The sequence below is a fragment of the Rosa rugosa genome, chromosome 4, assembly GCF_958449725.1.
Source record: "Rosa rugosa chromosome 4, drRosRugo1.1, whole genome shotgun sequence".
NCBI classification, from domain to species: Eukaryota; Viridiplantae; Streptophyta; class Magnoliopsida; order Rosales; family Rosaceae; genus Rosa; species Rosa rugosa.
In genome coordinates, this window is record NC_084823.1 from 31,270,227 (window position 1) to 31,341,939 (window position 71,713).

A 71,713-nucleotide genomic window follows, 5' to 3' on the forward strand; every position below is an offset into this window, starting at 1 on the left:
CAATAATAATTTTATTAATATTATAAAATGTGGGTTGCAATCCTTGTAAATAAATCCTCTTATTCTAACCTCTTACCTTGTGCTTGATTCAAGGGTGTTGATCACTTGATCTTGATTCGGTGTTCACGATGCTTGCCACGTGGAGTGTTGTTCCTTAGCTTTTGGTGGTGAATGAATTGGCTCTTCATGTAGCTTGATGATTCTTCACGGATATTAGTGACTTCTGAGTTTTTCTTTGTAATTTCTCTGATACGTAAAAAGTCCTTTTTTCTAACTTGAACCAGAGTATTTATAAGGTCGATGCACATATCCTCTTTTATAATTTCATATTTCTTAAGCCTTGATTCAGGCCTTAATTCAGCTTGATTTGATTTAGTTGGATTAATGGACGGTCTATGTAAATCAATCTTATTGATTATCAAATATAGCCAATTAATTTGATATTATTGGCTTGATCACAATTTAACTTAAATTGCTCTATAACAGTGTCTAAGTGACTCGTTTAATTGGTCTACTTTAATGTTTAATTTAAATTAGAACTAACTACCGATGATAATTCATGTTTCCCTTATTAGGTTAAAGTCAAGGCTTTACATTTTTTCGACATGTGTTACTTTCTTGGATCATTGTAGTTCGACAACGTAGATTCCACGTGTAGTTCTTTCACTTCTTTGCAAGACTTGGGACCCGCCAATTAATCTTCGGCTAGTCAAATTTTGAGGCCCGACCAACTTAGTGATTTACTATTTTCACTAATTTTCTTGTGTCTACAAATCCCTCCACTTCGAGACATGCTGCAGGTATTGGCTTATCAATTGTCAGAAGTGTGACTTGAACACAATTTCGCTAAACGTAAGCGCACGTGTTGAAGCCAAGTAAGAGAATGTCATAATTGAGAGTAACGCAAAGACGCGGGGCTCCGGCATGGCCCAAATAAAAATGGTGGCTAACATCAGCCCACTCGCCTAAAAATTGGGACGTGATGGAGCTAGCGCGTAAGGGGACTTCTCTTGTTGTCTAGCATAGAGTGCAATAGGGCTGGGCTCGGGTCGGGCCGGGCCTGAAAATTGGTGAGACCGAGACCGAACCCGAAACTGTCGGTTCGGGCTTTTTGTAAACTGAAAACCGACCGAAACCGAACCCATTCGGGCTGGTTCGGTTTTCGGGCTTTTTCGGGCCCAAAATGACAGTTTGGCCTGTTTTGCCAGTTTTGGTACCTAGAATGCATATCAAATTATATAATGCTGTGAAATAAACTCATTAACATAACTATAATCAATTTGCAATAATCAAGTTTAGCCAGAGTTTACACTTTACAACACAAACTCAAGAGTCCAGAATAGTGGAATACATTGTCCAACAGAAATTAAACAATCCAAATGCATAAACACAATTTGCAGTTTTGCACAAAGTCAAACTGTCCACAAGTGCACAAATGCCTTGTTGCTGCCTTGCTCCACAAGTCCAAACCTCCATGACAACTCGACAAGTGCACAAATCTGCAAGATACCAAATCACAAAGATACCAACACAGCAACACAACATTAAAGCAGTAACCAATAATCCAATATCTTGAAAGCAACAAGTCAATAACCAGAATGAAAATGAACCAAAATGAAAAGGGATGTATATACTGGGGAAGTAATAAGTATAACATGAATGGGCAAAATCCCACAATAAGCAACTAAGGAACTTCACCAAAGCAAATACAATGCAACTTCGAACACCCAACTCATTTGAACAACTTAGGTGGTAAATACAAAACCCAACAATCCCTTCAACCATGAGACATTAAACTACAATAAGCTCAAGCAACAAGTAATGGGAAAACTTAATCAAAACGAGATTCAAGGAAAGCAGTATTACCCCAGTCGTCCATATTGAAATTGTCTTCTGTTTTCTCAAATTAACGAACAAACAGCTATCTTCATATCAACACATCCATCATCAGAAATCGGAAAACCCACAATTTCAATAATTAATCATTATCACTAGTCTTCTTTAAGACTCAAAAAAGCAACCAGGTTGTATTCGAAACTCGAAAGAAAAGCAACAGAATGAGTATTACAGTTGAATGTGATATGCAGTTAAAATTAAGTATTACAGAAATTAATGAACCCAGAAAGATCACCAAAAAACGTAAAAAACCCAGAAAGATCATAACTTTATAAGAAAAAAAGAAAAAAAAACCCAAGAGGATTACTCACCGAAATTAATCCCAGCTAAGATTTGTCCCACCGGTATTCCTTTTAACCGATATTGATGCCGCAGAGTGCAGACCATCAAGGCTCAGGGAGAATCGACGGCGACGACGAATTTCTAAAGCTTCATTGGAGGAGGAGTTCGATTTTCGAGACTGGAGATCGAGACTGGAGAGAGAGGTTGAGACTGGAGATCGAGATCGAGACTGGAGAGAGAGGTTGAGACTGGAGATCGAGACTGGAGAGAGAGGTTGAGACTGAGATTTGGGGCTGAGACTGAGTCACTGAGATTTGGGGCTGAGACTGAGTCACTGAGATTTGGGGTTGAGAATCTGAGATTGAGATGGTATCGACGGTATCGACGGCAAAGAGAGGGAGGCTGAGGTCGAGTACTCGAGACCTCGAGTTAGTCGACTGGAGAGTGGAGAGTACTAGGGCTGGACTAAAGGCCTCGGTCCTTTAGGGTTGTTTATTTTTATTTTTTAATATTTAACTTATTATTATAACACCCAATCATGGACTGACATGTGGCAACTGCTACAGTGTTCGGTTCGGTTCGGGCTTTCAGGCCCTGAAAATATGGAACCCGAGACCGAACCGATTACATGAATTCGGGTCGGGCTTTAGACCGAACCGAAATTTTCTATTCTAAAACCGAACCGATAATGGCTTTTTTCCTCGGTTCGGGTCGGGTCCTCGATCTTTCGGGTCCGGACGCCCAGCCCTAGAGTGCAATGTCCAGACGCCCGTACATGCATTGTTTCTTGTCGCGACGTCTCTTTGTACATCCTAGTTAATTGCATGTGATGACAAAGCTTTCTCACACTTAATTGTCTCCATTGATTGTGGTAACAATTAAAACAAGGGCTCTTGACCAAGATCCAGGTCATGGGTTCGAGTTACCATGGGAGTAGGAGTGAAATCCTTTGATCCTCTTTAAATTACGAAAAAAATAATAAAATAAAATAAAATAAATTAAAACATGGGCTCTTGACCAAATGCCCAAATTCGGTCTAACAAGAGCCCACTTATTCCCTTCAAAAATTACGACGTGCCACTCACTCTATCTCCCTTACCTTATTCTCAGATTTCTTTCATCTCTCTCACAGCAACCAGCGCGACTCTCTCTCAAAGCAACTGCAACGACTGCAACGCCGGAAGTGGAGAGAACAAGGCCCAAATCCTAACGTTTACGACCTTCGGGTGACAAAAACATCATCCATCACCAAAGCCTCCTCCCTAGACACCACTTTCACCGGCATCCTGTAAACCGTCGAATGCCATGAGACCTCGCCGCCGCCATCAGATTCTCTACCGGCGAGAGCAACGCCGACGAGGCTCGAACGTCTGTCCAACCCGCTTTGTTTACATATCTTAAGGAAGTAGATGTATTCCTCGATCGTATTCATATGCATATTTAGGTTTCAATTCATGAATCATTTTCTACTTGGCTTCTTGTGTTTCTATTTTGGCTCAAACCCTGCAGCAGAAAACTGGAAAGGAAAAATTAGAGTTTCCCGTGAATTTTACCTGAATCGAGTATTGCAGGTCTGGGTTTTCCACTTTTCATTCTCTTTTGCTCTTAATCGATGATCATCTGCTCAAACTCCAACAGATTCTCTATAATTATCCCTAAAATAGAGATACTGATGAGAGAGAAAACAAAATTCCCTATATTTACAGCAATCTGTAAAATTTTAGGGAAGGATTGAGAGAAGAATTATGGAATCTGTAAAATAGAGAATCTGTTGGAGTTTGAGCATTGTTTTTTTTGGAGATTTTAATTTTTGCTTCCCTATAATAGAGAAATTATAGGGAAGTTGTTGGAGATGCTCTAATCGTTTAATTGTTTGTTTTGCTCAATTGTGTTCAAAAGGGTGATTGGGTACTGGGTTATGTTTACTTTTCTTATCTGATTTTTGTTGGAATCTTAATTTCAAGTCGGTCTTGTATATTGGTTTGAGGAACGTGATCAATTTGTGGGTTTTGTGGTGTGAAATAAGGATCTTGGAGGCTCTAGCATGTTTCACTGTGAGGTTGTTGCAGAAGTTTTTTTTTTTTTTGGGTTGTCAATAGGTACAAATATTTCACTTCTTCATCATGTGTATAGTTCCTATAATCTAGCTAGCTATGTGTAAAGCTTTCAATAAGCCACTCCATTGAAACTACTATTATATAGAAATTGATTAGTTTTTCTATTATACGGTATTGTTCTCTATTCATGCTGATATGCCAACAGGGCTTGCGAGTACTTTTCGAAGTCCGCGAGGATTGAGGAAGGAATAAACCTTTATACCAAAATGATGGCTGTGGTTTCTGCCCTCAATAAGTTTTAATTGTCCCCAATAAAATCTTTATTGCCCCCAAATAAAATCTTTATTGACGGCCAATAAAGTCTGGCGACCGATGACCGGAGTCCGGCGACATGTGGTTGGTGGCCGGATTCATGCAGCCGGTGACAAGAGTCTCGCGATCGGTGACTCGATCTCGGAAAAGTCTCTGATGACTTTTCTCTCTTCCACTCTCTCTCTCTAAGGGAGAGAGGGCAAAATTGTCCCAAACATAAACAAAAAACAATAAACAAAACTTAATTGGGTATTAGGGGAAAAAATATTTAATTTGTTGGGTAAGTTGCCAATCTTATAAGATGTTAGAGTAAATGGGATTAAAGTAACTCAAATTTGAGTAAATGAACATTTTCCCTCAAAATGACGTTTTATTTAGGCCGTTAATTAGTTAAACATAAGGACTAAATTCAGTTTTCCCCCTCCAACTTTGGGGCAAACATCAGTTTGGTCCCTGATTTTTTTTTTTTAATCATGATGGTCCTTGCACTTTCATTTTCCATCACGCGATTCCAAAATTCAAATTTGGCTCGAAAAGTGACGTCAGGTGCTGATTTGGCACCGACATTAGGGCCCATTTTTCAGACTTTGACCCTCAATTTGAACGAAATGTCCAAACTGCCCCTTGAATATTCTTCTTCTTCTTCCTCTGCACAATTCTTCATCTTCTTCCTCTTGTTCATCCTTCCAGTAAAAAAATTCATCTTCTTCCTCATCGTTTTCTGTTTTGACCCATTCATCTCCATCTTCTCTCTTACCCCGGATCGCCTCTCACAGTAGCTTCTCCTCATCCTCCGCCACCGACTCAGCGTTAGACGACTGAGCAAATTTCTCGTTCGTCCCCATGATTCCCAATTCGTAGTACCTGCTGCCATTGATATAGAGCTAAAATGCATCGCCTGGAGGAAATGGATATTTTCTAACCCAGTTTTCTCTGAGTAGAGCCTCATCGCCGCCTTCTGGATCCTTGGCCAACCACCATCACTCTCAACCTTCTATCGTTGATCCTCTTCTGCGCAAGCTCGAGGACGCCATCCACTGAATCCCCACCGCACTCAATTGGCTCCCCTTCATCTCCGGCTCATCGTACTGAGTCCCACCGTCTCTCTCTCTACCCTCCTCTCCTACACCCACATCTTCACCTCCTTCAAAATCCCACACAACCCCAACTCCCTTCAAGTCTCCCTAAATAATCGAACCCATTTTGTTATTTCTCCCCCAAATTACAAACTCCGAAAACGCCCAGCTCCTCGATTATGCAAACACGGCTCTAGTAAGTAGAAGTACAAAGATTAGAATTGAAGAAAGGACGACATATGTGTTGCGGTGGCTTACAATCAGAGCATGGGACTGAAGAAAGACTAAAACATATTCGAGGTCAAGGGACCACCGGATGACACAAGACGCTTGCTGTGGTATCGATTTGCTTCAGTTCTTTCTCCGTTTTCGCCTTGGTTGGATGGGCATGAGAGGGGTATGGAGATCAGGATCAGATCGATCTTTAGTTTTCTAAAGTGTGGGATCCAATCAACAGTTTCTATGTGTTAACAGGAATTCAAAGGGTGAAAAGAGAAAGAATGATAGAACCACACCTGATGATGTTGGTCGGAGTAAGGTGGAGGCACACTGTTTATTCAGTGGTTGCTGCTTTGTTGCTGGGTAATAGAGTAAAGAAGAGAAGATGAAGAAGAAAAGACGAGAATGATGAAGAAGGAAAGACGAAAAGATGAAATTGCCCTTCTTAGGTGGTCAAAGTCTGAAAAGTTGGCCCTAATGTCGGTGCCAAGTCAGCACCTGACGTCACTTTTCGAGCCAAATTTGAATTTTGGACTCGCGTGATGGAAAATGAATGTGTAAGGACCATCATGATTAAAAAAAAAAGATCAGGGACCAAACTGATGTTTGCTCCAAAGTTGGAGGGGGCAAACTGAATTTAGTCCTAAACATAATGTATAGTATGAGGACTAGTATAATGGCCACATTTATAATTCCTTATGCATGCATGAGTCATTACACGTTGTAGTACAAATATATGACTTTGTATTATGTCTTAAATTATTTCTGATTGAAAATATTTTTGGTTAATTATTCTTGATTGAGAAGATTTCAAGTTAATTATCTAAATAAATTGTCAGTAGTTGTGTGAACAATAAAAGTGTCGGTGACTCATAATTAAAAAAAAAAAAATCGGTGCATTTTTTTCCTTCACCTAAAATATTTAATTATTTTATTAGTAGGTTTTGTAAGATGTTCATTATTATTATTTGTTAGCATCATATATTTCTCATTTACAATAAGCAAAATAATAGAATATTAAATATAAAATAATAAATATACAATATTTTTGAGAGAGCGGCGGCGACTGCCCTATCCTTTCCGTCGGCTCTAGCAGAGGAGGCATCTCATCGTTGGAAGCAAATCAAGGCAGTGTTCTTTGGACTTGCAGCGGATGTGGTCTTTGTGTGAAACAGGGGTGCGAACTGGTTCGGGCTCATCATTTGGGTTGAAGTGGAGACTTCAGGGACGGTGCGTCTCTGGGTGTCTTCCTGGTTCATATAGAGAGACTGAGGTAGGTCGAGCTCTGATTTCATGTCGACAACGGTGGTTTGATCAGAGTTTATCAGTGGTGGGTTCGGATTTCTGGTTCTCGGCTGCAAGAGTTTTACCACTAGGTGCTTGTATTGGCGGGTCGGGCTGGTCTCGGGCTGCAGCGTTGATGATAGAAAGGTTAATGTTTGTTCGGAGGGGTCGGCCGCTGGAGACGATGACAACGGTGGTTGCAGGTTGGCAGAAGGGACGAGCAAGTGCACCTGCCAGCCATTTTGCCTGGGTTTGGGCCTAGGGCTTATGGGTTCAATCTTCTATAGGTCCATTTGAGAAGGTCTAATTCCTTTCTAAATTGGGCTAGGGTGGAGGGTGCATTGACGCCTTCATCTATTACTTAGTGCTTGACGCTAGCCTGGTCCGAGGTTTTGATCTCCTTGGGGCGATGTTGGGCCTTATGGTCTTTAAAGTGCCAGTCGTAATTCAGATGATGGTTCTATGAAATTGGTAATTATTTCGAGTTGGACTGGAGAAAGCGGCTTATAGATGAGGAATTGACTCCTATTTGTTTACTGGGAAGTAGCTTTCTTTTCGTACCACAATTGTCTGTTTGGATAGAAGAATTTTTCCTCAGAAGACACGGAGATGTTCTTTGTTTATGTGTTCACTTTAAAAGCGAATTCAAATTGACTTGTAATGAGTTTGCAGTTCTTAGGTAGGAGCTTGGTTGTTACCTCGCAATTTTTTTTTCTGTCTTTAAGTGTATGTAGAATCTGATTTTTTGACTGGTTATCTAATGCAATGAACCTTTATTTCAAAAAAATATATAATAATAGAATATTGAATAAACATTTCAAACAGGTGACAACAAACATCAAAAAGCAATGAACAATGTTCTAACCTAGTGATACTGACTCAGTGACCCAACGAGTTAACTTACTTTTAGATGCGTCAAGCTCCCTATTCCATCTCTCCTGCTAGGGTCGAGGTGTTTCCAGTGGCGGAGCCAATGAAGGACGAGTGGGGGCCACTGCTGTAAGACCCCGGAAATTCGTTATTAATTTCTAATAGTTTCCGGGAATTAATAAAGTGTTTGTTTGTACGAGTTCGTGGTTCAAGGATGGAGCGGAAGTGTTTCGGATGAATATTTATTCGAAGAATATGGTTTTAGGGGGCGTGGCAAGGGTTGACTTTTATACGTTGGGTTTCTCCCAAAACTCTCTTCACGAAAGTTGTAGAGTGCGTCGATACAAGTTCGTGGACATGTGGAACGTGGAAATCAGAGTTCGTATGAGAAAGTTATGAGCGATTGAAATTTGGGGAAATTTCTATAAATATAAGAAAATTCCGGATTTTTTCATAAATCCCAAAAGCTCCGAAAATCCCATTTTCCTCCCCAAATTCACTCTGTTCTCTCTCCTCCCTACCCGCGCGACCCGACCCGAACCCGGTGTACCGACCCGGTTCGATCTCTTCCGTCCAACGTCCGCCGACGACAAGACCACTGCAGACGGCTTCGCCTCCTCCTCCTCCTCGTCCCCTTGGTGCTCGATCACGGCAGCAGCCACAGACCCTAAAATGGATCCGGCCGGATTTCACCGATTCTGGTATCCCTTTGGCCGATCCATTCCATTTTTTGGATCGTCTCTTCCTCCTGATCATCCCCATATAAGCCTTGCATCACGATTTTGAGTGTAGTGTGGTAGATCAAGGTTTGAAGATTTTGACGGCTCTGGTTGAATCTGGAAACGTGATCGGACGACCGAGATTGATCCAACTTCCAGGCTTGATCTAGGACTATCTAGATCGAATCTCACTTAGCTCCAGGTATGAAGGTGGCTCATCTCTTCATTTTGAACATGTTTGTAGTTGACGACTTTTGCATCGGAGGTGGTTGACTCGGCGTTGACCACTGCCGTTGACCACCTGCTGACCCGTCGCTTGTGGCGGCACGTGGCAGCGCGTCAGACCATATTTTTGTGTTCTGTTTTCAGTTTATGCATCTACGTATCGATACGGTCGTTTTGATATATTATAAGGTTATTTTGGAGAAAGTTGATGCATGTTAGGGTTTTAGGGTTTTCAATTAGTTTCGGTTTTCGATCCATGAGGATTTGGCCATCCGATCGACTTGTAGTTTTGATTTGTTGATCGTAGAATTGTTCCGAAGACGTTGGATTGTCTCGGATGTGGATCCGACTGTTGGATCGTCGTATAATTGTGTTTTGTGAATTGTGCGCTAAGTTAATTATCGTATTTGGTTAGGTGATTGATGGTTTGAGTTGGCGGACGATTGTGAATCGTATCTTGGCTGTTAGAGAAGACGCAGCAGGATTTGGAGGTGAGTAAATCTCACGGTGTTTCGGTTGATAAATTAGTTATGTTTTATTTTAGTATATTTTATTGTTAGCATGCAAAATCATTTATCAAAATAAATTATTTGTTTTAAAATATATGAACTTGATCGACAACGGTTCATGGGTAAGTTAAAACAATGTTTTGATATAAAATGATTTTCGAGTAGTTAATTTATAAAACTATAGTTGGTATTAGTGGTCATTCCTACGTGAATGACTACGTATATATATTTTTACGTGGAATATATATATGGATGGAGTGGCGTTGTGATATGTATATGTTTGATGGTTATATTGTTGAAAGAGTGAATTGAAAATGTGATGTGACATTGTGAGTCGTGTGGGATTTCCTTAAAAAGGTTTTATTCTGAGGACCGAAAGGTCTGAAGTTTGAAGGTTACAGTGGTAACCTGGATTTCTATTCTGAGGACCGAAGGGTCTGAAATTTGGTCGTAAGGTTGAACCTCAGCAGAGGTGACAGGTTACGATTCAGTTGAGCTCGAGTCTGTCGTAGTTCAAAGAAGGTTTTTTGGGTTTTTCGTTTGTGTTTACGTGAGATTGGGATTTCTATGAATTCTATTGTTTTCTTTAAATGTAATCTCCAGAACTAAGTTATATGCTGGGATTACTACCTTTTGAATTGTTTGTTTTTATGTAATCTCCTGAACTAAGTTATATGCAGGGATTACTGTCTTTTGAATTGTTTGTTTTAATGTAATCTCTTGAACTAAGTTATATGCAGGGATTACCACTTTTTGTATTGTTTGTTTTAATGTAAATTCCTGAACTAAACTCTATGCAGGGATTTATATGATTTCTTTTGTTTGTTTTAATGTGATCTCCTGAACTAAATTTCTATGCAGGGATTACTGATTTTGCTTAATTCTTATTGTGGGTACAGTTGTGGGTTGTGATATGTAGTGATTGGGAAATGAGTTGTGAGGTCATCATTTTAACAAATGCTTTATGTTGAAGGGAAGTGAGTGTGATTTGTCGTTGTGATGATATGATATAATATGAACTTGATGTTTGGTTGTGTTTTGTGGAATTAAATATTGTTGTTTTAATTATCTCACGAGCTGAGAAATTATAAGCATGAGTGACGTGAGTCACTTTAATTGAGTTTACTCATACAGGCTGAAAAGCTTACCGAGTTTGTTTTGTTCATTCCCGGTGCACTATTCTATGGTGTAGGGGTTTTTGTGCAGGTTTGATTATCGAGTGATCATTATCAAAGCTGAGGTGTACGTTCGATGGTGTGGACGTGGAAGGGTGCTCTTAGTTTTAAGTCTTCCGCTGGGTAGTGAGTTGTGGTGGGTGTGTTTACTTATTGAATTGTCATTCAGTTTGATTTGTAAACTATCTGTAATGTAATATGTGACTCTAAATAACGAGTCGGTATTGACATTGTGAGTTCAGTTTGTTTGTTGCTTAGTTTAAATGAAAAATTTTCTATATGTGTTTTCTTGTATTTGTTCTCGCGTTTCGGATTTGAATTTTCTTTATTCAAAATTCGGGGTGTGACAACTGTCCCTAGTAAAATCATGAATTTTGTTAACTGAACTTCTTTTTGCCCCTATAGCAGTAGATTAACTTAGCTTCTTTTGGCCCCCATGGCTATAGATTAGGCATATATTAATAGTATGGGCATGCTAGACTTGCTCTGTGTGAGTCAAACTCCTCCAACTGGGCCTCTTTTCCTAACATTAAATTAAATAAGACTAAATGTACTGTTTTCAATACATTTTCTTTCTATTTTTGCCTCGTATGATCATTTCAGTTCCATAACTTTTCCATACTTCGTCAGAGGTTGTTTTCTCATAATCTTTTTTCCTTCTCATCTAGAGTATACTCTTAATTTTGCATTCTTTTCTAAAGAAAATTTATAGGAAGAGAAACAGAGTGCAGAGGATGGACGGAGACCCCGTTGTTGATATCGGCTGTGAGAGGTGATGTTGTCCGATCTGCTCATTTTTAATGAGATCAAGATATTGTCGGCTGGATGTGAATAAGGACCAAAATTTTGAGATTTAATTTATGAAATTGGTTTTGGAGTGGTGTAATGGAGATTCTGATGATAACACACTTTTTTTTTTTCTGAGATTTTATTCTTGTTAAGATTAAGTTTACAAATTGAAGATATAGATGGATTTTATCCAAATCAAAGCTCGAAGAGACTAAGAATTAGATGTTTGGGAAAGAAAGATTGATGTGGATTCTAAATTGAAGAAGAATGGATAGAACGGAATAAAGACCATGAGAGAGAGATCTCTCTGAGTTCATGGGTAGAGGAGAGGCAAAAAAGGAAAGATAATTTTTTGCCCCCTAATATATATATTCCTGCCTCCGCCACTGGTGTTTCATCTTCCTCTAGTGGTGGTCATGGAGAAGCCCCCTGATGGTGGGGTCAACGATTGGTGCAGTTATTCAACTGGATAAGGCCAGCATTTGGTGGGGTGCGCAGGTGAGGGTTCGCTTGAGTCATAAAATCACAATGCTTTGAATTTGAGTTCTCGCTGTGTGTTTCCACCCTTCTCTGCTTGTAAGTATGGGAAGTTTCGAAGGTTTTTGTACAGTGTGTGGTCTCCTTGAGCATCCAAAATTGGGTTGTTTGAGTCCTCCATGCCCGAAGGAGACTGATGGCACCACTACTGAAGCACCAATCTCAGTTACAAACCCTAACCCTAATACTAGAGTTTCAAGTTCAAATCTGCAAGTGTCGAGTGCATCGGTTGGAGGTTCCAACTTTAGTGACATCAAAGCGAAAGTCGTCCAGCTCTAATCATTGAAGCAAAACTCGCAATTTTCTCATTACGGTTACTTTATAAATAACCTGGCAATCAAAACTTGCAGTGCATCAATCTTCAACCAGTTACCCTCCCAAAATCTCACATTCTCCCAAATGCCCACCACGACCTTGATGCAAAAAGGAAGAAAAACCTTGAGAAACATCTTTACGATATGATTCCCTATAACAAATCTTCACGATGACCCCTTAACAAATCTTCACTTCAATACTTACATATGCCCCAAAGAATGCTCTTCCAAGAGATATCTCCACAATCACTTCCCAAGCAAAGACACTAGACCATCACATCCCAACTAATCAAGTGATCTTTCTTCCCATCCTCTCTTCCTTCCCATAGAAAACTTCTCTTCATACTTTCTAGTCTCTATATCGAAAGACTGGTTCATCAATCAGTGGAAACCTTTTACCCAACATGAAAGTAGTTGTTCAACAATTATAACATAAGAACAATAAGACATACTTAGCAACACATCTTGCACAAAGAATACAAAAACCTTACAGATGTTAACCAAAATCAAAAAAGAAACAAAAACCTTAAAGATAAGATCCTAGATCTGCATTTAGACCTATATTACAACCCTATATTACAATTAGAACTTGAGCATTCTGATTATATGGAAGTACATGCCAAACAAAGATCTAATGTTTGAAATCAAAAGCACATAGGCTTATCCACAAGACCAGTTTCCTCAATATGCTGACTGCAGTCATGAATCATGGACCCCATTGCTGTTATACATTCCATAACTTGAAATCCCACTTTTCAACTGCAAAATATTTTCATAGTTGAAACAGCTCTAAGATGTTGCCAAAATATCTTCCAAGAATGTTATCGGGAGAATGAGAATTCACAATGACAAAAAAAAAAAAAAAAAAAAAAAGACAAGATAGAGAAACAAAAGGTGCACCTTCTCAACAGCATTTGCCATGTCCGACATATCTGGTCTTCCTTTCTTTAACAGTTCAATACGATCCCGCTTAAGGTGATTCTGTGCCTCCGCCTGAATAAAAAAAATAAAAAATAAAGGAAGAAAAGTAGTTCCTGAAAACTTTGATACTATGTAGTCATTCCTTCGTATAAATTGAAAGAAGAAACTTTTTAAGATGACTGACATCAACACAGAAATTGTGCAAGAGAGAGTTTTGACATGTAGAGTTCCCACTTTACCCTGGTGACAGCTACTATGTTTTACAGATGTTACAAGCCATTGATCATACAATAAGTGTCACACCTAACTATAACAATAGAGAGAAGTCAAGAGGATATATAATCACAAGTCTCAACATGGTCTCAACATGACAGTGTCTTTAATCTAATTGGCCAATAGAAAAAATTATCTGATCATATGTATGGCCTCACGCAAACAATCTAGCCTCTACACTAAAAACACATAACTATTGAAACCTCAAGAACAGATGCAACATGTGCAAACCAATACAACAAACCAAGACCTTATAACTTATTGTCCCTTACAAATAAATGACAATAAGTCAATAACCATCACCTGACAGCAGTCTTCCAATCTAAAATAGTAGAACTAACGAAAGATCCTTTAAATCCCCAGCAAGGAATTAATCTAACAAAAATTCTTCCAATCTCAAGAAGTTGTACATTCACTTTCTTTTGATTTCAGAAACCCCCCCCCCTCACTTTTCCATGGTGCACACAAATACTGCCCAGCATTAATTATTTTCAATATCCTCACATCCTATTGCATATAGTTTCATCGACTAGTGAAGGGGTGAAAGCCCTGAAGGAGTCGTATACGTTTACCAGCTAGCTTGGTAAAGTTCGTGTTCTCATCCCAAGAAATAAGATTTAATCCCCAATATTGAACAATGGGGGAGAGCTCCTTTCCTGTGCAACAATGGACCTCCATTTGACCACAAGAAAGAGTTAGAACCTAGGAAGCTTGAATACTATATCACAATTTTAAACATCGACAAACACATCCTGATATGAAGAAATTGATGATGAAATGCTAAAAGCCACGGTCGACGAAGTGCCTCTTTTTTGTAATCAAAGAAGTGCTTGAAATACATATACTACCACAAAATGACCACAAGAAGCCCAATGGGTCTCAATAGACCAAAGAAAAAAAAAACTTAGACCCTAGGATCCATGAACCTTCAACACGATAACACAATTACAAACATCTACATAACCTTGTAGGGAGAAATTGATGATGAATTGCTTAAACATGGTTGAAGATATGTCTCCTTTTAGCAATCAAAGAATAAATACATATATCACCTCCAACCAAAAACTGACCCATTCAATGGACAAAAAAGATAAGAACTTAGTACCTAGGAACCTTGAATACTTAAAAATGTGTTCAATTTCTACCTAACCATCCTGTAAGGAGAAATTGATGATGAAATGCTTAAAACATGGTCGACCAAGTGCATCTTTTTAATAATCAAATATTAAATACACATACTATATCATGTCAGTAAATGTTGGAAAATACCCGGAGAAGTAGACAATGCTGTCTCTGCTATCTCTTAAGAAGTTTAAAATGAAGTTTAATTTTGTATATGTGTAGTTGTGTACCTTTTCAAGCATCTCTGTCAAGTACTGGATCTCCTTCTTTGTTGTTCTTGACAGATCGTGAGCAACATCCATTACATTAGTCCTGCATATGAGTCGCTACATGTTTAAACTATGAAGTATAGGATACTAGGCACAGGAGAAATTGGGGGGGGGGGGGGGGGGGGGGGGGGGGGAGAGAGAGAGAGAGAGAGATGTAAAGAACCTATATGGCTTCAAACATGAAAGAGTAAACACAGAGGGCTTAATCATAAAACTTCAGCAACTACCAAACAAAATGTCCACTAGGCGTTGAAACCAAACATTTAAAAAAATTTAATAACCAATTTGTTGAGTAGATTGGTCTCTTCCCTTCTTGTTCATCTGTTTGCATCAGCTTGTGTATTTTTTACTAAGATCCCTTCTATTGAACATGATGTCATACATTATATACAGGACTTATCAATAGAAAGAAAATGAATGTAAACACTGGGCATACACAACTTTTGGAAATTTTGTCCGGCAACCCACACTTATTTACTTTCCTTCTATATTTTTTTTTATTCTTCATGGGAAAGAAGATATTCGGTAAGCATCGGGGTATGTATAGTTCAAGATATAAGAGATACCTACTTATTTGAAAACAAAGGATCCAGACTTTGTTCTTCCACCAGTTGCTCTACAGTATCCATTGCAGTTCCAACCTGCAAGCAGAAAGAGGCTTGATATCACAGGATGCAAATATAACTTTTAGAACTCTGTTATGTATATTGCTAAATTAGAACCAAGATGAACTTAACTAATAGTTAAGTTAAAAAGAAAGATCACTGCATCAGTAATTTTTGTAGTAGTTCAATTGGTACCATATACAAATCATCCTCTAGATCTTATTTCAACTAGAATACAAACATTTTGAAACTATTATTTTTCAGATGTTCCAAAAAACACAGGAAAACCTACATAAGTTAGTTTTTATTTATTTATTTATTTTATTCAAACATAAGTAGTGCAATGATATAAATTAGCATTATTATCACCAAGGAATAATTAGGTGCATACCTGTGTTTCGAGACATATATGCTGAAACTCGTCCTGTAAAATTACAAAGACAAATTGTTCAGAAATTCAGGTTACAGTGTTATAGAAAGTGCATCATAGTGAAAAAGTTACATTGGAAAGTATCATCTGTCAATCTGTCATTAACAGTGTGATTGAGATTGCAACCCACGAAAGAATCAAATCTCCAGACAGTAAGATCCATGAAGTAGAATGATGGTACAATAAAACCGAGAATAAAAGGTGTGTTTCAGAAAGGTCAATGGTCTCAAATTTTCCATTCTGTTAACAGTTGTCAACAAAGTAAAACAATTTGCTAGAAATGTAACAATTAGTAAGGAAATCATCAAACTATGCTATCTAACAAATAAAATTGGTCTTGATAAAAACCCCCCAAATGCATTTCGCTGCTACCACATCATTAGTTGTTCTAAGAAAACATTCTTAAGAAATCAAAAGAAAAACGGTAATTGGATCGAAAAGTAGTACCTCTACATTCCCATGCAAAGAACTCATGACCTGAAAATAAGCATACCACACAATCCACTTGCAGCATTAGTTCAAGTTTCCCTTGTTAAAAAAAAAAAGAGAAATAAACGAAATGCCTAGGTTGGTAGTTGAACAACATCATATATATATATATAATATAATATATCAAGTGTACCTGAGTAAAGAGCCTGTGAAGACGTTCATGCTCAGCAGCTGTGAAACTCGGCAGCGCTTCACAGAATTCCTTTCGTTTTCAAAAAAAAAAAAAAATTTCAAAGTCAGTTCATGGAATCTATAGGAAATTAGCGAATAAAACTGAAAAAATCTAGAAAAGAATGAAATGGGTATTTCAGAAGGGGACCTGAAAAGAGCAGGGAGCGAGCAGAGAACGTATGGCGAGGTTGAAGGACTTGTTCAAGTCCCTTTGCCTCGTCCCCATCGCGCCGATTCTTCTGATTTTTGAATCACAATAACAGAGAATAAGGCACACACTTAGCGGTCGGGTTTAAAATGTTCAGTCAAGTTTTCGATATGCCCAAAGTACCCTTATTCAGAGTTTCAATTTACATCATGTCATGGCCCCCCTCCCCACTTTTTTTTTTTTTTTTTTTTTTTTTTTTTAAAGAATACCCCACTATATAGGTTAGAACACTATCTGGCTTTCAAGAGTGTCTTATTCTATGGTCTTGTTTGCTCTGATCATTCATGAATTTTATGCCTCTTTACTTTTGTGTATTTGAACTGTGTACTCTCTTCTAAGTTGTGCCGTGCCTAGTGTATATGAGATGGAAAGAGACGACCGTTAGTTGTAAAAGTATAGTCCAACTACATTTCCAAGAACCCTGGGGTTGGCCAAGTCTTTGCTTTCATTAGGCTTAGTGATGGAGTTAGCCATGTTCTATATATGGGTCTCAATTTAAATCAAGAAAAGTGGGGGACTTCATTCCTTGATTGTTGAAGTGATTTTAAGTTTTGTGTTTCTTTTAAGTTTCATGAAATTTTACTTATCAGATGAACTTAACCCCCATTGTTGTTGTAGTTTTCTGTTTTGAATTCTGTAGCTCTAAAGGAAGTGTTTACTAATGGGAAGATAGGAATCTATATAACAAGCTAGCACTTCATTTGGTAGAATGAATTCAGATATTGCAGTTAGATGGGACCGATTACACACATTTAACGGATTCTAACTAGCACAAACCCTAAATCTCATGTCAAATTTAAGGCAGTCCAGCTTTGCTTTTTGCTTTTTCTCAAATCCAATGGCCTTTGGATTTGTCTGTCAAGTTTGAGCTCCATAGAAGCTCCTAATTATGATCATCCGAAGTTCAGAACCAAGGCTTTGCTTGTGAGCTCTGCCTTTGACTAGTCAGGTTGAATTTTCGTTTCTTCTTTTGAGTAACTGACATCAAACATTTTTACTTAGAGTGACTTTTTATATTGGTGTGTAAAATTCGCTTCCTATTTATACACTATAAATTGGAACTTTAGCTTTGATTCTAAACTGCTGTATATGCACTTTGTGAGGGGTTCTTTGTTGGTTAAAAAAATCTGTCTTTTTGTATTGTGAAACAACTGGTTAAAATGGGAACTTATCCTTCTTCCAAAGCTAGTTATTAATGTTGTATCTATGGTTTGGACTATATGTCTTGCTACCCAAACTTCGGTACCTTAAATCTTATGTATGGTGGTTGAACTCTGACTGGTATAGTTTATTGGCTGAAGAGAATTTTTGCAGGTGATTGTTATTCATTATAGTGGCATTAATCATGTTTCTGGAGATATCATGTACTTTCTTTGTTTTTTGTTTGTTTTTTTTTTTTTGTTCTGGCTTTGATTTTGTGGTGGTTGTGCTAGTGTGGTCTATTGTGTGATGTGGCTTTTCTGTTTTGATCTGATATATTATGTTCTTACAGTTAGGAACTGTTAATTCAGGTTTGTTACAAAAAGTCAATGACTTTCTACTTGTGAACCAGTTGATTATGAGGATTTGAGAATTGCTATTGGAATGGAACTGCTGCTGGGAGAAACAAAATTAGATTTGGTGACAATACTGATGCCACAATATATGGTGTTGAAGAAAGTAGACATACTGGATTGAGGACTTTGTATGTGTTGAGGCCAATGGGCTATGAGTCACAGCCTCTATAACTCTGAGAATCCAGTAAAAGAAACGATGTAGAAAAAGGCTTTCTCCTGGGTTTAATTCTATTCCCACTGACTTTGGGGAATTTATACCCTAATTGAGAAAGGAGATGGAGATAAAAGAATTTTTTGAGCTTTTGTTTGGTATGCTGGAATACTATTGATTGAGCATATATACAATTCATTATTTCTTTTGTTTTACTAATTGGTATTGTTTATATTATTTCCTTTTACAGCCCTTAAGATCCAGGTAAGAGAAGAGTTCCAAACCTTTATGCCTGTGTACAAGTGCTGCGTACACGTTCTGGCGGAAAGCATGCGCAGTACATCAACAAATACCTACTTGCATATATGTGTTGCAAAGCTTAATATCAGTAGTGCAAAGTGAGGATATCCTTGCATGTAATGATTGTTTTGTGTTTTTAGTACAATTTCTGATTTTGAAACTACAGTGATCTGACTTTGGATGTATGTTTTAGGTTTCAGTTATTATCTGCAGCTTATTCATGTCTACTTAACAAATTCCAGGAATTAGCATATTAGTGCAACTTAAAGGCTCACCGACTCCAGATCAGCTGAAGATGCGGGTATCACCTTCTACTTTAACAGCCATTAGTCTATTATTTTACAACAACAACAACAAAAAAAAGGAAATGTATACGAGAAGAGTAGTCTTAAGATCATACGACAAGCCTCAATAATTATTATCATAATGTACAATGAAATAAGTTTGACAACAATATAAGGAATTGTAGCTTTTGCTTGTCTTCACTGTCACCTGTCACCTCTACCTTGCTGAACTTGCATGCTTCTCTGCTGCTTTGCTATCTTTCTGTATTCTATGAACATATATAGGCAGACGAATGGTCATATATATCTCATTTAGCAAGACGTCCTCTGTGATATTGTCCTTTATGCTTTGCATTATCTTGTCGTGGGTATTGATGTCATTTGGAGCCGATTTATCAGTCCTAGTCCGCATATAGACCCATTCTTTTGTCTCAGAATCCCAAGAACACTCTATTATTTTTCCGGAATAAAAAGATTCCACACTATCCCTAAACGTAATCCTATATCCTTCCATTAGTTTCTTCTTTCCTTGTTCATACAGAAAAATAAGCTGTTGCCGGCCATCACCACTTACCTCAAATAGAAAATCAATAGAGTTCATAGCAGGATATTTCCACTTTAGAAGGCCTTCATCTGCTCCCTGAACGTATGGATCATCCCAACCCTGAAAGATCACACCATCTGCATCATGTGAAAGCTTTGGAATGAAGTCCTTCAGAAGCTTTTCAACCGTAGAGAGCAACCAAAAGCCCTTCCTCCTCACCGTGAATGGTTCCAAGTCATATCTGTAGTTGGGATTATTCCTACTTTGGTAAACTCGACGCTGCTCATTCCGAGGCTGAATTACTTCTTCCTCAATCATCTTCCACCGCTCATGAAAAGGCAATTTTACCACAGGACGGTTGTTGATTGCCATCATGTCATAAATTAGGTATCTTCTCTTCTTCTTCTGTGAACCTGGCTCAGTATCAATCACCATCTCCCCGTCTAGTAACGTATAGTGGTGAGTACTAGTACCATTCTCAGCTAAACCATTTGTGTGTTTGCAAGGAAACCTCATTTGAACTCTCCTAAAATTGAATTTTCTATCAATCAAGTAACACCCGTCCTTAGTAATTAACATCATGTATCGTGTTCCATCAGCTTTCCATGTAGCATAATAATACCTCTGCTTCAACAGCTGTAGCTTTTCTCTGCTAAGAGAAACTGGGTGTGACCCTGGGAATGCCGAGCTTATATTCTTACAACGCGTATTAAGACTTTGGCAGCAGAACAGCCGCATCTCCTCTTGCTGCTCAGGAGGTATCTCATCACCCAAGATATCATCATTTGTCATTATATCTGTATCCATATCCTCATGCAAAGGACCTGCTAAACCTTGATGATCATCGTCGTCGTCTGGAACAAATCCTGAAGACCTCTTCCAATCTGGAGTAGGCGGCCAAACAATTTCTGCAGGCTTCCTTTCATGGTAGAATGAGTATAGAGCATCAATGTAGTCGGGTTTATATATTCCCGGAGGGCGCGCTTTAGCAAATGTTTGTATTGCTTCAGTGACTGTATGCATCGGTAGCATGCGCATTAAGTAATGTATGATCATATACCCTGTTCGATTGTGTCCATGTGTACAATGCACAAGGATATACTTCTTAGGGTACATCTGTTTGAATCGTATGACCTCGTATACAAACCTATTCACGGAAAGGTTGTCGGGTACAGAATCTCGCCCCTTGCATGGAATTTTGACATGCCTAATACCCTCTTTCTCCAAATCCGAGGTTGGATAGTAACGAGATTTGAATGTGTTGGTCAAATCGATCACCAAACCGAGTTTTCTTTTCAGGTGTCTCTGTTTCTGAATGACTTGCTTGAGTGAGTATCTTTTACCAGGAGGAACATAATGATTGTAGGACTCACCTAGTGGCACTTTAGAAGGTATCATGCAATATATCTCTTGACCAAACGATGGGCAATCCAACCACCCAGAGGGGAGTTTAGATGTGTCATAAGACCTGACAAAATGTTTTGGTTGAACTCGAGACGAATCATATGAAGGAGGCGGTTGAGATGTCGATGTTTGCATCTGCATTAGTACTGATCTGTGATCATCTGAGCATTGTTCTAGTCTCATTCGCTTATGTCTCTCTTGGTTCTCGCTGTGTGCTATATCTACACCGAATAGCATTTGTTCAAGGTTTGGTGCCGCCGTGGAATATTGTTCTGCAGGACCTTGCAAAGTCTTCTTATCTTCTTCTTCAGGTAATGGTAACAAATTCAAGTCGAAGTCCATAGCAACCATCATCTTGCAATACTAGACAATTGATGTGAATGGATCTATATATCTGTTGTCTGGAATGGATTTGCAAGAATGCGGCATCTCTATTTATAGTCATACAATTGCGTACAACAAACAAAGTCATTAAACAATTAGGACAAACGTTTACTAATCTTATTTGGCCGGCGTTGACAAACTCAATTCCTCTTTCTCCTAGGATTCACTTTTTCAACTAATGGGGTTGTATTCGATTAGGAGACTATAAAGATTGTTTATATATTCAAAGTCTATGGGTAATCAACTACGATTTTTAAGACTCTTTTAAAAATCTTGTTGCATTATGACTTGAAAATACAATACATAATCAAAGGTCGATGTACTCCCATCTTCAATAATATGGTTGGCGGCCAATGCCGGTTTGGGGTTGTACATCAACAACAAACCCAACAATACCACAGCAGCCATTGCCGATTTCTTCAAATTTTCACACAGTCTCTCGATATAGTTAGGGTTTGCTAGCTGCTGATACCGACCATTTATCTTTGCTAAGTAGTGGCACTGTTAGAGTAATTATTGGTTGATTCTCAATTAATCATAATTGATAATCAATTCCTTAATTACCTCTCTGGTTTATTGTCATATGAAACTCCCAGACTTGTAATTCCCATGATTGTACTTAACTCCCATAACTCCCATGATTGTACTTAACTCCCAGATTTTTAACTCCCATGATTGTACTTAGACATAGATTAGTCTAGGTTCACCTTTATTATCATAATCAACCCTATAAAGAGGGCCATGATTTTGTACATGAGACGAGTTGAATAGAAATCTCATTACCATTTCAACAGGTTCTGGTTCTGGTTCTGGTTCTTGGACAAGAAGCAATGGAGTTTACCGTCCTTGAATTTAGGAGCGAGGATCAGCACAAAGCGTACTTGCGCTGCTGAATGTAATCAGTTTGGCGGGAAGAGGTGGATGCAAGTAATTTCCCCATACTCGGCTTAAGAGATAGATGGCAGAACTGCAGCACTGCATCCATGTTCAGCAAAAGTTTTTATTGCTCGAATGACTGTAGGCATTGGTAATGTGTGCATCAAGTAATGTATCTTGTGATTGTGTCAAGAGTACAATGGACAAGGATTGAATTGTTCGACCTTTTATACAAACCGATTCATGCAAGGGTTGTCGGATAGAGAACACCGCCCCTTGCACGGATTCTTAATATGCAACCTTCTTCTCCAAATCAGATGTTAGATAGTAATAGATGAGATGTGTTCGATGTTTTTTTCCGGAGTCCCTAAGTTTTCTTCCCAAGAGTCTAAGGTGAGAAAATTTAGACCAGGATCCAAGGTGAAAACAGTCTGGTCGAAACATAACGAAAAGTATAAGAGTTCCAATACATGAAATTGTGAGTCTCAAGTACTGTTGACCAGATCACCAAAGCTCATTATTATTGTCACATCAATGATTGGCTAAACATACATATATGGAATATGTATTAACATCCAAAAGATAAAAAATAAAAAATAAAAAAATAAAAATGAGCTACACAGTCGAAATGACAACTACAAAACTTACGGTGTGAATAGAGGAACCAAAAAGTAATAAGAAAGAGGCACAAGTCTCCTAAAGAAATGGAAATCTTTTAGTACGGCATTTTTATAACAAGACAACACAGTGCATAGTAGTGTAAATGGAGTCCAGTATGACCCATCTTTTTAGAGTGCTCCAAAACCTCCGTATCGCCGCAAAGAAAAAGCTCTGGATTCACTTATAACCCTCGCCGCAAACAAAAAGCTCTGGATTTCACTTATAACCCAAAACAACTTCCAAATGCATCACCAACTTGCAACATATTCCAATAAAAGCCATATGGTTCAACAAATACAAGCCTGTACTGATTTTTACCACCACTGAGGGAGTTCAATCACTCCATATGGGTGTCTCTACAACTGCGTGTGGCTCTGAAACTCATGAAAATGAGTTACTTTTCATATCATATAACCAGCCACTCCGAAAGACCATGCATGACAAACTGAATAATCTCGAACATTTTGATTTTATATCTGCCAAACAAACAGTTCTAGCCAAGCAAATCTCTAAACAAGTTGGGGTTCTGACTTGTGGGGGTAACGCCCATCTGCCTTACAAGTGCATCCTTTTCCAATGAATCTTTAGGGTTAGGACCCTTATTCGATTGTGATACCCCAACTTGAGAAGTCCTTGTAGCATTTGATAACTCAGATGCAAGATTAAAGTCATCCCTATTGGTCAACACAGGGTCCCCAACACTGCTAGTGAGCCCACTGACAGGAGTATCAGCATATAATCCCATAATTTCAGGTGTTTTTGAAGCACCTGCTGGACCATTATTCACAGTTGATGTAGCTTCGGTTTGATCAAGAAGCCCTTCCAACTGCTGGAAAGGATCTATAGACGGAGCAGTACTAGTAACAGTTGAATCACTGAAGTCAAGCAAGTCTGGAGTAGGTTCATGATTTGTTTTCTCCACTGCAGCGTCAGTGTGTGCACCTGCTGCCTTCGATACCTGCAACTTCTCGGCGGCCTTGGACACTTTATGGTTGCCCGAAGATGGCCTCTTCCCGGTTCTTGATGAACCGCCAAAAAGTGAACTGGCCAACTTCTGCTTTTCTGGAGAAATTTCAACTGATGGCTTCCTCAAGTCATAAGTATCACGTGCTTTTGAATTTGAAGTACTCACACCATCTACCTGCGTGATCCCGTTTGTCGTTTTGTGGGGAGAAGTTGAGGTCGAAGATGCAGAAGATGAGTATGTAGGCCTACCCCATTTCTTTTGAACACCGTCAAGTCGTAATTTAAGTTCTAACGATCCTGCATCTGACACAGATGGCAATGATGCAGACTGGTGTGTCTCCCTAGCATAAGATGGTTCAGGCACTGGAACAAGTTCAGTTGAGGATGCAACTGCAGCTGGAGGAACTCTTGATGGCACCAGTGGCTTTGGAAGCTCATAGGCCTCGAACCGAAGACTGTGACTTAAAGCTTCATGCTGATCTTGGCTTCTGAAATTGTTAATACTTGACATTCCAGAGCGCTCATTCTCAGAAATATATGGCTGAGCACCTTTTTCTATTGCCTGTTGGACATAACCATTGAGGAATGAAAGGTTTTTATCGATCTGCAAAAGAAAAAAGAATTAGCTGATCTGAAGGATGTGAAAAATAGAATCGCATATGTTTTTTTTTTTTTTTTTTCTTATGAGAAGCAAACTCGCTTGTAAAAATCAGGGCAGGCAATCAGTCCCCAAGTCAGAATTTGAAAAACAAATGACAAGGGATCACCTGGACTACTAAAGAAACTGATCTACAACTAAGGCAATAACAATCAACAGTAAAACAGATAAACCAAAAACTAAGTCGCAGGTTCCTTGTCATAAAGAATGTTGAAATGAGCAAACTCTAAACTCTGAAGAAATTGACGCCAAAGAGATGCCCAAAATTGAACCCTATTCCTGGAAGACACTTCCTGACAAGTCACACCTAGCTTCCTCAAATATCCTTTTATTCCATTCCACCCACACCACCCACAAACTGCTAATATAGCACATTTCCCTAAGATCATGCTCCTCTTCGTCAATTCAATTTTATTTTTTTCTATCCGTCACACGATAGGGCATTACATGAACCCGAAACTCGGGTCAAATTTGTCTCTCTAAACAATTTATGCCACAAGAACAAAGCAAAGGGACCTGAAGCAGCACAGGACTCAAAATTTTAGCTGTTAACAAATCACACACCAGTGTGGACCATATCCTCTGAACCATGTCACTGTTAGGCTAATAGCCTTCTGAATTGCAAAATGACCAGGACCAGAAATAGAAGAATCAATCCAGTTACAGCTTTGAATAGGTTTTACAGGAAAAAAGAACCCCGGGGTCCATACCCTCTATCCAGCCTTTATTGAACCAGCCTAAAGCTTTTTAAAATGCCGATAAGTCAGTCCCCAACACTTCATGGTCATTTAAAGTTCTCCGAAAACCAAAATCCCAAGACAAAGGATAAGAAGGATTATTAAGATGCATATGGTCATGCTGACAAAGGATAAGAAGGGTTATAAAGATGCATATGGGCAATACAAAAAGCGGTTTTCTCTAGCCAACACTTTTCCGATGACTTATAAGCACTTCAAATATTGAAAATAATGTCAGTATTCATCTTTGCTAATCTGCAGTGAACCTGTACCATGAGATTTACTAACAAGTAGATGAATAATAGACCTCAGCAATATTCGCTCCTGTAGAATATAATGATTAATTAAGCTACTAAAACGGAGACCAGTGAATTGTAATCTTCATAGCCGGCTATGTCCTAAGTTCCTAACCCAAGTTGAAAACAGGATCTCTTTTGTTCTTCCTTTTTCTTTTCTCAATGAGCTGTTCACAAGGGACCATATATCTAACCCTTTTTACAACTTGCTTTAGATCGAATACTGCATATTTATCTTCCCTTGGTGGATTAGCTTCAACAGCACATACATCGTGTCAGGCAAAGCGTGAAAAGAGACCTTTTATAAAGATATATAGGCTCAAACTTGACAGTAGAGAAATGTAAAATACTATATTAAAACAATGGTAAAATACGGGTAAGCAATCATTTACTGATTCTGTAAAAACTTGTATATCTCCATAGTATGCATCCATAATTTTTCACCCTACTACTATTTTTAAGAAATGGTCAGTTTCTCTCCAGCAAAGTAGTTTTTTGTTTTGATGCATTGGAGGGGATCAAAAACCCTGACATATCCTAACACTAACCCATATCCCAACCTTCCTACACCATTTGGGATGACCCCATGATATTCACAAAAAAGCAGTTGCAGAATATTTTCAACATAAAAACTTCTAAAACTAAAATATCATGAAAGCTCAATGATGTGATTAACCAAACAATACATGATTGCTAAGCCTAAAGTCTCTGTCAAGCCTTTTTCGAGTCAAAACTACAAGCATTTCCCTTTCGGATTGCATTGGTCATATAATGATTTGCCTAGCTATTATTATAGTCATGCTGAAAGGATTGCTAGATAATAGTATGGCTAATGACCCTTGTGCCCTTGTAATTGTCGAAGTATTAATTTATTCTAATAACTACATTTATCAAACTTTAAAATACAATGACTTTATTGTACGTCTCTTATTAATAGTTTGTATTAAAAAAAAATTATTATTGACGACGTCAAATGAGGTCGGTGAATATAAAATCATATGACAAAATAAAATTATGTCTCTTGAAGCGGAACACAATTGATTATGTTGTTGTGATAATGTCTCTGTTTTATTAATATGTGAAATAATGAGTAATGCTGCATTCAACATATCGGATCTATGAGACACATGCATGTCATGATGGCATCAGAAAGAAATAAAAGAATAGTACAAGTAGATTGTGTAATATTACCTCAATGTCTTCACAACTTGCATCTGATGGCATAATACTCTCAATGGCATGAGCATCTATGCCAATGACAGCTTGCAATTCATATGCACGCTGCTGGAGATCTGTTGAGTGAGAAGCTGATAATTCCTCCACCAAAGATTGACACTATAAAGAAACAAGGGTCTAGTTAATCACATATTTCTATGAGTCAAAACAAAATAAGAACAAAATTCTAGTTAAAATACATGTGCGATCATTTTATAACATATGAATATGATCCCATGCAGGAAAAAAAAAAACCTTTTAGAGAGTAAGAGAATGACAAAAAGTCAACACCAGATTATATAAATGTTGTAAACGGATTACTGAAAACAAACCATTCAAAATTGCAAAAAAAAAAAAAATTATATATATATATATATATATATATATATATATATATGAGTTAGATAACTAAATGAAGGTAGCCCTCACACCTTAGGAGATCTTAATAAAACGTCAAAATGTCAAGGGTATAATCATCCGCTCATGTATGTATATGAGTTAGTACGAATCGTACATCTAGTTTCTAGAGCGGAAGCACTTATCCTTTCCCTTAATTCTGTTAAATATTAAAATGGTCCTATGTATGCCACACCAATTGTCAAGGGTATAATCATCCTTTCAATAATCTTAAAACAATAAAAGGAATTGACAATGAAAATTAGAATGAAAAAGAATAAAATAAAAGGTTTACCCACTTCACCCCCCTTCCTTGCACCTTCTCTCTCCTCTTACACACTTACCTCATCAAGACCCCATGGCAGATCTACCCTCACCCACTTCCATGGTGGTTAATCACAATAACTACCAACATATTAGTAAGGAATCTAAAGTCAAAATTATCGTTCTTTACATATACTCGGAGAGGGTATGTACTGGAGTTAAAACAATATTAATCTAAAAGTGAACTTATGCGAATGTTTATAAAATTCACCTCAGGTAGCATATCCACTTTTCTTCCAGCTGATATTTCAAATGCATATATTTTCATGATTGCTGTAACAGCATAAGCCTGTAAAACAAACACTCGTAGGAATTAGGGTTAAGTATAAATATATATATATAGACAAAAATACAGAAGGTATCTTTTTTACTAGATAATCAGATATTAATACACATAAAATTTGAATAATGTTCAGACACTTATTTTGAGAAAAAGAATGCAAAGGTACTCGCAATTCAATTCTATCGACTCAGAGACTACATACAGCAGTGCCCCTATCTAGTAAAAATCTCAAATAACACCGTTGTAGGCTCTAGCTAGGACAAACATGACCAATAAACTCCTCCTTAGCAACATACTTAGCCCAATTGTTCAAAGTGAAAAGAACAAAATGAAAAAAAAAAATGAAAAAAAAAAAGAGCCCCTTAAATAGCCTAAACCCAAAATGAGTTGGACCATAGCCTCCAAAGAAGTCTCAGCTCACCAGTCAAAAGGGTGAATGTGATACTAGGACAATGATGTGCAAGGATCCTAACAAGCATGCAGCTTATAGAACAAGCAGCTCCACCCGTCAACGAGAGGAAGCACCAGGATCGTGCCCAAGTTGCAAGACATGGGTAAATAGAAAGCAGCACCAGCAATATTGGAGCTCCCTTATCAAATACCACCCTGAACCCAAATCCAGACCCAAGAAATGGTCTCATTCAATACAGAAACTAGATAAAATTCTTTTAGTTGTTTTTTATTGTACTTTTTTAGTTATCATTTATTAATCCAATGGAAAATAAGATTTAGAATGCCCGAAAAATTCTAAAATCACAGGAGACCCTGCTTAGTCCTATCAAAGAAGACAGATTTTCAAAAGTTACCTTTTTAACCCAGTTATTTAAAAAGAGATTCCCTTTTTATACAACTTATACTCCTGAGCTTTTTTACATTACAAATTTAAGAAAAACGGCACAAAGACCCACATGAATATGAAGTCTATGAGGAAAGTCCAAAGGTATTAAAGGGGGCAACTTCTGAGTGGGTTTTGAGGTGGCATTTAGTGCATCCATATCCAAATGCTTGTCAGATGCAACTGACACTCCACTTGGGAGTTGTCTGTGCATCATGGAGATGCATTGTAATTGCTCAAATGTCAAGAATGGTGCCCTCTTTGTCAGAAAACTACTGTCATTAACAACAAGGAGAACAGAAGAGGCAATTGAACCCATGAAGCTCTGATGCTATTATCAGAGAACCAAAATGCCTACCACACTGATAGTATAGAGGCCCTTCATGAACATGCTAGAGAATCAAAATGCCTACCACATTGAGCGTATAGTTGCAATTCATGGACACGCTACTCTTAGATTAAAATAAATTAGGTTGAGAATTGAACTTATGAGCTTTGATATGGTCATGTGGGGACCCACATCCCTATATGGCACATTTAAACGTCCAACAGTATACCTGAGATCCATATTTTGCTACCAGGATCAAACAAACAACACAACTGTTTTCCAGTTACCAACTTGGAAACAAAAGCTCAAAAAAACAGGAAACAGCAACGAAACCAACAAATATAAATTTTTTTGTCATTGAACTATTAGGATTTGGCAACTATTACCAGAAGGTAGGAGAATAAAAAAATCTAATACCCCCAGACCTGATATGAAAAGCTACTGAGAAATGTTCACAAATGAATCATATATATGGAGAGAATAGACAAAACTAAAATCCAATCGAATCAAATCTGTAAATGTTAATAGCTTCCACCATGTATAACTATTCTGCTGCAATTATATATGGTGATGAAATGGAAACAGAACACGGGCATTACCATAAGTATTAAAAAAAGATCATGTATTTCTCTATATACATTTACAGACTGACCACCTAATCCTGAAGCATGGCAATCCCATCAGCTCAATCTCTTAAAAATTACAAATAAAAAATGATAGAAACTCTAGCTACAAAAATACTTGGTTTGAGTGATACCTTGACAGTTTCATCATTTGAATATGCCTCTGCCACATCACATAACTTCCCAGTGATATATGAAGCAGAATACTTTCCATCAGCAGTTCCATATTCCCCCAAAACCCAACAAATGACCTGTAATCACAACTAAACATTAAGATATCAACAGGAATATTCTTTTAAAAACTTCTACATAAAAGCACAAATAGGATGAAGAGAATTGAGAGGGCACTGTACCTGAAGAAATACAGACGGAAGCTTTGGCTCTCCAATGATGCGCAAATATGACTCCACCTGCACAGAAAAATCTTTATTGCAATACCAAAAAAAAAAAAGGGAAGAAGAAACTAATGCATCAATTTTATAAATATTCCAATCTTCAAGTTATATAGTAGCAGCCAAAAGAGACTGAAGTAATTACAGAATTAACTCTTCTCAGCAAAATTTACAGGGACTTCAAATGGAATTCAGATATATGAAATTCCCAACCCATTTTCATTATAATCAGTGAACATGGCCACAGTAGATAATGATTATATACCAAAGAAGGATGTAGACTAAATTTTAAGGCAAATATACCCCGGAGTTCTCACACAATATGGTCATTTACCAATCTATTTGCATAAACTAAAGGGAAGAGGATTTCTCTCGGCAACCCAGCTCGCTTCACCGAAATCCAAAGAAAAAAGATAGAGCAAAAATATAAGAAGCTCTGCGTCATGACAAATAGAGAAAAGGCTGATACGCGTCGTCAAAGACAAATCAGATTTTCCACGGTTGGTTTCTTAAAATTATATTATGCTATTCTGAATTAAGCAGCATCATCAGTAAATCAATAACAAGTACAACGGATACAATTCACATGAGCTGGTACACTCCACATCAGGATCAAACAAGCTAAGATACTTCTACTTGTACCCAGAAGAACTTAATGTCTACATTATACTAATCGAGAACAATAGTCTTTATCTTGTATACAACAGCTATAGACTTTCTGGAAGAAAAAAACCAGAAACTCCTTTCTATAAAGAGCAGTGCTCTTTACTAAAAATATATCAAAGAAACAGCTTAAGCAACTTCAGGAAGGAAATAGAAAATGACTACATATTGGATAATTTCCTCCATACTCTAGTAATTGCATTAAATGTATATCAACTTGCGCATAACACAATGAACATATCTTTGTTAAGACCAAGGTTCGATTAGCTTGAACAGTGTGAAGGCGAGATGGCAGACAACGAAATGATCATGCAATTCGCAAAGGCATTAGGAGGAGGTGGGAGTGTAGGATAAATGGGAAAGATGAAGAGAAGACAGGAAAGCTTGACAGTAATTTCATAAATATTGTCACACGTGGCACGTGTTAGTTAGTGTCAACTTTTTTTCATGTTACCTCATCCCGACATGACATGACATGTTTGGTCATCCTTAAAAGTGTCAGAGTTTCTTTTTTAAGAGAGTTGGTGATCAAAGTTAATGGATGGAACTACAAATCTAAATCTAAAGGACATATTGATTGATTTTTAAGTTGGATTGAAACCTAAGAAATCACATCAATGCTTAGGTGGGATTCTGATATATAACGGAAACATTCTTCATGCACACAATAAGTCAAATAGCATTGTGTCAATGATACTGAGTAAAGCAGTGTCAAGATATGCTGAAAAGTGAAAATCACATACCGCAGATGATCTCAACTGACTATCTGCAGTATCATCATCCTCTCCAAATCCCTCGGCGATCAATTTCATCAAGTTATGTGCCACCTTAACATTCACCAAATCTCCCGCATGTTCGAAGACTTTATTCATGGTCTGAAGACAAAATATCAGAGGTGAAAGACATTAGCAGTTCATTAAGCAATAACAAAACTCTTCCAGAATAGAAGTGAAATTCAAAAGGCAGCATGTGTTACCTGGATAAACCATTGATTGCTTGGAGCAAATTGCTCAGCAAGCTCCACACATCGAGATGCTATATATGTTTTGTAATGGTTATCATTAAGGCTTATCATGTAATCAATCATACGGTCAACAATCACCTCCACATTGGAGGACTTTGTCATCTTGTATAACAGTTCAAATGTTTTTCGCTTCAAAGTATCATCCGGGTCCTGCACCAAGCACAAACTTCATTTACATTAAACGATACAAGCTTGGTTAGAAAACATAACCAGACAGAACTGTCTCACCTCTAAGCAATCAATGACAGCCAACTGGTGTTGCTCAGCTATCTCCGGACTGATCTTTATCAGTCGACCAAGAGCATCAATGCCCATATATTTCAAATTATGACTGTCACTCTGTCCACCATACACATAAAAAGGAATAATTGGTTTTTGAACCTCTGACAGCCTAAACTCTAATATCTTGCACAAATCACTGAAAATTTGAAAATCCAAACCTTCAAAAATCTTGAGATGACTTGAGCAGCCTGTTCTAACAACTTCGGATTAGGATGTATTGCAGAAACGCAACAAATACACTCATAAAGAACTGCATTTCCTATATTACTCGTGGAATCGCACTTCTTAAATATGTCGCCGACTACCATATACATCTTCTCACTCGATTGCTTATCCCCGCTCCCCAACAATGCCAAAATCTTCAACAACCTAATCTGCATTCTCAAATTCAACAACCACATCACAACAAAGCTCCTTATTTCACTACATTCAAACAGTAAGCTCGGCTCGAAAGTAAACCTGAATAAAGGGCGCTGGAAGCTGATGGTAGTCATAGGTCTTCGGCAACCTACGCTCTGCAACTTGCTTCAGAATGCTCACAAAGCTAACCACCAAATCCTTATACGTATTCACATCGATGGTAATGAGATCGAACAACGGGCACAGCGTGGCTCCCATGACTCCAGGATCGTTATCACAGAGCCGCTTCCGGAAATTGGATACCAGATGCGAAACCGACGACGGCGACTTCTGATAAAACCGATGAAGAGCCATGATCGCCTTCTTCCTCACCGCCTCCTTCTGGTGCCCTAGGAGCTCCACGACCTGGGGCAGAACGGCGGGCACGGTCTCGTCGTTGATGAGCTTGCAGACGGCATTGAGGGCGGTGCAAACGACGAGGTAATTGTCAGACTTCAGGTCCTTCTGGATGGTGTTGACGATGAGGATGATGAGGTCGTGATCGTCGTTGAGGAAGAGCGAGACGGCGAGGTAGCCGGTGCGCTTGAGGACGAGATTGTCGTCGTGCGTCATCTTCACGGCGTGGATGTAAGCGAACGACGCGTCGTGGCCGAGCATTTCGACGTAGACGAGGCGGATGATGTACTCCTTCATCTTGCGCTTGGGGATGTCGGGCTCGGAGAGGCGTCGTTTTAGGGTTTCGATCTCGTGGAGGACGATGCGCTCCTCTTCGGCCTTGGATCGAGCTTCGCCGATGGACTTGACGAGGTCGAGGAACTCCTTGGATTGGCCGAAGCCGCCTTGGGAGCCCATGGCGAGCTCCCGGCCGATGGTCTTGAGCTGCTCCATTAGGGAAGTTGGGGCATCAAGGAGTGTGGATTGTGAAGAGAGAAGAGGGAAGAAGGGGGTTTGGGGTCTCCCTCAGGGCAGATCTGAAATATGAGAGAGAGAGAGAGTGTGTGGCGTGAATAAGTGATAAGAGGGGAGGACACAGTGGGCGTGGCTATAGAGCTTCCGGGTGTCGGAGAAGCAGAGAGACGGCTTCACCGTTTATTGATTTTTACAACGGCGCTGTCAATTTTTCCTTTGCTTAATGCCATGATCAAAATTCTTTTCACTCTACCTTTCCAAAATGGTTAAATTTTTCAAATAAAAAAATTATTAAACATTTTTTTTTTAAGGGAAAGACGACAAACTATATTAATTGAAACTGAGGAGTACATGGAGCGATGCAAACGCATCGAAAGAAAAATAATAAAACATAACAAGATACACAATCGCATCTATAATGAAGAAAAAACAATAAAACATAGCAAGATGCACAAACGCATCTAGAGTAAAGGGTCGAGCAAGAAAATTACAAAGAGAAACATATTGAGCAACCTACACCGAGTAAAATCAAGCATTAAGGGCATTAAGAGGGAGACATCGAGTCCACGTCTGATTTCAACCACCGAGTGTCCCATTTTAGCTAAGAAAATCCGCTATAAAGTTAGCATATCGGAAGATATGCTTGAAAGTAACAACTTCAAAGCTTTAAGCAAGCCATTTGATGTCACTCACAGTCTTCTTGATTCTCAAATTATTTAAAAAGTTGTTAAGGCCTAACATATTTGTCAAGCAACTAGAATGGTGTTTGGTAAAATTTAATAAAATTTAGAAAGAGGTTTTGAGGGTTTGCTCCACGTTGCCCAAAGAGGAGAAAAGAGTTTGTTGCGCTTCTTGCATCCATGTTTCATCCGGTGGCGCGTCCTTGGGACGTCATGGTCAGACAGGTAGGTCTGGTTTGTCAATTCACTAGTGATGGTCCGAGGCAGAGTACAGGCTGGGACGAGGAGAAGCGATGGTGCAGTTATGAAAGTCTGCAACCGCCGAGGACGTGAAGAAGTCTGCAACCGTCGACTAGAGCCAACAAAGCTTGGATCCACCATTGGTCGATGTCGTGGAAGCCTAGTGGAAGGCGAGATACTCAATCGAGGATGCGCTTTAGATCCATATGGAATCCGGGAGCAATGGCGATCCGGCCACTGTTGCTAGGCGTGCTTCAACTTTGGAGTGCTTTGACGGATATGGTTCGACGTATGTGTGGTTCGGTGGCAGCGGGGATCAACGGTGGTGATAGCTAAGTTTAAAGCTATTGATTTTCCTTATTCTCCTGCAAATATGTCAATCGTAGTATAGAGAAATAAGGGTCTCCCGCAGAGGATTAAGTTAAACTAAGTGCTTCAACAAAAGTCACAAAAACGTGACTGCAGAACAGCAGTCGAAAAACAAACTAAAAACCTAACCAAAACAACCCAGAAAAATATGAAAATTTACAGAGACGTACTAGACACACAAGGTGTCCAGCACACAAAATTTGGGAATTTTTGGATTTCGTTTACTATGAAAGTAAAATACGTGAAAACAGAGGACAGAAGGAGAAACGAAACTGAGACAGATTTGAGATTGGTTGATATCAAGATGATGAAACTAGCTAGGAAGGAAGTATCCACCTCCAACAATCACACACAACACACTTTGTCCAATTAACTTAGTTGAAGACGCTCAGATTGGCTCGGTACGCTTGAACACAACTTATTACCCTTTCTTACTTTGTACGCTAGGCAGGAAATGCTCTACACCTAGACTATTCCCAAGCAATGCAACCTAAAGGTACGTTTATTAGATTAAACATGCAGAGATCATTAAGTTTGAAAAGAGTTTGAGCAATCACTAGGCATCGCAAATAACTTAGAGCCTTGCTAAACCTAGGGTTTTGTTTACTTGCTAGTGAAAACTACCAATTACTTCTCTAGATAATTTGAGGAATCCAACTATTGATCCAGGCATCAAACAATCAAAGTATTAGAACCCTAGCGTGCATACTAAGTAGGCCTCCAAAGCATACAAACATAGAATTCATCAATGAGAAATTGGTAAACAAAATCTCAACTTTGTTAATTAGAAAACAAATTGAATGTCAAAGTATGTTATGGATCATGTCTAGGGGCTTCAACTGCCCCCTAACTACTGGAAATTTAGTTACACATAATTGGAATCAAAAACACAAAATAATGAAAAAGGGAGGAAGAAGAAGAGAGAGCTGCTGCAGATTGATCTCCTTTTATATGCTTAGAGGTTAGGAAACCCAAAACCTAAAAGAATTTGGGTTCACGTGCTTAGGTGGAGTTTTCCTATTGGCTCTTGAACTTGATGACTTATTCTAACCATTCACATCGTGCCATTTGTCCATCATAAGTCGGAATATGAAGCACAAACTCGTCCTCGGGCTTCTTGGTGTGATTTGGGCCTCGAAACATAAATTCCCGTCCAACCTCAGATTCACGCGCAGCCTGACCTCTTGTACTAAATCGACCATAACTTCCTATAGAAAAATGATATTGATGAGCCGTAAAAAGATTCGGAAACTAGACATCCGAGGCTATCCATCAATATAAAGATCATCCTCTGGATCGTTCTGAGCTGGTCTCAGTGCTCTGTCGAAGTTAACTGATCTGCACAGGCAGATTTCCCGATTTTGCTTTTCAATCCCTCTTTTACTTCTTTTCTTCTTCTTTACTCCAAGATACCTATAAAACAAATAAACAAAGTAAATAACTAGAAAATACACTAAACTAACAAAGAAAGTATGGAGATTAACGCTATTAACATCGCATAAATATGCTCTTATCAGGTGGCGTGGTTCGGCCACTTGTGCTGGCCGTGGTTTGACGGCATGGTGGTTCAACGGTTGCGGTGCCACAATTCTGACAGGGAGAGGTTGAGGGTAATGGGAAACATGGGTACATAGGTAGTGGGTGCTCTAACCACTGAACTAACATCATTTTGGCACTGTCCAGCTAGCAAGACAATATTGATATCAACGAGCTACTACCCCAACCGCAACCCCAGCCCCGGCCCGACGCTGTTCACTCAGCAGATCTACAGCAGCATATGAATTGTCATTAGCTTAGATACCATCATATGCAAAAATACAGGTTACTATTAGTGTCTCTTCCTTGGGGTTAGTTGAATTTGTACTTCATTGTCACCTTCATGCGATATAAAGAATAACAGTAGAGAACAAGGTTACAAAGATATTGAAGTTGAGGGAGACTCCAAATTGATCATTGATGTTGTCAATAGAGTCATTCAGCCTCCTTGGAGATTGATCAAAATTATTCAAGATATCCAAGCCATTGCCACAGCTTTTGACTCTATTACATTTAGACACATCTTTAGAGAAAACAAACTTTGTGGCTGATGCTTTAGCCAATTTAGGTTACAATCATGTAAACGGTTCAACATGGACCAATATGGTTCCTAATCAGGCCTCGAGAGCCTTATTGGTTGATGTTGTAAACTCTGGTTGCCCTAGAGGCTTCCATTTTCTAATTTAAAGTCTTTTCCTATCAAAAAAAAAAAAAAAAAGCAAAATATAAAGAATACCAATAAGGCTTACTTCGTTTTTCGCAGACGCATGAATAGCTCCACCAGGGCTAGTTTCCGCTACCTTGCCAGGTTAAGATCAGTATTGTCGATATCATCAGTAGCAACTAGCACTCAAGACTCTTGCAATAGATCACATTTGGACAAACTGCATGACCGTCACCAAAACACCATGAAGTTAAAATACTGAAAAGCAATAACAAAGAGCAGAATAGTGAAGTGGAGCATAGAGGTGAACTATCTTTGTAGTTATGGGGATTTTCTCCAGAAAGATATACAGGCATCTGGTGTAGCGAGGGTGGAAAAATATAAAATTCAAGTTTTGTGCCCCATGAGGTTGGTGGACCATGGAACTCAGTGAAATAGGTTGTGTTCATATCTCAAATCTGTCATTCCATTGTCAGTGCTTATTAGTCCCACATCTTTTCCTATATCTGGATAGATTATAGCAAAAGCTATAATGCTTTTCTGAAATTTCAATTTCAGAACGATAATTGTAACAAAATACAACATTTCCAGTTTTGCTCAAATATTAAAAAAGAAGAAAAAGTTTTCCCATTTCAAGTGGTCTCAAAGCACACCCCTCCCCCCCCCCCCCAAAGTTTGTTGCTGGATATCTGTTGCTTGAACAGAGGATTCATATTTAACAGACGTTGTCCCCAAACATAAGACACAACATATTCATAAATTCCATCGGTGATCCTCAACTTTTATTGACACTTGTTGGATTTGACCATTTCAGAGTTCTAACTTGTCCAGACTCAATAATATTGACATTGTAATACTGAGAATGCAGTTTCTATCAAAGGATATTTTAGCATATGCGCGTGAGCAATGGCTCCTTTAAATTTGAATTTGTACTAAAAACTCAGACATAATGGAAATAAAATTGGGACCTCCCCAAGGTGATTCTAATAGGAATTTTTCATTGAGCCTAGCAACTAATTGCAAGTTTTAGGACAAAGCTGAACAAGGCACTTTCACTTTTTCGAGGTAATGAGGGCAGAACGAAACCATTCAGGAAATCTTAACTTGGGGAGAGGCATAACTTCAAAGTTATTTTCAAATCAATTTTGAAAGAAAAGTTCACATATTATTGCTTCCTGTAGTAAAGATGAGCATCCAAACTTAAGACATAAGACCCAGAAACCAATTACTCCTCTAGCAACAATAAAGCGTACCAAATCTTGTAACATAGTGGTGCAATTATCGTAAACGATTCCTTAACTGTATCAGAAACCAAATGCACTTCACTTCATGTAACCCTGAATAATTTTCAGATCAGCGTGCTATGGGAGCCATAAAATTGTTTTTCATTTAATAAATTCAATATGCCATGTGAATTTATGTTTCAGATCCTCTATTAACTCCAATAGTATATAAAACCCATAATACGCTTGATCAGAAGGAGAGGTCCCGCATTCTCCAGAGAGGTCATGGACATGCGCTACTGCATTTGGCAATTGTGAGAGGAACAGCAAGTGCCAATTTTTCCAAATTATTGCTTGCCTCTGCAACACATGAAAGATGCATCGACAAACCAAGCTATAAGGAAACATAAACACCAACTCCAATGACATACAACTATACATGCATAACGCTACCTAAACTAATTGGAAATCATCTAAAATACAGACACAAACACACAAAGCTACCGAAACTTATCAAACCACAGCAACAAACACAGAAATCTAAAGACAAATAAATTCTCATTTATTTATTGTTGATTATAATGATCATGTAACTAAAATATATTTATAATTAACTTGTTCATCAAGCCATATGCCAAAAAGTGAGATAAATCACAGATTCATAATACAAATTATGATCAGATTGCAAAAAAGCAACTATAACTAAAACAACAATATAGCTACTTAACTCCTGACTTCGTGAGTAGGAAATTTATAAGTCCTTACTTACCGGAGAACACCATTACACAGATACTTCATTCCGCCATACTCTACTGTACAGTTTCTTTTCTTAATACATGTTTTGATTTTGATAATAATAAAAAAATAAATAAAAATAAAAAAATAAATAAAAGAAGCTAAGATAATCCAGATTATCCTTTTAGGTTGACCAAAAGCAAAAAAAAAAAAATGAACTGCTTGATTCGACTCTAGTAGGCTAAATTCAGCCAGTTAGTTCACCAGATGCATGTAATAATTCATCCTTTCAGGATTGAAAAGTGGGTGCACGAACTTAAAGCCAATTGACAGTATGCAAAATTGTTAAGGCAAGGCTTCAAATTCCCATTGTGAGATATGCTCTCAACACACACTGTCATGTATGGCATGATTAGACACCTTGGGTGTGTAAATACAGCTGTAGAGCCAGCACAGACTCTTGCTGGAATACAAAGAGATACTATATTGTATAACTTACCTGTCCCATTGAAAGGCCAAGCACTTCTATCTCTAATATATCTATGAAACAGATAAAAACCTCCCTAGAAGTGAAGCAAAAGAACTAATATGAATAATTAAGATAAATAACATGTATTTCAATGAAGTGAAACAGTGAAAAAGGCTCTAATTAAAAGTTTGCCAGATAGGGTTAACGTAAGATAAAATGAATTGACCGTTTGAACAATTTGAACTTTGAAGTATTACAATTACTAAATGCAGGCACAAGATAAAGTTTACCAAATAGGGAATTTCTATTGTAAACCAAGATGATGCACTTATTTGGAAACTGGTGGTTTTCTGTAGGGCCCCTAAAACTGTGGCATTGCAACGAAACTGTGGCATAGTTTTGGGTGCGCAACTGAAAATCACAGGTGGTCCAAAGAAGCAAATTGAATAGAAAGAATGCTGCACGTCAAGCAGAAAGATCCTCGAAGTCGCAGCAGATAAATGACCAGAATTTCAAGCAGAAAACAAAGACTAACAGCATTAATAAGATTAAACATCCACAGAGGCTATAGGTAGACAAAATCGCAATGACCCTCCCATAAAGTGAGGCTAAGAAATCTGCCTAAAAATTCAAGCTCAACTGAACCGATAAGAAAGAAGAGAAGACAAGTCCCTTCCAAAGCTACTATCTGCGAAGTCTAGGAGAGCTGTCCACCAAAACTAAACTGTTTTTACTCCAGACATGGTGGTGCAATTCCAATTAATAAAAAATAGCATTATAGAACACTACATAATATGAACTCGCACCTCAATCTGAACAATGGAAGCACAAACACTAAACAATTCCATTGCTGTTGCAATAATCCGCCACTTTTCTCAAATCTGCAACATTAGTTGGCACTATAATCCATCATCCATGTTTCTTTCTTTCATGCTTCTTCATTTCATCCTTATCTCATAATCCATTATACAAATTATTAACATGCAAATGACAAACCAGAAGAAAGAAACAACCACCATTCCTAATCTTTTTCTAATGATATATCTCAATATCTCTCAGGTAACTTTAAACAAGCACCCACATATCTATCAAAACTCTTATCATATCAGCTCCGACAGAAATCAATTTAGATGATAAAGAAGCAGAGCAGCTTATGTATGTATATATAGAACATGGGCCATAATTCAGAACATCACTTAAGGGGCAATCCATGACAAGAAACTTTTAGCAGTGAAGGGGTATTTGAAAGGAATATGTTGGGGGAGTTGAACGCACCAAAAGATCGAAATTCTGAGCTTGTATGAAGGATGGAGGACATAAGAACTTTATGGCACTGCAAAAACATTAATGATGGTCTCTCTCTCATCAAGAAATATATCAAACACTAATACACTATATAGTCACAAAAAATAAATGGCAAGACAGCAAGTTCCAAGATCTTCTTTTATCTGTCTCCACGATATAACAAAGCAGTCAAAATGCTAATCATGAGAAAAATAAAAGAATTCTTCATCCTTATCCATCAAGAAGAAAAATAGAAATTTATCCCTATAAAAATATACCAATTTTAGCATGATGCCCATCTACAAGATCACCTAATCCACTCTCCTCCTAGAAATCATCATCCCATCCACAAACTTCCATATCTCGAGAATCTTTCTCATTGTTTTGCTGCATATGTGCATGATCAAGATATGTCAATTTGCATGTTGTGGTGCAGAGACTATGGATATCGACTCCTGTGGCCCTAAAGATTTTCTGAAAAATAAGATTATTCAATATACTGAAGTCAGACGACTTGTACGAGGATTTTTGAAAATTTCCCAGGGTAGTATGTGGACGAGATTCGGGATCGAATTAGCTTCTGGTCTGAACTTTGGGTTTCATGACTTTAGAAACTATCCCTCTCAACTTAACAATGAGCAGAAGTGTCTTGAGTACCTTTGGAGGCTGCATCTCAGGAGAAAGGGCTCCACCCACAGTACTGCAGTATGGTAGAGTTCGTCGATTTGATATTTCAGCTTGGTCTACAGCCCAATATTCCATCCATACTATAATGTTTCTTCTTTAATCACCACTCCAAAAAAACAAAACAGGAGAGCCATCGGCATCCATTGCAACTGCAGAGAGAAACCAGCTTACGCTGATCAATGAATATACATAGTTTTCCCTGATGTACTTTGAGCACCTTAGATAACCAATTTTCTTTAATACAGAAATAGGGTAAAACATAAACAGAAAGTTACACACCAAGGGAACAAGTAGATGCAAATCGCAGATCTTTCACTTCTTCCCCAGAATCTTTTGCAGGGGAGCATGCTGCTTTCACAGATGCACTTATCACATGCCAGACATCAATGGAAGAGTGCTAATTTGGACCAAAAATGAAGAAGTTAGCAGTAATTCCAATGCTACATTACTAAACAACATTCACTTCTCCCGACACTTGTAGTTTGCTCTACATAATGTTTTTTTTTTCCTTTTTTTTTTTTGGGAGAATAAATTTGCTCTACATATTGTAGCACACTAGCAGTTGTAAAATCATTCACCACTGTAAGCCTATAAGTTAGGTAACCTATCTGCCAGGTAAATTTTCATACACTATCTACTAGAACTAGAAGTACTGATGAAATTCACTTATGTCTAAGCATTACCTCCACACAATCACCGTCTTTTCAAATCTGTATAGAACTGCCTGAAGTACCTAGAAGCCTCCTATTCTCATCAAAACAGACCTGTATACAGAACCAGTTAGAGTACAGAATTGCACAAAGGTGGAATAAACTGATGCTTAGAACATCTCATATACACAGTCTCAAATGAATGTACATGCACTGCTAAATCAATATGAATAGTAGTCAAAAATTTCACTGCTACAGATTATTAACTTTATATTCATTGGGGAAACTGCAATACACACATTACACACACACACACACAATTGCAGAATGTGCTATAGACCGCGAAAATCATTGTTTTCACCTTAGAACAAACAAGATATATATATATATCTATTATATATTAGGGTTTATATATTAGGGTTTACGAACCTAATAAATGCCTCCATCTATTCATTCATGGCGTTTTTCCATCTTGGGTCAGCCAAAACATTCTCAACACTACCAGAAATAGAAAGCTTTTCCCTGATATAAGAGTTAGCTGATCTAAACCATGCAGAGTGCCTTGCATATCGTCAAGGGATTTTGGAACATCGAAGAATAGGATTCAAACATTCATTGACTCGAAGCTCCAGAGTATTCAAAGGAGACAATGCAGCCCCCAAAGGAATGAAGAGACCCACTGGACATTGACATTGTTAATCTCTTGGTGTGGCACCTTTTCAGTTGGCTTGGACAACAACAAACATTCATCACCTGATCAGTACGAATGCATTTTAGTAATAATCGTGCACAAAGTCATGTTATTGTGGTCTGTATTGTTCTGCAGTGTGAAATATGGTAACACACATTTTCCTTTTTCTCCTACCATTGTGAGTTCACTTCTAATAGGTTTCTTACAGTTCAGTTGTTCAGCTGCACCACTGAGGGGCTTAATTAAAAACAACAATACACTTGACCACATCATGTGATATTAAGATTAGATTACTCTTTTTTACTAGCTCAACCTTAGTAAAAGTGATAAAAAGCAATATTGCGTACCTGACCTTCTGGAATTTCAGCCAACACTTCAACACTGGCCGAGCTTTACTTCTTTGCTACTAGCCCAATCTCCTTTCCACCTCCTTTATCGGACTGTGCTTGCATGTCTTGTGCTGTTCATTCTCACACTTCTTTGTCAGCTTCTGTTAAAACCACATTAGCCGAATGGCTTTTTGCTTCTTCCTGATTCGTGCTCCTTGAACATTTTAGCCACAGGATGCAAGAAAAATGTGAGACAGGAAGGGACCTCAATAATGTTGCATAGAGACTCTTTGATGATAGTAATTGTCTGGTAATTGTACAGAAAGCTGATGAACTAAATCAACTTTCAGGGGCCACTAAGACCAATTACTTTAAGAGGGTTTTGTCTTACATCTCTGCAAGGTTTATTTTTACATAAATAATCATACGTAATGTACATGAGGAAATCCAAGAAGAGGCTTTTCTCAGGTGTTGCACTTGGAATTGCAGGATCTTCTTGCATATTGTGATAGGCTCTGTCCAATATTTTGTAGGTAATTTCATCAAAACAAAAGGAAAACTGACTCAACTTCTGACCCCACATTAGGGCCTTCTCAGGCATCCCCTGCCTGCGGAACTGAGACAACAATACATTAGCTGTAACAACATTTGGAAGAAACGCCAACTTAAGCAATTTAGCGGTTAAAATCATAGCACGATCCAGTATGTCAACACAAACACCATTCATCATAGTGTTGTATGTTACTGTGTCTGGAACAACACCTCTCGATACAAGCTCATCCAGAATCATCACAGCTCGATTTATCTTTCGGCTACTACAAAAACCATGCATCCGTATATTATAGGTTGTGATATCTGGTTCCCATCCGCTAGCGTACATTTTATACAAAAATTCATCTGCCCTAACCATGTCAAATGCTTTACAATAACCACCAATTAATGAATTGTAAGTGATGATATCTGGGGTTAACCCAGTTTGGAACATGTTCATAAATGTATTAATTGCTGACTTCATCCTCCCCTGTCTACAGAACCCATGAATGATCATATTGGTGGTAAAAATATCCGGAATAAGACCCCTTTGCCTCATCTCTCTCTCCAACCTCAGTGCATCACTCAACTTACCACAGTAGCAAAAGCCACCAATCAAAGAATTATAGACAAAATTATTGAGCACAAACCCTCTTCTTGACATTTCTTGAAACATATCATATGCTTCTTCCATTAAACCGGCTTTAGATAGTCCATTGATAAATGCTGAAAAGGCAACAACATCAGGAGATATGCCTCTTCCTTCCATCTCATTCCACAAACTTTGTGCCCCATCTAAATCACCCATCCTAAAGTACCCATCCAAAAGCACCGTAAAAGCAGCTTTTCTGATAGGAAACCCCTTCTCCATCATTTTACACAAAAGCTCTCTGGCTTCTTGCAAGTAACCCTTCTTAGATAAACCCATAAGCAAAGAACTACACGTAGAAGATGAAGGAGTTATACCAAATGAAATCATGAAGTTAAAGGTCTTATATGCTTTTTCTTCCAAACCTACTCTGCTACAAGCTGCAATAACAGAGTTGAAAGCGACCACACTTAGAGGCAATCCTCTTTCAAGCATATCCTCTAAAACTGCCATGGCATCGTCCAACCGATCTGCCCAACACAACACAGAAACATAGATATCATACAATGAAGAATCTGGAAGTAATCCTGACACAGATAAATCCCGCAACAACCTGTCTCCATCATCTTCGCTTCCATACTTGTAATGCCCTCCAATCAAGATATTGAAAGTTATGCCATCTGGAGAAATGCTCTTGTTTCTCATTTCTTCAAAAAGCATGTTAGCCTGACCAATCTCCCTTGCCTTAACATACCCATCCATCATGGTATTGTACATTATGGTATTCGGATAAACACCCACGTCTGGGACATCATCAAAAAGCTTCCTTGCCTCCACCACATTTCCTTCCTTACACAATGCACTTATGACTGTATTAAATGTAACAATGCTCGGTTTACATCCCCTTGCAATCATCAACTCCACCCATTCCAGCGCATCAGCCGTCTGCCCTCTCGCACAATTTGCATAGATCACAATGTTATAAGCAAAAACATCCGGTTCACATTGGAATTTCCACATCACCTGTAACAAACTCTCCCCAACTCTAACCAACCCTTTTCGACAAAACCCAAGAATCATTGCACTAAAAACATAATTACATGGATAAGGCCCTTCTCTAATCATATCCCTAAACACCTTCCACACACTACCATAATCGCCAACCCTTATCAACAACCTGAACAGAATCGCAACCGCTGACAAACTCGGCCTCACTCCCACCTCCCTCATCCTCCTCAAAACTTCCAAAGCCTCGGCGCCCATTTCCGCATTCAAGAACCCCCTCATTAGTGTATCAAGAACCGAAAAATCCGACTCGTATTCACAATGCCCTCCCCACATAAACCCCACCAAATCCCTACTCCTACTCGGCCCAATCCTCCCAATCACACACGAAACCACATCTTGAGCCAGAAACCGTAGATTTTCGGCCGCCAAAACATGTGCAGCCACACAACATGACTCCACAGTCTGCTGATTATCATCCCTAAAGGCTAGTTTAAAGAACCCAAATGCAGTTTCTCTACAACAGAACAGTTTCATAATCTTTACAAGAAAAAATGGGCAGAAGGTTCTGGAAAAGCCCTTCAGTACATAGCCCTGTTGGTTCTTTATGATCCTGGATAACCCAACAGTGACTTTACGCCGCTCATTGGAGTTTATAGAGGATTTGGAATTGGGTTTGTTAGAAGAGAAAGGCAAGAACTGAGTGAGATAATCAAAGCTGCTGTGAAAACCAGAGGTGGGTCGGGAGGAGTTGAGAGTGTGATAATAGTGTACCTTGAGAGAAGGGTGAAGGCAACGCGCCTCACCGGACATTTGAAGCTCAAGTGCTCAACGCCGCCGGAGAAGCAGCTTTTGAATTCTGTAAACGGCCGAAACCAAGGACAAGAAGCTGCATTTGATTTCTGCTGCTGAGGTTTTAGGAAACTGCCCAAATTGTCCTTTGTTTTTACTTTTTACTCGCGCGTAAGAAAATACTACTCTGTGTAAAAATATATATATATACATACACACATTATATTTATAAATACTAGTTTTCGTAAAATTTTTATAATTATTATATTGAGAAAAAATTAGAAGTTATTTGAAAAAAAAAAAAAAAAATTGGAAAGTTATCTGAAATTGTGGGTGATTATTGCAGACATAGGTAGTTAACTATCTGAAAATTATTTACATAATTTTTAATTTTGCTATTTACCATACTACCACTCAATTATTAAAAATTATCTAAAATTAATATAAGGTCTAAGGATTTTATTGTCTTTTCACCCCAACTTTGGCTAACAAAGCCTCTTTTCTTAATAATAGTATAGATATATTTTGTCTTGATTAGAAAAATATTGAGATGATGAATTTTTTTTTTTTGAAGAATATCATGTCGATATATTAAACTCAGACCATAAAGGACCATTACATATTCTCCCTCTACCATCTATGGATAGATAAAGAGTTTGTGGTAAACCACAGCAATACATAGATTAGGTCCGATAATTTGACGGTACCTATGCTCACTTATTCTAGAAAGCCTATAAACTATGTTACCAAAGACAAGTAAATAGGCAAAGTTCAAAAGAAACTAAACTAAATTTTCTCCTTTCCCTTAACACTAGGGCTAGGAGGTTTGCTAGGGCAAATCACCTTAAGCACTTCTTCAGCAGAAACCTTTTTTGTCTTGGACGGATTTTTGTTTTTCGACCCCAAAGGTCTTCAATCCTTTCTTCTTCTTCTGTTCCACCTTGACCAGTGGTATGGCTTCCTTTGGGTGCATATCTTCCTTAGGTACTAGGACACCTCTTGGAGCTTCAATCAATCCCAAAGACTTAGCAGAGAATTTAGTATGAAATTCCGAGACTTTTAGTTTCTTTGGTAGCATAGATGAACTGGATGCAGTGTCACTTGCACCAAACTGAATTTTCAGCTTTTTTTGGGATGTGTAGGGCGATGTAGGTCAGCATCTTTTTGCAGTAGCTGGTTCAGTTACCACTGGGACTAATGCTAGGGCATTGTTCTCTTCAGCAGGCCTTAAATCTTCACTTCTCAACACAATGAGACGACGCGGCTTGTGCACTGTTGGAGAACCAAACAAATTTCGAGCAATTGGAGGCAGAATTGGTGTCTGCACTCCATGAAACCTGAAGGCACCATGTTGGATACGAAGATCGTTGAATCCCGGGAACTAGGAGGTCAGAGTAGCCCCAGTTGTAACCTGTTCATCAGCATTGGCATGCCGGACCTGTACATCCCCATTAGGGCATATATCCTGTTCATGGAAAATGTGATTGCATGCCTTACACATGCCATGTAAGTTCTCAAAGAAATATGTAATTTCTTCCACAACACCAGGGATGATTTTCAACACACGTTTCAGAAAGAAAGGGTGGGAGAGAGCATGAGCAACATGAACCCTAATAAGGCCTTTGTTATCAAACAACTTTTGATCAAAATCCAGATATTTTCCTGCAAGAGATACAACATTCATAATGATTTTTCTCTCCTCTAGGGCAGGCGAAATACCTGTAATTTTAACCCAGAAGAAGAGCAAGTTCATTGGGACTGCAAGTGGATCCTCGAAGCCATCATATTGCTGCAGCAGAACAGGGGAACGATGAAAGTACCACGACCCTCCCCGAAGCACTTTGTTGCGATCTTTTTTTTTATCAAAAGAAAAAATATACCGTCCCTGTGTGCGATCTTGCACCTTGAAGCCTCCGTCGAGTACCCAAATACGTCAAAAATGACGTTGGAGATCTGCGGTGCTAAAGTGTTTTTTCGTCAGAGGTTTGGCTAGAAGGAAAGCTTGAGAGGTTGATCTGCTTCTTGTGCCATTCAAATGGGAGATGTCCACAACTTCCGAGCCCGCTAGGGCTAGAGAAGCGGCAAAGCTTGCCATAACATCATCAATAGTCGTCATGCTTGCGGTGGTAGAGGATGTGCAGCCTTGATGGATAGGCTAGGGTTTGGAGTTTTGGTAAGAGCAGCTACTAGAGTCGCTTAGGGTTTCAAACAATTCACACTTAGATGATGAAATTATATAGGAGGTGCATTTCATGATTTAGTGGGTGGTTTTTATGGCATAACAATTTTGGTGTGTTTGTTTTGGTTTATTTGATGGAATAGTTTGACAATTTTATCCTTGAAAAATATTAAGTTAGTACAGTTAATAAAGAGTGTTTAGTTGGTGAGCCGTGGCCTGTTGGTTAGCTAGTCTAACTAACACCGTGAAGGTCACGGGTTCAAATCTCACTGACATCAGCGGTGGGTTGGGGAGTTACATTGTCATCTAGAATTAAAAAAATTAAAAAAAAAATAAACAAAGAGTGTTTGAATGAGTGTTATAGGAAAACTAAATTTTGATGAAGCCTTTTGACACCAAAACATTGCCTCCATTTAGTACTAGAGATTTACATTGAAAAGTCCCTTTTTAAAATTGTTAACTGTCTAAAATATACCCTCTTATAAATTCTTCATTTGAAGAGGATGCAATGCATATGACTTGGTTTTGCATACAAGTGACATCTCACAACTAAGGTGTACACCCAGGTTGATCAATGACTATATTAAACGTCTCTGCCTCTCTTGACAGTCATATCCGAACGACAAATTGATAAGAGTTTTGATGTCAAAATATTTTGGTACTATTAGGAGTAATTCAATCATAGTCATTTCTAGTTTTGTGACGAGGGAGTAGCCTGCACTGACAAAAAATGAGGACTAGTATTTGATTTCATTCTTAAAGTTGAAGTAAGGATATGTAATCCATTCACCCATAATTATTTATCCGCTCATCGAATGACCCAATAAGCTTGAGCGTGCGACCTTCTTATTCCTCAATATTAGCAAATATCTTCTTCCTCAACTATTTGGAGGAAAATTGATGAAGTATAAGATGAAGAAAAGACGACAACAACATGTCAGGACAATTAAGATAAGATATTATGATTATTTGTATACGAACAATACTCACTAGGTGTAATATTTCTCGTTCTATTGAATTGTTTTCATTGTTTGATTTGTCACTTTCATTTGAGATTACTTTCACATATGTTGTTTCAAGACATTCTCTATATACTAAACTTACTAAATATTGTTCATGACTTAGTAACAGTCTCGGCTCGAGCAGAGCCGGTATGGAAATAGTTTTTGCCCTTTTTTTTTTACGACTCTATCATTTACTGTAGGTATAAGAACGGATCATCAACAGCCGGCTCACGCTCTCTCCCTTTCAACTATACACAACTCACCCACTGAAGTCGGTAAGATTGCTGGCCACTGCTATTGGTACAAATGTGACAGTTTTTTTTTTTTTTTTTTTTTTTTTGACTTTGTCAAGGGGAACCCAAAGGCTTTCTAGGCCCAAGATAAACCCCTTCGGCGCATGTGAAATGCTCCAACTGTGCATTGCAGCACAGTGCCTAGCCACTTTGACAACTTCGGGGTTCGAACCTAGGTTGGGGAGCACACCCAACAAGGCAAGAACCACTAGGCAACCACTGCAAGTGATGTGATAGTTAGTTTGTTCAAGGTGATGATTTCCCTCATTATAGAGAATATAGGGTGGAGGATGAAAAAAATTAACAATACTTTCTTAAGAAGACTTTCAAATGGGAAGGAAAAACAAATGATTTTGGAGTGGTATACAACATAATAATTCAGTCTTTAAAACATGCTCAACGTGACATCCATTTGGTTCCAAAAACACTAGCAGGGCCCAAATAGAAAATACCGAAGGATTTGGGGTTCTTGGTATAATGTTAGGTACTAATTACTTGATGTATGTCTGCATTAGATTATTTATAATCATAGGCTATTAATCCTGGTGTTTAATTTCATCCATCATATTAGTAATCAATTCCACTAATGGTAAACATAGTGACGGATTGAAGTCTAAAAAAAAAAGATTTTTCAGATTTTATTAAGGTATTTAGTACTGGTTTAAATTTGACATTGGTTGACTTATTGTGAAATTAAGTTTAAGGACCATTTGATTGTTCTTCTTTTTGTTCAAGCAGTGAAAAACTGAATATGATATATGAGTTAGGTTTTAGTTTTTTAGGATGGAATAGTTTCATTAATCATTTTTCTATTGAAAAATGAAGTTTCTCAGACTTCTACAAGACATGAATAATTTCTCAACCACCGATAATCTATTCTACGTGTTTGAGCCCAAAAGTAATTTTGGCAATATCCTTTAGTGGATCTAGCACAGCGGGCCGATACCTGCGGCCCAAAAAATAAGCCTACTAGGGTTTGGGTTATAGCTTCGCCCATTCCGGAATCCATAAGGAAAACGAAACCTTATTGGAATCAAGTAGCAGAGATTGACTAGGAAACTTCAATCAATAGTCCTTCTACAACAAGGAGCAGTCAAAACCCTAGGTATATATACCAGGTTTTAAGGAAGAATTAAAGACCTCTCTCATATCAATCAATCCTAGCGATTACAAAGCCTCCCCGGAGCAAACCTTCAACCTTGTTGAAACCCGGTGACCGTGCGCCAGTCCTAGTCTCTCCAAGAGCCGACTGTCAGCATCACCAGACCAACCCGGCGACCGTACTTCCAGTCCCAGTCTCCCAGCGAGCTGACTGCGAGCGCAACCGCCACCGTTACTGCCAGCGAAGCAAGGGTAACGTCCTCGCAACCCAGCGAAGCTAAAGTCACGCTTTAGCGCAACCCGTGCTTTCTCCCAACTTCCCAGTGATTGCTCTGCTTAGTCTACAACACTAAGTATCGATTCGGTGAACGCAAGAGACCACAACCAAAGTCCTTATCCGTAAGGCAAAAGTCCTTTTCCGAAAGGCTAGAGAAGAACCCTGTGACGAGGTTGGTGCTCTCCTCGTCCACAGCGCTTGAAGAAGAAGTCAGGTCAAGGGACTACCCCAACGACTGCACCCCGCGGTGCTGGCACGCCTGCGCAATCACTCGCTCAAAAGAGACAGTTTGCAAGCCAACTGATTTTGGAGCCAAACATTTTGGCACGCCCAGTGGGACGCAACTAAGTGTCTCTTCGTGAACGTTAGCCATTGGGAAGTCAAGCGAAAACCCTTACAAAAAGGGCTACGCTAACTGCTCAAAACACAAGACCTCCAGTTACAAACCGCATCCTCGCGCGGATTGTCGTGGTCTGTCAGAAGAACAAGTGATTCAAAGATTCTCCCTTCATCCCCAATTCTCCGATATGTCAACTGAACAGGGAGAGAGTCACTCGACCGCTACTGAGGATCAGACTGTCATCACTAATCAGTCCAGTGAGCCTGTCGCTACTCCTGTCTCCAATACGGTGGGGAGTGAAGAATCAGAGGATTTCGTCGAGAAGCCTATTCCAGAGGGAGCGACCGTCGAGGTTGCATGCGCGATCATCTCAGAAAACATTGAAAACCATCGCAAGAAGATGGCTGCTGATCTGAAAAGGGAGAACGCGAAAACAGATAGAATCTTACGCGAAATAAACCAGCGTATTTCCCAACAAGCTATGGAAACTGAGCAACTGATGTCGCAAACTGAGAATGCATTGAAAGCTCAAGCTATAAGCATCGCAGATGCCCAGAGTCAGCAGCAGAAAAAGATCATTGATGCTCTGGCGAATCATACCAAGCAAACAGCATCAGATATGGCAGGTCTTCGCAAAGATGGAGCAACTCTCGCAACCGAGGTGGCCATGCAAAGAGCTGAGTTGAACCAAGCTAAAGAAGTGTTGAATAAGACGTTAGGAGATCCTAACGCTATCCTTGGTTCCCTGGGCCAACCATCTGGTTCGGGTAAATATGTGCCGCCAAATCAGCGGGAAAAGGGTAGCAGCAGTACCGCTACACCTGCCGCTACACCTGCCGCGATCGCTGCTACCACGCAAGTGAGAAATAAGGAACGAGCTCTGGTTATTGGCGGCAGCAAGGAAAAAACCACACCGTCAGTTGGACAGACCGCCAGACAGAAGCAGCAGGCATCGAAAAATGCTGACACTTCGTCCGACCCCGCTGTGTTCATTCAGTACGACAGCGATGGGGCAGAGAATGTATACCAAGAGCTGCCAGGAAGCTATTATGGGATTGACCAGGCTGGTAACCCGATCAAGATAACAGCTTTGGCAAAAGAGATGCCTATGCCAGCAGTGACTCTTCAACAACCAGCTGCAACCCGCGTTGTGCAGATAGGAGAAGGGACAGCGACTGTAAACCAAGCAATACCTGCGCAGCCTGTTCACCATACAATGGCAATACCACCTCCTCCTCCTCCGGGTCCAGAATATGTGAGACGAGATGAGGTAGAGGAGATGATCAGACAGGCTAACCCTAGGGCCCAGATGGATGGGGTCTATGAAGGACCTTTCCCACCGCACATAATGCTCGCGCCTTTCCCCAGGGGTTATAAAAACATCATATTTGCTACCTTTTCAGGGGAGGATACCGAGAATGCGGCAACTCATCTGGCCAGGTTCAGGGTACAATGCGGCCAGTACCAGAATGATGACATCCTCAAGTGCAGGATCTTTGGTACTTCTCTATCAGGGGCTGCCTTTAGGTGGTTCTCCAAACTGCGACCAGGAACTGTGGCAGATTGGCCTGCAATGGAAAAGCTCTTCCGAGAGACTTTTGGGGCCACAGAGCCTGAGGTAGACTTGGCTTCTCTCACCCAGATGGCCCAACAGCCCACGGAGTCCGCTGTGGCCTACCTTCAGCGCTTCCAGATTCAGAAGGCCAAACTGAATGTGATCCTGCCGGAGAAAGAGTTGATCAAGTTGGCGATCAAAGGCTTAGAGCCGCGCCAGCGAAAGAAGCAGCATGGAAGCATGATTCAGTCAATGGGAGAGCTCATCACAGAGGTGGGAAGCTTCGAACATCTCCTCAGAGAAACTGATGCCAGGAAGAATGCGTCCAGAGGGACGTATGTACCAGGGAAAAATCGCACCATAGCGGCCCTGAGCTACCAGCCGGCTACGTATGATCCTTACTATAACTATCATAGTGAGGATTTGGTTCAGGAGGACGATGAGGAAGATGAGAGCGACATCGCTGCTTATGAACTGACAGGGAGAAAGAACCCAGCCTTGAAGCAACTGAAAATCTCCAAGGAACCTGTCAAGCTCAAATCGATGGCCTTCACTAAACCTGAGTTCGCGGCGTATACATATGATGCCAACAAGGCACACGAGATTCTAGATGAGATGATCGCCGCGAAAATGGTAAAGACCGACTTTGGACATTTCCCTCGACCAGATCAGCTGAAAGGAAAGAAGTATTATAAATTCCATAACTTGTGGAACCATAATACAGCTGACTGTGTGAAGCTCAAGGACCAGATTCAGGTATGGCTCAATAACGGTAGTCTTCAAGTGGAGGCTCCAGTAACTGCAGCAGCGCTTGTTGACCTAAACCCTTTTCCTGATACTGGGATCAACATGGTCGCTGTGAACTGGACCAAGCAGAACCAGAGGAAACCAACCCTGGATTTGAGTACAAAGGGGCGAGAAGGAGAGCTGAACGAGGCCACTGCCCAGAAGAAGGCTAAACCATTTGTTTAAGCCTCACCCGTAGTGTTATGCTCGCGGTGCAAGGAAGAGTGTGGCATCCAAGTGTCGCACGAAGAGGTCGAGCAGACATTTCGTTTTGGCTCTCTCCCGCCCATCAAGTGGGCTTCGCCATCGCGAAACTATCAACCTTCCAGGCCGAGAGAAAGGGAGGAAATGGGGTCACCTATAAAGGACTCCAATCTGTTTAAGAAGCTGAGGGCAGCTACGGTTGATCAGCAGACAGAGGCGAAGGCTGCAAACAAGCACAAAGACATTCTGACAAAACCCTACATCCCACCTGCTTCAACCGCTACCATCAAGGAAGGGAAGTGGTACACCAGGGAGAAGGGGAAGGCAGTGGAGATAAGTCCTTCCAAAAAGCGAAAACTGCAGCGCAGGTTTGGGGAAGCCAAGCGCGCGCTCGAGGCCTTAGACCAGGGCCTGATCAAACCTTCACAATTGGTCAAATCGCCTGAGCAGTATCAGAGGGAGATGGAAGCACTTGCTGCCAAGCCATTAGTGGCCCTTCGTAGTTTGCGAAAGCAAGCGAGCTCAGCAATAAGGATTTCTGAGCCCAGTGTTTTTTGCAGAATTACCAAGGAGAGAACACTTCCGCCAACCAGAAAGGAGAGCTCGCCGTCCAGGCGACCGCACGTCAGGCGCCGTGTGTTTCGCGATGAATCAGAAGCCAAGTCCTCAGTTTTCGAGAGACTGGGGGGCAAGGATAGGACTACCGACACTTTACAGTGGAGACCTAAAAAGTCCAGAGTGTAGTAGTTGCCCCCTAGAGGCAGATTCTGCTAGGGAACCAAAATCAGTTTCCCCTGAAAACGCTCCCGTGGTTCAGGAGCATGAGCAGTGTGAGATAAAGGGCCTCACTGAGGAATCCTTAGTAGACAGGTTGGCTAAACAGTTCAACACGGTTATCCCTGTCAACGAACCCAAGCTCAACCTGGAGGACGACATAGGTGAATTAGATACGTCCTGCAATATGGTTTATGTGCTCCCAGCGCGGTATGCAATTCCGGTCGCGGCTCAGGAATGCGTAGAAACTGAGGAATGTAATACACAGCCCCTGCAGATCACGTCAGCGGTCCCAACACCGGTAGAAGAGATTGTCTGTCTGGAAACAGAGGACGCCAACAGTAAAGAATTCTTCATGAGCTTCACTAGGCCAACGCCTGCTATGGTCCAGCACATGAGACCTTTATACATCACGGCAGACGTTGGCGGTACCAAAGTTAGCAAGATCATGGTTGATACTGGAGCTGCGGTTAATGTCATTACTACTAGAACCATGCACTTGCTTGGAATCAAGAAGGAGAAGATCCAGTCAACGTCTCTCACTCTCAAGAACTTCGCGGGGACTGTAACAAAGACCTTGGGATTACTTTTCTTGCGTATCAAGGTAGGTCCAGCAGAGGGAGTTTATGCTTTCTTTGTGACAGATTGCTATGCGGCCTACAGCGCTATCCTGGGAAGGGACTGGATTCACCGGAACTACTGTGTTCCGTCAACCCTCCATCAGGAACTTATTATGTGGAACAGGGAGACAGATAAATCTGAGGTGATCAAAGCGGATCCTCGTCCATTCCCAGTATCCGCAAACTATGTAGATGCCAGGTACTATTTGGAGCCTATCGCTCCATTGCAAGTCAGTGGCCTCGATAACAAAGGCCGCCCCACAGGGGTGACGGCCTCTGAACTGGCACAGTGGGGGCTTACGCTCGCAAAAGAAGGCTTGGAAAGGCCTGGCCACGCTGTGCCTAAACCCTTAAACGATTAATGGATTACGACCTTCCAGAGGAAGGGATAGAGGCCCTCCACTCGCTGTACGAAAGATTATCATCATATCTAGTGGAAAAAAAGGCCTATGAGCGAATCGCGACTTTGGAAATCATTGAAGAAGAACTCTCTGATCAGGAACAAGAGGATGAGGTGGAGATTCAGCTCGCTCCGGCAGCGTTGGACGACACGCCTCCCAAAGTTAGAGACCCTACCGAGAAAGTCAATCTCGGGACAGCAGATGAGCCCATGGAAGTGGCTATCAGCGCTTACCTAGAGCCTAGCGAGAAGCAGAGGCTTATTGACTTATTGCTAGAATTCAAAGACTGCTTTGCGAAAAAGTACGAGGATATGCCCGGCCTGTCACCAGACTTGGTTTGCCACCAGCTACCAACACTCCCTGACAAGAGGCCTGTGAAACAAGAATCGCGAAGAATGAATTCAGAAACTCAAATCCTCGTCAAAGAGGAGGTTGAAAAAATGCATAAATCAGGCATTATCAGGGTGGCCAAATACAATCAGTGGCTATCTAACATAGTGCCTGTCCGCAAGAAGAATGGCAAGATGAGGGTCTGCGTAGACTATAGAGACCTTAATACTGCTACACCTAAGGATGTCTACCCCATGCCGGTCGCGGATATGTTGGTCGACGCCGTTGCGCGACATGAATTATTGTCCTTCATGGACGGCACTGCAGGATATCACCAGATCCCGGTTGCAGAAGAAGACAGACACAAAACCGCGTTCCGTTGCCCTGGGTTCGCGGGCGTTTTTGAATATGTGGTTATGCCTTTTGGACTGAAGAACGCTGGTGCGACTTATCAAAGAGCCATGAACCTAATCTTCCATGACATCCTTGGAAAGATATTGGAGGTTTACATTGATGACGTGGTTGTCAAATCTCAGAAGAGAGGGGATCACATCACCGATCTCAGGAAAGTATTCGAGCGCATGCGACAGCACAAGCTAAAAATGAATCCCACTAAGTGCGTTTTTGGGGTTCAAGCAGGAGACTTTCTTGGGTTCATTGTCCATCAGAGGGGAATTGAGGTCCCTGAAGACAAAGCGAGCGCAGTCATCAACGCATCTCCGCCACGCACAAAGAAAGAGCTGCAGCGTTTGCTCGGTAAAATCAACTTTTTGAGACGCTTTATTTCTAACTCTGCAGGTAAGATCCAGCCTTTCTCTCCTCTGTTGAAGCTACAGGGCCAGAGTGAGTTCGTCTGGGAGCATAAACACCAAGAGGCTTTTGATAAAATCAAGGCCTACCTGGCGAGCCCACCAGTGCTCGTTCCTCCTAGGGCTGGATTCCCATTAAAACTATATATTTCTGCAGCTGAGGCCTCCATTGGCAGCCTGCTCGCCCAAGACGATGAGGGTGGTGTCGAACATGCCATATTCTATCTTAGTAGGACACTCACAGACTGCGAGACAAGGTACACTCCGATGGAAAAGCTGTGTCTCACATTGTACTTCTCAGCATGCAAGCTGCGCCACTACATGTTATCCTTTACCACTTGCATCATCGCTCAGACTGACTTGGTCAAGTACATGCTGTCGCGGCCTATTCTGAGAGGCCGCATTGGCAAATGGGTATTGGCTTTATCTGAATTCTCGCTATAGTACGTGCCACAAAAGGCAGTAAAAGGACAGGCTATCGCAGATTTCCTGGCACACCACCCTACCTTGGACATCCCCGTAGTGAAGGAGTTAGAGATAGCAGCTGTAACCATAACTCGGCCAGATTTAGCGCGCATCCCAGAATACGCTATCCGGTATCAAGCCACAGTCTCCTTGCAGCCCTGGATACTGTACTTTGATGGTTCAAGAACGGAAACGTTAGCAGGGGCAGGGATTGTTCTGGAGAATCCAGCGGGCGACCGTTTTTCTTATTCTTTCCAGTTGGAGTTCAAATGTACAAACAATCAAGCAGAGTATGAGGCCCTGATCATTGGCCTAGAGGTTCTGCTAGAGTTGGGAGTAAGGGATGTTCAGGTACACGGCGACTCTTTGCTTATAATCAATCAGCTCCAAGGAAAGTACAAGTGTGAAAGCCTTTTGCTTATACCCTATTCGCATCGCGCCATTGAGCTTCTGGATCAATTCGATGAGGCGGATTTGGAGCACATACCCCGTGAGCGCAACTTTGCGGCCAATGAGCTCGCTCAATTGGCTATAGGCATTACATTGAAGTATGGCGTTCACGAGCGCATCCTGAAGGTCGAGCGCCGCACACTGCCTTCGTGGCTCGCGCGGCCTGACCCACCGGATGATCCAGTTGTCGCGGTTCTCGAGCCTATTGACGTCGATTGGCGCATTCCGCTGATTGACTACCTCAAGCACCCAGACCCTACAGCAGACAGGAAGACTCGTTTTCTCTCCTTGAATTATTTCCTCAGAAGTGACGAGCTGCGACGACGTGGGGAAGATGGCGTAGACTTTCGCTGTGTCTATGGCCGCGAAGCCAAGAGGTTGATGCGCGAAGCGCACACGGGAGTATGTGGGGCCCATCAAGCTGGCCCCAAGATGCGTTGGCTTATCAGAAGACATGGGTATTATTGGCCCAGCATTTTGAAGGACTGTATCGCGTTCGCGAAAGGTTGCCAAGACTGTCAGGCGCATGGTCCAGTGCAGCACATTCCCAATATTCCCATGCAACCCATTATTAAACCTTGGCCTGCCCGAGGCTGGGCTTTGGACTTGATTGGGATGATTCACCCTCATTCCTCGCTCCAGCATAAGTTCATCATTGTAGCCACTGATTTCTTCACGAAATGGGTTGAGGCTGAACCTTTGAAGGAAGCTTCCGGCGCTACCATTCGCCAGTTTATCTTTCAGAATATTATTTGCAGGTTTGGCATTCCAGAAGTGTTGGTCTCAGACAGGGGGGCAGCATTTATGGGCGGCGAGGTAGAGAAACTTGTCAATCCAATGGTCAGGCAGAGGCCAGTAACAAGATTATTATCACCTTGCTCAAGAAGATGCTTGTTGAAAACCCTAGACAGTGGCACGATACGTTGTATGAGACCTTATGGGCTTATCGTACCTCCAAGAGGAATCCCACTGCTACGACCCCCTATGCACTAATGTTCGGTCATGATGCCATCTTACCGTTGGAGATCAACGTCCAGTCTCTGCGCGTCCAAGATCAGCATCACTTGATCGGGGAAGATTATGTTCAGGCGATGTGGCAAGAACACGAAGATCTCAGCGAGCAACGCTTGGCAGCTTTGGACAACTTGGTTTTGGAAAAGCAACGGATTGCTCGCGCCTATGACAAGAGGACGCGTGGCCGTAGTTACAAAGAGGGTGACTTGGTTTGGAAGGCTGTTTTGCCTTTTGGCGAGAAGTTGACCGGTCGCGGTAAATGGACTCCGCGATGGGAAGGACCCTTCGTTGTTCATCGCATTCTGGAGCGCGGGGCCTTTCACCTCAAAGATTTGGATGGCGACCTCCACCGCAATCCCATTAACGGGCGGTTCCTGAAGAAATATTACCCTAGTGTTTGGGAGTTTGAAGATCCACCAGATCAACCTTCTTCTCAGACAGGGGGGCAACCTTAGTCTCCCCAGGTTCGCTTCATCCATATTCAGGCCTTTTCTGTGGCCTTAGTATCCTGTACTTGCTTCACCTACGCATACTAGAGGGGCAACACTCTGTACATTCAGGCCTTATTTGAGGCTTTATTTTCAGGCCTTATTTGAGGCTTTAGTTTCGCTCAACAATTTCAAATTTCTATTGTTGTCGATTTTTTCTTTTCTTTGACATTATGGTGTTAAGGATGCATGTAATGGCCTATACCTGAGGCCTTATTTTATACGTTGATTTTGCAAAAAGTGTTAAAAACTTTCATTCATAAAGTGGCTTTGCGGCCAAAGAGCAGTACAAAGTGCAAATCAAAATAATTACATTTGCGGTTTACAAGGCCGGAAGTGGCTTAGAGTGAAAACCATAAAGTTACAGATCTACTAAGAGTTTCTGGATCTTGTGGCAGCGAAGGGGCTGTGCTCGGGCATTCATACTCTCCCTCTCTTCACCCACATGCCTTCTCTGATCTGAGTTGCAGCCGTTACCATCTGTACCGGAGAAAAAGGAAGGAAATAATCCATCGCAACCCTTTTGGTTGGATTACCCTCCGGGATGGAGATGGTCTTCACGGGGAGTGCGACTCACAACCACATCTACCTCCAGGGGAAAAACATAAGTCACGTAGTCAGACCCTGGAGGTAGACTACGGAGCAAGAACAGGCGACCCATATTGGTCTTCCGCCCTTCTTCCTCCTGCTCCACGCGGGCAATCTGAGAGAGGGGACCCCTCAAAATCGGGTTCTGCCGCGGCGGGAGCACCACATGTTCTTCAGTCTAAATGAAACCGGTGGATTTCACCGCGACTTCCAGAGACCAAAGACATGTGGTTGGACCTGAGGTTAGGCCATAAGACCTACCCAGGTATTGAGGTTAAGCCATAAGGCCTAGGAATTTGAGGCTAAGGCTGATATCGTGAGGAGAAGATTGTAGAAACTGGAGAAAGAGAAGCAGAGATTGTGATTCTATCTCTGGGAAACCCATATTCAGTTGTGTATATCATCTCCCCAGAGTGCAGATATTTATAGTGCCAGTCTCAGTGGCCTTGACCGTACGATGGTTGGTTGTGATATTCTCATTGCCATCAATGAGCGTATCAATTGGTGTTAAATGCTAAGATCTCAGAAATGAAGATAATTGAAAGCGCGTGGGAGGCGGAGCAGTCTCCAAGGAGGTAACCGCTCCATTTCGAGATTATCTTTTCAATCTTTTCAAACAGTTTTAAAAGCATTAAAACAAATTAAAGCGTTGAACAGTTCGAGAAGTTAAGTTGATATGTATTTGGGCCAAGCAATGTGGGCTAAATATTAAGTTAATAATAATATTATTGTTCATACAAAACATGGGCTTAATTCTAGAGGCCCAAAAGTCTGCGGCCTGCATGGGTCAGGCGAAGGAAAAGTTCATCTAAACGAAAACTAACATCCGCAGCAGCTTGTGCGGCTTGCTGGGCTGCCACGCGAGCTTGAGCCAGTTCTTGGGATAGCGTCTCAAAGGCAGTGAGGGGTTGTTCCAACTGAGGCTCCGCATGAGTAAGCCTGGTAGTAACGTCAGTTAACCGGGCTTGAAGAGCCTGAATCTGGGACCTCAGGTGGTTCCTTTCGAGCGTCAGTTCCCTGATGAGGTTAGCTTGGTCACCCAAGAAATCGCGCGCGGTCTCTGTTTGTTGAGTGAGGCTCTGATAGTGCGTCTCGGTTTGCCTAGCCTGCGCGCTCGAGATTGCCTGCTCATTGAGCCCTTGAGGGAGGTTTTGCAACAGTTGATCGACCTCTTGGAACTGATCTTCAGTGATGGCTCCCTCGCGGAGAAGTACCCTCAAATATTCTAAGACTCTCACGGGCGCACCAGGAATCAGGATATCAGGGCCCAGGAAGCGACGAAGGCCTTCTCTAGCTTCATCTACGACCCCAGGAGGGGTCACTTCGAGTACACGAGCTAACCTTTCCAGAGTGGAGGGAGTTGGTTGCTCAGCGACAGGGACCTCAGGAGGTTCAGCGACAGGTGCTGCCTCTGGCATTGGTTCAGGAAGGTCTCCCAATCCTCCGGCTTCAGTGACTTGGGGGGCAGGGGGAAGAAGTTCTTGGCCAACCATATTAAGAGCGGGTTCAGCAGCTTCTGCCTCTACAGCTTCAGCGTCCTCAGTGTTGAAGGCATTTGGATTCTGGAAGAAGGTATTGTCAGAATAGAATGTTTAAGCCAGGAAGTAATAATGAATTAGTTGGTTAAAGGAAATACCTCCTCGGCTGGGGGCTCACGCTCAACGACCGCTGGCATTGCCTCTGGGTTAGCTTCGCTGGGAACAGGAATTGAGTCAGGCGCTATCTGTTCCAGGACAGGTATATCGCTTGGTTCCTCGTGAGGTGCATCCGGTAGCGGTACTCTATCTTCGGCCTCAGGCGAGCTATCATCTATGATCTGCACTGGGATCAAGGCCAACTGTGCATTATTGGCAGCGCCCGCAGGAGGTGGAGAGTTGTTCACAATAGTTGGCGCTTGGGCTTGGGAAGCAGATGTGCCTTCACCAGCAGCTGAAGATCCTTCTTCAGTGTGTCTCAAGGACCTATGGTGAACCTGCGAATGAGGATTGTTACATGGTCGCATAGAATGGAAAGAAATTGCTAACAAGTACTGAGTAGGCTTATGTCTTACCGGTCGGTCAGCGATTGGTTCATCTTCTGCCCATAGGTCAGTTCGAGGATCAGAGCGACTGCGTTTCCGAGCCTAGAGGGCGGCGATCTGTTGGGATCAGAAGATTAGGTTTGATTCGTGGAGGAAGTATGTTTTACTCAAACAAAAAAGTTCTTACCGTCTGCGAGTCATCATCATCAGAGGAGGATTCGTTGTCTTCAGGCTCTGTCATTACTGCCTTTTGTTTCCCAGACTGGCCAGTGGCTTGGGAAGCGTTGGCTGCGCGACTGCCAGAGGATGGCGCGTTTCCCTAGAATAGCAAAATTTTAAATTAAAAGGGAAGAGCAAATGAACAAAGGACAAAACACGAGTCAGGATATTTACCTCTTGAGGGGGTTCGCGGATTACAATACCAGCCTGGGCCTGACGAGGGGCTCGCGCGGGTCGCGGAGCCGGCTCGGCAGCAGGAGGAGGAACTTGTGCAGCGTCTTCAGGGACGCGAGCAAGTAGATCAACGTCGGCAGGGTAGGGGTATTGCAGTTCCCCGAAAATGGCAGCGAATAGCTCATCATGCTGTTGCCTCCAGCAGTTAACAGAAACTTCTGCCCACCATGCCTCGTATCGTTCCTCAGTCCCAACCACAGAGTCAATCTCTCTAGCCCAGTCAGGGAGGTCAACCAGTACGAGTGTGCTTTGTGCTGGCGGAGGCCCAGAAAGAGGCCCAAATCTACGCCAAGAGGTGTTATAGTTCCAAGCATCATACAGAGGGAATGGAACTAATTGAACAAGGCCGAGTTGGCGAGCGAAGTGGTTGGGAGCATAGAGTTCGTAACTGAGTTCGTCAGCGGCAATCCTGATGTCAGAACAGGAGATTGCGCGGCGAAAGGCCAAGCGCGCCCGATCACTGTAGCGAGAGGCGCCAGGAAGAAATCCATGTTCAAGCGGAGCCGGGAATCTTCAACTCAGCACCAAGTCGCAGTATGGCATCTCGTGCAGAAGGTACAAGTATGTGAAGCACTCAGAATAAGGAGGGGATGTGTACCTTTCATCGCGACAGAGCCATCGTCCCAGGAGTTGATCAGTAAGTGGAAGCAATGGGATGTCGTCGCGACGAAAATATGGGAAGTAAATTTGAATCTAGAAGTCAAGAATCCAAAAAGGGCCAGAAATGCCAGTCTCGAAGGGATGCATTATGGCTTGGTACAAAGTTCGATAGAGGGCACCCAGCACTGGTTGTCCTAATCCCACGCGGCAGCCGTTGTAGAGGGCCGTTGCCAGCAAGGTCCAGGCACCAGTGGGCTTACAGGAGGAAGTACAGAAGATAAACTTACAAAGCCAGTACTCCAAGAAAGCAATCCCGCCAGTCTCGTTGTGCTCCTGGCGGTAATAAGCCAACCACCGCGGATAGGAGCCGCTATGAGCGCTACGACCATTTTGGGCCATGGTGGAAGTAAAGGTATCAGAGTCGAATTGGCCATGCAGATAAGGCTCGCTGTCGATGGGTAGGCCAGTGATGGTGAGAATGTCCAATAAAGTGATACTCATTTGGCCAAATCGAAAATCAAAGGTGTTGGTGGCGGTGTTCCAAAAACAGAGAAAGGCAGCGAGTGGCGAACGATTGCCACCGCGCGGAAGACGAAAACAAAGATCGATAGTATGGGTGATACCTTCTGCGTTCCAGCGAGCCAGATCTCGAGCTCGCGCTTCACGATACCAGGAAAGCTCCGCCGCACTGATAAAAGATGGCCAATGCCCTATTTTTGATCGATGATTAGGGGCACTCCAACTGGTAAAATCCCCAGGAGTCCTTCGGAGGACTGGGATGGGGCGGCGAACAGGTAAGCCATAGAAGGCGATGGCGTCGGCCGGGAAAGAATCCCGCGGCGTTGGACCCAGTCCGGCATGATTGTTCGAGAGTCTGAGGAGCAGGGGTCTCTGGATAATGGTCTGGAGGATCAGGCTGGCACCGATGTTGGCTCCCCAAGAATGGGCGGCTTGTTCATTCAGTTCTTCTTCTTGATCGATAACTATCTTTTTCGGGGGAGCCATTTCTGGGTTTCGAAGAGGAAGATATGTGTAAAAGAGGGTTTCTGGGTTTAGGAGACTAAAAGAGTTTCTGATGTGACAGGTCTGAAGTGGCTGCGGATTTAAATAAGAGATTTTGTGAGGGAAACGATACGACAGAAAGGCGTTTCGCGAGTGAAAGGATGCAACCCTCATTAATGACATCGTTTCAAGCATTGAACGCGTCGTTTTAGTCCCCTTCAATCAGTTGCATTTTCATGAGCCTGATTTCGAGGCCTGGGGGGCAATGTTTGAGCCCAAAAGTAATTTTGGCAATATACTTTAGTGGATCTAGCACAGCGGGCCGATACCTGCGGCCCAAAAAATAAGCCTACTAGGGTTTGGGTTATAGCTTCGCTCATTCCGGAATCCATAAGGAAAACGAAACCTTATTGGAATCAAGTAGCAGAGATTGACTAGGAAACTTCAATCAATAGTCCTTCTACAACAAGGAGCAGTCAAAACCCTAGGTATATATACCAGGTTTCAAGGAAGAATTAAAGACCTCTCTCATATCAATCAATCCTAGCGATTACAAAGCCTCCCCGGAGCAAACCTTCAACCTTGTTGAAACCCGGTGACCGTGCGCCAGTCCTAGTCTCTCCAAGAGCCGACTGTCAGCATCACCAGACCAACCCGGCGACCGTACTTCCAGTCCCAGTCTCCCAGCGAGCCGACTGCGAGCGCAACCGCCACCGTTACTGCCAGCGAAGCAAGGGTAACGCCCTCGCAACCCAGCGAAGCTAAAGTCATGCTTTAGTGCAACCCGTGCTTTCTCCCAACTTCCCAGTGATTGCTCTGCTTAGTCTACAACACTAAGTATCGATTCGGTGAACGCAAGAGACCACAACCAAATTCCTTATCCGTAAGGCAAAAGTCCTTTTCCGAAAGGCTAGAGAAGAACCCTGTGACGAGGTTGGTGCTCTCCTCGTCCACAGCGCTTGAAGAAGAAGTCAGGTCAAGGGACTACCCCAACGACTGCACCCCGCGGTGCTGGCACGCCTGCGCAATCACTCGCTCAAAAGAGACAGTTTGCAAGCCAACTGGTTTTGGAGCCAAACACTACGTCTCGGATTTTCTATCCCAAACATATGGCAGGTGATTTGCATAAAGGAACTAGAAAAACTTGTACAAATACATTGGGGATAATATATTGCTAGAAAATGAGGTTCTAGATTTGAACTTTGTTACGGCGTAGTGTGTGGTTGGAAAATCAACACCTTCCTCATTTGAACATTGAGGAAAATCAACATTAAACTCACTCCTAAGAGTAGAATATGAACCTTAATTTGGCCTTCTTTGAGCATGTGCTGCCTCATCAAAATCAGTTTTTCCTTGGTTTACTGATTTCTCCTGGTTTATCATTAGGAGGAGTATTCTCTTTTTCAATTGGCTGGGTAATTAAAAGAGAATTCTCATCTACATTGGGTGAAAAAAAGATTTTGCAGAGAACAAATTGTTGCAGCATACCTCTTCCTCTTGTCAAGAAATCACCCGACTCAGTCGTATACTCGATCAATCTCCACGGTGTTGGAGGAGAATTTCTTCTTTGATTATCACCGGTGTGGTATGTGAATTCTTTCCCCCACGGTCACAAAATTCTCATTTCTAATGGCTCTCCAAGTACTTTTTTTACCTACCAACCCTTCTCTCTATCTGACTCGACGAAGATATTGAGATAATCGAACGCCTCGGCTGGTCTCCATTCCAATAATAGCGTTGCACAGTCGTGTAGATATGAAATGGAAAGTCCGAATGATTAGGTAGGCCATGTGCCGCGTGCAATTGCTACGGAGTACGCCTCTGAAAACTAGCATATGAAATATGCACCACCAACCTAGAGGGTGTTTTGCTCCAAAACCAATCTGGTACAAACAGTCTCTTTTGCTGTTGTGATTGCGCGGGCGTGCCAGCACCGTGTGGTGCAGTCGTCGGGGGAGTCCCTTGACCTGACTTCTTATCAAGCGTTGTGGACAAGGAGAGCACCAACCTCGTCACAAGGCTCTTTTCTCTGCCTTTCGGAAAAGGACTTCTTGCCTTACGGGTAAGGGCTTTGGTTGTTATTTCTTCGCGTCACCGAATCGATACTCAACGTTGTAGGTTGAGCAGAGCAATCACTGGGAAGTTTGGAGAAAGCACAGGGTTTGCTAAAGCGTATCTTTAGCTTCGCTGGGTTGCGAGGGCGTTACCCTTGTTTCGCTGGGTTGCAACTATGTTGCAGGTAGGTTTGCTCCGGAGAGGCTTTGATAATCTGTATGATTAGTTGATTGAAGCGTTGTCCTTTTTTCCGTCCTTGAAACCTGGTATTTATACCTAGGGTTTCGACTGTTCCTTGTCATAGAAGGATTATTGATTGAAGTTTCCTATTCAATCTCCGCTACTTGATTCCAATAAGGGCTCGTTTTCCTTATGGATTTCGGAATGGGTGAAGCTTTAACCCAAATCCAAGTAGGCTTATTTTTGGGCCGCAGGTATCGGCCCGCTGTGCTAAATCCCCTAAGGGATCTTGCCAAAATTACTTGTGGGCTCAAACATTGCCCCCCAGGCCCCGAAATCAGGCCCGCGAAAATGTAACTGATTGAAGGGGGCTTAAACGACACGCCTGACGATCGAAACGAGGCCATAAATGAAGGTCGCGTCCATTCGCTTTGCAAAACGTCTTTTCGTCGTATCGTTTCCCTCACAAAATCTCTTATTTAAATCCCGCAACCACTTCAGACCTATCACATAAGAAACCCTTCCAGTCTCCTAAACCCAGAAAACTTCTTTTTCCATACACCTCTTTACAGAAAACCCAGAAATGGCTCCCCCAAAGAAGATGATCATCGATCAGGAAGAGGAACTTAACGAGAAAGCCGCCCATACTTGGGGAACCAGCGTAGGTGCCTGCTGATTCATCCATACCAATGTCCAGAGACCTCTGCTCCTCAGACTCCCAAACCAACTTGCCGGCCTGGGTCCCGCGCCGCGAGACTCCATCCCGGGCGACGCTCTTGCCCTCTACGGCCTGCCCATCTGACGACCCATTCCGGTCCTCAGAAGAACACCTGGAGATTTCACTAGCTGGGGTGAGCATCCACACAGAGCCAAAACAGGGCATTGGCCCACCACCAACAACGCAGCAGAGCTCGCATGGTATCGTGAAGTGCGAACGCGAGATCTGGCTCGCTGGAACGCGGCAGGTATTACTCAGACTATCGATCTTTGCTTTTGCCTTCCGCGTGGTGGCAATCGCTCACCACTGGCAGCCTTTCTTTGTTTCTGGAATACCGCCACCAACACTTTTGATTTTCGATTCGGCTAAATGAGCATCACTCTGCTAGACATCCTTACTATTACTGGGTTACCCATCGATGGCGAGCCCTATGTGCATGGCCAATTCGACTCCGTCACATTCACTTCGACAATGGCTCAAGCCGGTAGCAGTTCCCATAGCGGCTCCTACCCGCGGTGGCTGACCCATTACCGCAAAGAGCACAATGCGACCGGAGGAATTGCTTTCCTGGAGTATTGGCTCTGCAAATTCATCTTCTGCACCTCTGCCAACAAGCCCACTGGTCCTTGGACTTCTCTCGCCACGGCCCTCTACAACGGCCGCCGCGTAGGGCTCGGAGCCCTCTACCGCACTCTATACCAGGCCACCATGCATCCTTTCGAGACGAAATGCCCGACTGCGATTTAATACTTAGTAGGAGATTCCCGCATCTGCTTGAACGTGGGTTCTTTCCCGGGGATCCCAACTATAGTGATTGGGCGTGCTTGGCCTTCCGTCGCGCGATCTCTTGTTCCGATATCAGGCTCGCTGTCGAGGAACTTAGCTATGAGCTTTACGCACCTAACCATTTCGCTCGCCAACTTGGCCTAATCCAATTAGTGCCCTTCCCTCTCTATGATGCTTGGAACTACAATACTTCTTGGCGTAGAATTGGCCCCTCAACTGGGCCTCCGCCAGCCCAAAGCATGCTCGCGCTGGTTGACCTTCCCAATTGGGCCAATGAACTCGATCCCGTCGATGGGGCCATTGAGGAAATGAGCAGTGGTGGTCAGAAGTTTCTGTTAACTGCTGGAGGCAAAGGGATGACGAGCTTTTCGCGACCATCTTCTAAGATTTGAGATATCCCTATGATGCTGATACTGAATTGCTTGCTCGCTTCCCTGAAGATGAGGCGCGATCCCTACTACCTGAGCAGGCTCAGCGACTCGCGCGAGCCCTGCGTCCTGCTCAAGCCGGCATTGTTATCCGTGAGCCCTCACAAGAGGTAACTGCCTTAGAATGTTCTTCATTCTCTTCTTTCGCTCTTACCTCCACTCTTTTCCCCTAACTCAAATTTTAATATACCAGGGACGTATACCGCCTTCTTGCAGTCACGCAGTGGGTGCTTCCCCGGCCACTGGTCAGGCCGCTAAACAAAAAGCTGTAGCAACGGAGCCCAAAGTTGAAGACTTTTCTTCTTATGACGACGACCCACAAACTGTAAGGAATCTCTCTTAGAATCTAATATTTCGACACCTTCCTTCAAAGTCTAACTTGATTCTCTTTCAATCCTGACAGATTGCCTCCACTTTGGCCCGCAAACGCAGTCGCGCTGATCCCCGGACTGACCCGTGGGCAGAAGATGAACCACTCGCTTCTCGACTGGTACTTCATACTTAACGCAAGCACTGAAATTTCATTCCATCATTATGTCTGAGCCTATAACGCTCCTCACTTGCAGGTCCGTCGTAGGTCCTCAAGGCCAACTGGTGAAGGATCATCTACTGTTGGCGAAGGAGCAACCACTTCTCAAACCCAAGCGCAGCCTGATTCAACCAATCATCCACCTCCAATCAATACCGCGAGTGATTCACAGCTGGCCCTGGTGCCAGTGCAGGTTCTGGATGACAGCTCGCCTGAAGCTGTGGAAAGATTGCCACTTCCAGACACCCCCCGCGAGTAGCCAACCCCAACAACACCTATTCTGGAACAACTAGCACCTGATTCAGTTCCGGACACTGTCGAGGTTACCCCGGAGCAAACAGCAACAACGACTCTCCGCGAACCACCTGCTGAAGAGTTATCTTTCCTTATAAATGTCTTTTACTCTTAACCCCCATCTTGGTTCTTTCTGACAACGCCTCCTTCTAGGATCAAAATGTCATTCCATACGAGGAAGTAGCTGTCGCTGCTGGAGAGATAGCGGTCGAGAACCCTGCTGAACCAGTTCTCGAAGATGTGGTTGGCCAGGAACCTTCCCCCCATGTCCCCCAAGTATTTGAAGCAGGGGAAGGAGGAGCACCCCCTGAACCAGTGCCAGAGGCAATTCCTGTCACGGAGCCTCTTGAGGCTCCTGTTGCTCAACCAGCTCCTACGTCCACATTAGAACGGCTAGCCCGCGTGCTTGAAGTGACCCCACCTGGAGTCGTAGACGATGCTAGAGAAGGCCTTCGCCGTCTTCTGGGACCTGATATTCTGACGCCCGGCGCGCCCGCGAGAGCTTTGGAGTACCTGAGGGTACTTCTCCGCGAGGGTGCCATCACTGAAACCCAGTTTCAAGATATCGACCAACTGGTGCAAGACCTCCCTATGTGGCTTAACGAAAAAGTTGTCGCGACAGCGCAGGCCAGGCAGACCTAGACACACTATCAGACCCTTGCTCAACAGACGGACATTTTACGCGATTCCTTGGGTGAACGGGCCAATCTCATCAGGGATCTGACGCTTGCGAGAAACCATCTTCGGTCCCAGATTCAGGATCTTCAAGCCCAATTAACCGCTGTGACGGCCAGGCTTGCCCATAAGGAACCTCAACTGGAGCAACCCCTAGCCGCTTTCGAGACGCTGTCTCAAGAACTGGCCCAAGCTCGCGTGGCAGCCCAACAGGCCGCACAAGCTGCCGCTGATGCTAGCTTTTGTCTGGACGAACATTTCCTCCGCTTAACTTATGCAGGCCGAGGACTTTAGGCCTCTAGTATTAGGCCCATTATTTTGTATGAACAATATTAATATTAATATTATTAAGTTAAGGGCTAAATACTGGTTACTACCCTGTGATTTAGGTCCAAAATCAATTCAGTCCCTGGACTTCTAATTTCATCAAAAACACCCCTGCACTTTCAATTTTGATCTAATAGGTCCAATTCGTTAATATTTTGTTATGGGTTCAAGTTATAATTGGATTATTTATTGAAAAACTATTTATTTTTAATAGTAGGACTCACTCCTAAATTGACTATGCAGGCCACCTCGACACCACATCATAAAACATAGGCCATATATGAGCCACGTTAACAATTTAAATAACTTAATTGTAGGAAAACTAACAAATTGGACCTATTATATCAAAACTAAAAGTGTAGGGGTGTTTTTGATGAAATTAGAAGTTCAGGGACTGAATTGATTTTGGACCCAAACTACAGGGTAGTAATTTGTATTTAGCCATTAAGTTAATTATTTAGCCCACTTCATTGGCCCAAATTTCTTCTTTATTTTCATCAGCAATAAAGTGTTCAATTTTCCTTTAACTGCACATTAAAACAGTTTCAAAAAGATAACCTCGAAATGGAGCAGTTACCTCCTTAGAGACCGCTCTGTTACCCACGCGTCTCCAATTTTGCTCATTTCCGAGATCACAGCATTGAATTCCCTTAATGATCCCATTGATGGCATTGAATCTACTTCAACTGCCCAGATCAAAGGGTTGAGGCCACTGATGTTGGCCCCTATAAATACATATACTTGTGAGAGTGCAAATACACGCAATCATGATTTACCCAAAAATAGCCTTGCAATCCCTACTTCTCTTCCTTCTTCTCTTGAAATCTTCCCCTTACGATCTCGCCTTCAGCCTCTAAACCATAGGCTTTATGGTTTAATCTCAATGCTTGGATAGGCCTTATGGCCTAATCTCAGGCAACCTCATGTCTTTGGTTTATGAAAGCCTGGATGGAACATCCTAGGTCTTGGATAGGCTAAAGAACACGAGGAGCTCCTGGTGTGGGGTATCACATTTTGAGGAATCTCCCTCCTTGGGTTCCCTCGCGCGGAGCAAAACGAAGAAGGGTGGGAGGCCACTCGAGGCCGACCGTTCTTCTTCCGCGGTCTACCTCCGGAGTCTGACGAACAGACTTCTGTTTTTCCCCTGGAGGTAGATGAGGCAACTGGGCTGCGCTCCGCTCTGTTGTCCATCTCCATCCCGGAGGATGACCCACTAGAAGGGTTGGGATGGATTATTTCCTTCCCTCTTCTTCTAGTACAAATGATAGCAGCTGCAGTCCAGATTCAAAGAGGGTGAAGAGAGGAAGAGAAAGAGATAAACAAAGTCTCGCCGCTCCCTCTTCGAAGAAGACTCAGGAGATCCAGAAGCTCTTAAAAGATCTGAAATGTTTATGTTTTTCAGCCACTTTTGGCTTTGTAATGTAACTCTCGTGAATGTACTTGTATTGCTTTTGGCCGCAAAGCCACTTTTTGAATACAAACATATCTCTTTCCCTATTTTCAATATCTGCTTATATACTATGGCCTCTGGTATAGGCCTCGCTATATACTTTTAACACTTACTGTCAAAAGACAAAGAAAATTTGTAAAATTTGTAAAAAATTACCACGATTACAACGAACAAAAGGAACATATAGGGCCGCGGATACAAGCCCTTGGTGCATAAAGTGTTGCCCCCTAGTCTTACTAGGTGAAGCGAGTACATGGAAATTGGGACCACTGAGTAGGCCTAAATGGAAAGAAGGATGCGAACACCGTAAGACTATGTGTGCCCCCCTGTCCCAGAACCAGGTGGATCTGGTGGATCTTCAAATTCCCAAACACTTGGGTAGTATTTCTTTAAGAACCTGCCATTGATGGGGTTGCGATGGATGTCGCCATCCAAATCTTTAAGGTGAAAAGTCCCGCGCTCCAAGATTCTGTGAATTACAAAGGGTCTTTCCCAGCGCGGAGTCCATTTACCGCGACTGGTCAACTTTTCGCCAAATGGAAGCATTGCCTTCCAAACGAGCTCACCCTCTTTGTAACTGCGTCCACGTGTTCGCTTGTCATAGGCGCGAGCGATAAGTTGTTTTTCCATTACTAGACTGTCGAAAGCTTGCAAGCGCTGTTCGCTGAGATCTTCATGCTCCTGCCACATAGGCTGGACGTAATCCTCACCAATTAGAGGTGGCAAACGGGCCGGCCCGGCCCGGCCCGACCCATTTTAAGCGGGCCTAGTCGTGCTTCGTGTCATGCTTGGGCCGACCCATTTATTATCGTGTCGGGCTCGTGCCGGCCCATTTACTTAAA

General features: G+C 41.6%; 4 protein-coding genes across 12 annotated transcripts; all 4 read right to left on the reverse strand.

The window, feature by feature from the left end:
- Positions 1–12,697: 12,697 nt before the first annotated feature.
- On the reverse strand, positions 12,698–16,848 carry LOC133745129 (uncharacterized). 2 transcript variants are annotated; one of them, XR_009863481.1, is made up of 9 exons: positions 16,693–16,848; positions 16,507–16,575; positions 16,332–16,361; positions 15,846–15,878; positions 15,420–15,490; positions 14,811–14,892; positions 14,031–14,130; positions 13,165–13,257; positions 12,698–13,023 (listed from the first exon to the last, which is right to left on the reverse strand). XR_009863481.1 is itself a non-coding variant. In XM_062173121.1 (8 exons), exons 1-8 carry the CDS (start codon positions 16,768–16,770, stop codon positions 12,964–12,966), a joined length of 516 nt encoding a protein of 171 aa, XP_062029105.1. In that variant the 5' UTR covers positions 16,771–16,847; the 3' UTR covers positions 12,698–12,963. The 2 variants fall into 2 exon arrangements, 1 of the variants encoding a protein (XP_062029105.1); XM_062173121.1 differs by lacking the exon at positions 14,031–14,130 and having other exon boundaries at positions 16,693–16,847.
- A 2,412-nt stretch (positions 16,849–19,260) lies between these two features.
- Positions 19,261–21,382, reverse strand: LOC133707300 (uncharacterized). Its single transcript, XM_062132860.1, has one exon. It carries the CDS (start codon positions 21,343–21,345, stop codon positions 19,261–19,263), a length of 2,085 nt encoding a protein of 694 aa, XP_061988844.1. The 5' UTR covers positions 21,346–21,382.
- Positions 21,383–22,744: 1,362 nt separating this feature from the next.
- On the reverse strand, positions 22,745–33,404 carry LOC133742139 (AP-4 complex subunit epsilon). The gene is made up of 10 exons (XM_062169820.1): positions 32,393–33,404; positions 32,092–32,307; positions 31,880–31,990; positions 31,604–31,801; positions 31,371–31,502; positions 29,926–29,982; positions 29,707–29,823; positions 27,715–27,792; positions 26,760–26,903; positions 22,745–24,481 (listed from the first exon to the last, which is right to left on the reverse strand). Exons 1-10 carry the CDS (start codon positions 33,179–33,181, stop codon positions 23,405–23,407), a joined length of 2,919 nt encoding a protein of 972 aa, XP_062025804.1. The 5' UTR covers positions 33,182–33,404; the 3' UTR covers positions 22,745–23,404.
- A 1,847-nt stretch (positions 33,405–35,251) lies between these two features.
- Positions 35,252–45,783, reverse strand: LOC133743854 (pentatricopeptide repeat-containing protein At5g01110-like). 8 transcript variants are annotated; one of them, XM_062171912.1, is made up of 8 exons: positions 42,778–45,783; positions 42,169–42,492; positions 41,773–41,853; positions 41,369–41,486; positions 41,060–41,238; positions 40,394–40,451; positions 39,925–39,999; positions 37,399–38,274 (listed from the first exon to the last, which is right to left on the reverse strand). In XM_062171912.1, the coding sequence occupies exon 1, from the start codon at positions 45,695–45,697 to the stop codon at positions 43,106–43,108; it is 2,592 nt and encodes an 863-aa protein (XP_062027896.1). In that variant the 5' UTR covers positions 45,698–45,783; the 3' UTR covers positions 37,399–38,274; positions 39,925–39,999; positions 40,394–40,451; positions 41,060–41,238; positions 41,369–41,486; positions 41,773–41,853; positions 42,169–42,492; positions 42,778–43,105. The 8 variants fall into 8 exon arrangements, with proteins under 8 accessions (XP_062027893.1, XP_062027896.1, XP_062027897.1 ...); XM_062171909.1 differs by lacking the exons at positions 37,399–38,274; positions 39,925–39,999; positions 40,394–40,451 and adding exons at positions 35,252–36,256; positions 36,777–36,911; XM_062171913.1 differs by lacking the exon at positions 40,394–40,451 and having other exon boundaries at positions 37,400–38,274.
- Between the last annotated feature and the right edge of the window lie 25,930 nt (positions 45,784–71,713).

Excerpts from the sequence above, each read along its gene's own strand:
- LOC133745129 (XM_062173121.1), bottom strand. The coding sequence starts at position 16,770 with ATGGGGACGAGGCAAAGGGACTTGAACAAGTCCTTCAACCTCGCCATA. Across the intron at positions 16,362-16,506 it reads TTCACAGGCTCTTTACTCAG|GTCATGAGTTCTTTGCATGG; the intron begins GTACACTTGATA and ends GCTTATTTTCAG. Across the intron at positions 15,879-16,331 it reads CTTTGCATGGGAATGTAGAG|GACGAGTTTCAGCATATATG; the intron begins GTACTACTTTTC and ends GTAATTTTACAG.
- LOC133742139 (XM_062169820.1), bottom strand. The coding sequence starts at position 33,181 with ATGGAGCAGCTCAAGACCATCGGCCGGGAGCTCGCCATGGGCTCCCAA. Across the intron at positions 31,503-31,603 it reads GCAATCAATGGTTTATCCAG|ACCATGAATAAAGTCTTCGA; the intron begins GTAACACATGCT and ends TTTTGTCTTCAG. Across the intron at positions 24,482-26,759 it reads CAAGTTGTGAAGACATTGAG|ATCGATAAAAACCTTTCATT; the intron begins GTAATATTACAC and ends TTTCTTTTGCAG.
- LOC133743854 (XM_062171909.1), bottom strand. The coding sequence starts at position 45,697 with ATGTCCGGTGAGGCGCGTTGCCTTCACCCTTCTCTCAAGGTACACTAT.
- LOC133707300 (XM_062132860.1), bottom strand. The coding sequence starts at position 21,345 with ATGATGGTTGCTATGGACTTCGACTTGAATTTGTTACCATTACCTGAA.